This window comes from Arvicola amphibius, chromosome 11 (genome assembly GCF_903992535.2).
Source record: "Arvicola amphibius chromosome 11, mArvAmp1.2, whole genome shotgun sequence".
NCBI lineage: Eukaryota > Metazoa > Chordata > Mammalia > Rodentia > Cricetidae > Arvicola > Arvicola amphibius.
In genome coordinates, this window is record NC_052057.2 from 82,410,993 (window position 1) to 82,483,081 (window position 72,089).

The 72,089-nt window shown below is 36.4% G+C and overlaps 1 protein-coding gene across 1 annotated transcript; it reads left to right on the plus strand.

The window, feature by feature from the left end:
- Positions 1-36,961: 36,961 nt before the first annotated feature.
- Positions 36,962-38,041, plus strand: Fut9 (fucosyltransferase 9). The gene has a single exon (XM_038348408.1). It carries the CDS (start codon positions 36,962-36,964, stop codon positions 38,039-38,041), a length of 1,080 nt encoding a protein of 359 aa, XP_038204336.1.
- Positions 38,042-72,089: the final 34,048 nt, after the last annotated feature.

Genomic DNA, 72,089 nt, shown 5'->3' on the forward strand with positions numbered 1-72,089 from the left:
AAGTTTTTCTCATACAAGTCTTTCATTTACTTGGATAGAATTATCCGAAAATATTTTACATTATTTGAGGCTATTGTGAAAGTTGTTGCTTCCCTAATTTTTCCAGTCCATTTGTCATTTATATATATATATGTAGTTTATTGGATAATTCCCTATACAACTTCTTTGCTGAAAGCATTTATCACTGTACTAGTTCTCCAGTGGAATTTTTCCAGTCATTTATATATATTATCATATCATCTGCAACTGACTTTGCCTTTTCTCTTTCCAATTTGTATCTCCCTGATCTCTTTCAGCTGTGTTGATTTTTTAGCTACAACATCAATACTATATTGAATAGACGTTGAAACAAATGGACCACCTTATCTTGCCCCTGATTTTAGTGGAATTGCTTTGAGTTTCTCTTCACTGAATTTGATATTGACTATAGACTTGTTGTCAATTACCTTTATCACTTTAAAAAATGTTCCTTGTTTATCTAAGCTCTAAGATAGTATTTATCATGAATGGATGTTGGATTTTGTCAAAAGCCTTTTCTGTATCCAATGAGATGATCAAGTGACTTTTGCCTTTCTCTTGGCTTATTACATTTACTGATTGTCATATAGGAAACCATTCCTTCATCTCTGGAATGAAGGCTACTTAATCGTGGTGGGTGATATTTTTGATGTGTCTTTTAATCCATTTTACAAGCATTATGTTGAGTATTTTTACATCAATATTTGTGAGAGAAATTGATCTGTAATTTTCTTTCTTGATTTCATATGCTGTGTTTTGGACAACAGAGTAGCTGTATAATCATAAATTGAATTGGGCATTTTTTTCTTCTGTTTCTATTTTGTAGAATATTTTGTGGAGTATTTCTGTTAGCTCTTCTTTTAAAGTCTGTATAATTCTGCACTAAAAATGCTTGACCTTTAGCTTATTTTGATAGGAAACATTTAATGATTGCTTCTATTTAAATTATTTTTCTGATCTTGATTTGACTTTTGTAATTCTAGTAAACACCTGATGAGAAAATTATACATTTCTTTTAGATGTTCCAATTTAGGGGAATACAGATTTTGCAGTATATCCTTATGATTCTCTAGAATTTTTCCGTGTCTGTTGTTATATCCACCTTTTTATTTCTGATTTGTTTTTTTTTTAATTTGAACATTCTTCTCTGCCTTTTAATTAGTTTGGATAAAGGTTTGTTTATCTTGTTGATTTTTATCATAGAGCAAACGCTTTTTTCTACTGTTTCTTGGTATTGTTCATCTTATTTCTATTTTATTTATTTCAGCCCTCAGTTTGACTATTTGGCATCTACTACTCTTGGGTGTGCTTACTTTTGTCCTAAAAAATCTTTAATATCTTTATTTCTGTCTTGACTCATTTTCCATTCAGTAGAGAATTGCTTGGTTTTCATGAGTTTGGAAGTTTTTGTTGTTTCTTTAGTTGCTGATATTCAGCTTTAATCTATGGAAGGCTGATAGGATGTAGGAAGTTATATTATTTCTTTGCTATCTATAGAGATTTTCTTTCTGTCCGAGTACATAGTCAATTTTGTTGTAAGTTCCATAATGTGCAGAGAAGATATATTTTGTGTTTGAGTGAAAAGTTCTCTAAAGATCTGTTAGAGGCATTTGATTTATTAAGTCTTTAACTCAATTATTTCTGCTTAGTTTTTGTCTATCTAAATTGTCCATTGATGAGAGTGGGTTATTGACGTCCCCAGCTCTCAGTATGTGGGGATCAATATATAATTTCAGTTGTAGCAGTATTTCTTGTATAAACTTGGGTGCTTTTGTCTTTTGGGCATAGATATTAAAAACTGAAAATTTGTTGAATTTTTCCATTGCTATGTGAGTAGTATCCCTCCCTATATCTTTTGAATAGTTTGAGTTTGGAGTCTATTTTGTTAGATATTAAAGTGGCTATAACAGTATAAATAAAAAGGCCAGAAAGGGAAGATCTGTGGGATTCACAGGAGATTGGTGGGAAAAGGGAGGTTTCCATTGGTGTTCTGCTGCAGAGCTGGAGATAAGACTGGGGGATTAGATCTGGAGAAGCGGAATGCATCATTACTTTCTAAGAGTATGATATTTTTAAGTACTTTGCAAACAAAAGAGCAAAGGATACTTTACAAGTATCTTCTTAAGAAGTGAAGTCAGGCCGGGCGGTGGTGGCTCACGCCTTTAATCCCAGCACTCGGGAGGCAGAGGCAGGCGGATCTCTGAGTTCGAGGCCAGCCTGGTCTACAAGAGCTAGTTCCAGGACAGGCTCTAGTAACTACAGGGAAACCCTGTCTCGAAAAAAACAAAACAAAACAAAACAAAACAAAAAAAAAAAAAAAAAAAAGAAGTGAAGTCAGATCTTCTTTGAGGTTCTGATAGAATTCTGCACTGAAACTGTCCTGTCCTGGTCTCTTTTTTTTTGTTGGGAGGCTTTTGATGACTGGTTCTATTTCTTTGCAGGTTATAGGTATATTTAAGTAGTTCACCTGATCTTGATTTAATTTTGGTATGTGGTACATATCCAGAAAATTGTCTATTTCTTTTACATTTTCCAAATCCAAGAACACATCAAAATATCATCTACTATGATCAAGTAGGATTCATTCCAGAGATGCAGGGATGGGTCTATATATGAAAATCTATCAATGTAATCCATCATATAAATAAAAAAAAAAAAGAAGTGAAGTCAGACCAAATTCAGGTAAGAAAGTACAACTGGGTGAGCCTTTCTAGAAACTTGTCAGCACCATGGCTGGAGAGATGTCCTAGTGAGTAACAGCATTTCTGCTGATCATTTCCTGGCATTGAATAATCTGTACACACATTAAAAGTCAGTTATGGTCATGTGTACATGTAAACCAGTCCTGTAGTGGTGGGGTGGGGGCGTAACACTCAAACACAGGAGAATTAGTAGAGCTTTCTTGTAACCAGCCTAGCTCCAGGGTCAGTAAAGTTTCATGGTTGCAACACTTCCTATGTTCTCTCTGCCCACAGGTACACATGTTCATGTATCTACACACACACACACACAAACACACACACACATGCACACACACACACGTGCGCTCGCACCACATGTTTGCTAAATCTTCCTGCATTACACTTTCAGAACCATGTCTAAGAAATGCTAAAACAGTAGCCTTTAATAGCAGTATATGGGAGCCACTGCCTACTTCTTCATTCTCTCCTTACTGACATATCATGAATCTTTTCCAAAACTTTACCAGTTTAGATTATCAATGCCCGAATCACTGTTCTTGTTTAATTTTTTAAGTTGTTATTTCTATCTGCATTTGTATTTTCATTTGTTTCCCCTTTAAGAAATATTTCTTTTTCTATGTTGTGCCTGGAAACCTACCTCAACAGAGGGAGAAATTGATTAAATCCATAACTCACCTGAGAGGGGAGATGCTATACATTTCTTTTCTCTGCATTTATCACTGTGCTTCTGCTGGGTTAACCCAATTTAGCACCAGTTTTCAGTTTAGCAAGGGCAGGACATGGGATAGATCCTTTCAGTCTAATGTCGAATGCTTGATTCTATTAATAATAGTACTTCACATTTCTCTTAAATAAAAACTCTTCAGTATTTCACTGTCAAACTAATAATATTGATCATGCTTCTTAGAGTTGGTTATTACTGCAGAAGGAAATGCAAGGGTGCAAAGCAGTGACCACTTCTCACCTACTGATCTGCTGCTAATACTTATGTATGTTTTTCTAATTTTATTAAATATCTGTAATCGCAATTATCTCTTCATTTTGGGATAAAAGAAAACTATGTTTGTCTTTAAAAGTCCAACAATAATAAAAGTAAAATGTACATTTCAGATTTTTAAAAGAAAAAGACATTTCTTAACTTCTGTATTTAAAGAGTTCAGTGGTCTTTGAGTACATTATGATTAAATATTACTGACTTTAATTCAATCAAACCCTTTTCATTCAATAAAGAGATGTAATCATCATCAATTTTTTTTACAATAGTTGTATTGTTCAAATACATTTATTATGAAAAGAGAACATCTTGGGCTAAGTGACAAGATACTCACTTATTAAAAAATCTGCCCTTCATATGCACACTTCTTGATGGGGGTAAAGCTGGAGAGTTCCTCTGTCTGCAGACAGAAGTGAGCACTATGTGAGGCCTCCTGGATTCTGTCATGGTACAGTCGGTCCTCAAGGTGCTTGACAGAGCACGATGAGCAGGCAATGACCATCTTCATTGTTAGCCACATTTTACTAATATTTCAGTAGATTATTTTCTTAAACACAAATCCTCTCTTTTCTATATAAAAGTGGTCTACAATATGCAGATAAAAAATTTCTCTTAAGAGTATTAGAATATTTTAAAAATCATTTTAAATAAATTTAATCATAAATAAATTTAATTAAATCATCCTCTATCCTTTCTCCAGTCCCTTTCAAGTACCTTTAGCACCTTCGTGTCCCTCATATTTAAAAAAAAAAAGCCAAAAGGATTTCCCAATAACACCTATTTTTATTATTAAATTTAACTTGAAATATCAAAAAAAAAAAAAACCAGATTAGGAATTCAGAGGGAGGTAAACATAAGTCTTAGCAATTGATTTTACAAGGTTTTTCTTATCATTTGAAGAGGCCATATTATGGTTTGAATTGTAGCTCCCTGATCCCCATTCTCATATTGAAGTCCCATTCTCCAGTACGCAATCCAATTAAAAGACAATCAAGATAAAATGAGTTTAGTAGTAATGGGCTATAATATAATGTAACTAGTAGCCTTGCAAGAAGAGACATTGTGGCTAAAGCTAGAGGGAGTCATGACCATGTGAAAAGTTAACAAGCCATCAGCAAGTCCAGTAGAGATGGTGCAGAGAATGTCTTCCCTGACCACACCTCAACTTTCCACTGCTAATCTTTAGAACCTGAACAAAACTGTATTTCATAGTTTGCTCGACCTAATCTCTGGTACTCTGCTATGGGTAGGCCTTCAAACAAATGTAGATTTTTATGCTTTTTTTTATATTGTGAAATATGAATATGGGGGCAATTAATTTCTTCTTTTATTTAATCAATTTAGACTTTATTAGAACATTTTCATATGTGTTGACTGTCATGCTTTGCTTATGTTCACCCCCATTACTATCTTGTCTCATGCTTCCCTCTGGCAGCTCTCTTTCTTTACCCTGGGTAGCAGCCTTCTGTTTTTATGTCATATATATCTTCTCATGCCCAAATCAAGCCAAAAATGTGGCACTTAACTTCCTTTGCATATTTTGCCTAACATGATGATTTCTAGTGTCATCTATTTCATCCAAGTGACATCCGTTTTTTGTCTAATTAAAACTCCAATATGTCTATGCCACTTATGCTGTCCCCTTGTTGTTAGACATTTCCTTTCTAACTTATCTCTGGCAAGATCATTTGATTTCTGATCTAGAACTTCTCCTGTAACTGACTAAATTTCTCTGATTTTTATTATTTTTTAAAAAGTTCATACCAATTTAATCAGATCATACTTAACCCTCTCCCCCAACTTCTCTCGGGAGCTCTCCTATTCCACTCGATTTTATATTCTTTCTCTCAAAAAATAATAAAAATCCTAATTTTTTAAAAAAATAGAGTATAGAATTAAACAGCATTCTCAAAACTGTGGGAAATAAACAGATGAGAGACACTTTATAAAACATTCAGCATCTTTAGTCACCACAGAAATGCAAATTAAGAAAACTTTGAGTTGTTTTCATTTAATTTGGTCAAAATGCCCAGGATTACTATAACAAATAACAGCACATGCTGGTGAGGATGTGGGGAAAGGGGAACCTCGTATTCACGCAGGCAGAAGAGCCAGCTGGTTCAGATACTATGGAAATTAGTGTGGAGTTTCCTAAAAAATAATCTGAAAGTAGATCTACCACAAGACCCAATTATACCACTCTTGGCTTCTACCCAGAGGGCACTATATCTTACTACTAATATACTTGCTTATTCGTATTCATTGTTGCTCTATGCAGAATAGCCAAAAAAGGGAACATCCTCAACACCAATAAAACTGATAAATGGATAACAAAATGTGTGTTTATACAGTGGAATATTACTTAGCTGTTAAGAAAAGTGATATCTGGAGTTAAATGAATGGAACTATAAAAAGTCTTTCTGAGTGACGCAACCAAGTCTTAGAAAGACAAATTTACTACATTTCTACAGTAGCTGGTTACATTTTGTTTTATTTTTTTCCTATGGGGCAAGACCAAACTTTCTCTTTCAGGCTTAGTTAAAGATTTTGTGATTACAATGGGAACTGATTTTACAAAAGGAAGTGATTATTTGCCAGTTGTATTGGCTGGTTTTGTGGGTCAACTTGACACAAACTAGAGTCATCAGAGAGGAAGGAGCCTCAGTTGAGGAAATGCCTCCATGAAATCCAGCTGTAAGGCATTTTCTCAATTAGTGACCCATGGGGAAGGACCCAGCTCACGGTAGGTGGCGCTGTCTCTGGGCTGCTGCTCCTGGGCTCTATAACAAAGCAGGGTGAGCAAGCCATGTGAAACAAGCCAATAAGCAGCACCCCTCCATGACTTCTGCATCAGCACCTGTCTCCAGGACCCTGCCCTGTTTGAGTTCTTGTCCTGATTTCCTTCAATAACGAACAGCAATACTGAAGTGTAAGCCAAATAAACCCATTTCTCCCCAACTTGTTTTTTGGTCATGGTGTTCATAACAGCAATAGAAACCCTAAGACACAGGTATTTGAGATATGTTGCCTATACTAGATGAGAATGATCTTTTTCTCACCACATTACACAGGACAGCAAGGAAGATTATTATGTATAGTCCAAGCAACTTTTCTTCCAACCTCCAAAATCTCTGAGGATCCTATAAACAAGCCAGATCACGTATCACAAAGATCTAGTCAAATAGTTGGGTTGTTTTTTGTGGGGTTTTTTTTTGGGGGGGGGGGGATTGAGACAGGGTTTCCCTGTAGTTTCTAGAGCCTGTCCTGGAACTAGCTCTTGTAGACCAGGCTGGCCTCGAACTCAGAGATCCGCCTGCCTCTGCCTCCCGAGTGCTGGGATTAAAGGCGTGCGCCACCACCGCCCGGCATAGTCAAATAGTTTTTGCTACTCATTAGTACTGTGTTATCTTTTCCACTTTTGCCTTCAGGACATTCCTGTGCTGTTTGATTTCATCCCCTCACAAAGCCAGTTCATGCGATAGAAATGAAACCGCTCCTTTTCAAGTGCACTGAGGGTTGAAACTTCAATGCGTAAATTTCACTGCCTGTATCTAAAGAACTGAGATATGATCCTGTAAATAAAATAACTGTCGGAGAATGCTGGTTTGAAATGTTTTTTTTTATTCCCTCTACCCCCATTAAAGTTCCATTTCTTTGTTAGAACAAGAATGAAGGAAGTAAAAGGCAAAGATTTTAACTAAATTTTGTCCCCAAAGGATCTGAGGGAGCAGTACCCACCACTAAAGATGTTTCGAAACCATGACTGGCTGATAAGGCTAAACTAGATCTAGTTTCTTATAGGATTCCCGTTATATGTTATTTAATTCTCTATTATTTGTTTCTACATAATATGATCAATCTTTACCTTGGATTTCTCTTGTGCTTGCAAAATATGATATTTTTAACTACAGGGCTTCCAAATCAGTTACCAAAATCACTGAAAATATCGCACCACCTTGAGCTCCTCCGAATTTAAATTAAACACGAGAGATGTTTTCCAGGCTTTGAGCAAGAATAGTCATAGAACAAAGTACCTATGAGATTTAGAGAAGAGCTCAATTTCTTTAAGTATATTATGAAGTCACATTTTCTGTTTAATACAAATTTGTTTCTATAGTTTTTAAGTCAGTCCTCATAAGTTAGATATAATAAACTAACATTAAGTATCTTCAGAAAGTTCATACACACACACACACACACACACACACACACACACACACTGCCTGTGATTAATGGGCATGAAGCAAGAACACAAGAACATATACCATTCCAAGAATTTGGTCAAGTGGGTTCTTACACCCTGGCTTCGTCTGCTCTAAATGCAGTTTGCTCTTCAATATGTTAATTAAGCTATTAGTTTTATATTTGTATATTTGTATATATTTGTATAATTGTATATTTTCAATTCTACAATGTTCACTTTAATAGTATCTAATTATTGAAGTTCTTTATCTTTTTACTTGCTCTAAAAGTCTTTCCTCATGAAAATGATAATTCACTTGACAGTTTAAGAGATCACAAGATTCTCCAGGAGTTTGATATTTGACTTTAAAGAATCCCAAATCAAATCAACATTTGAACAAGATAACTTTATGGAAATATGCAACTCTTTTGCTCCTAATGAGTTTCAATTCTCCTTAAGCCTATTTTGTATTATCACAATATAATCTCAGTAATCTCCATAGCTACTTGAAGATTGATGATAAAATAAGGTAGCAAAATATCACACTGCTAGTTTGGCGTCTTTGGGTCATACAATGTTTTATCTCTGGTTATAACAAGGGAGTGAAATAGATTTTGAAAGTGAAGTAAGAGAATTCAACTGACAGAATCTTATTTGGAGGGTAAGCAACTCACAATGTGAGTTGTAACACATTGTCTTTATTTTTCAAAGTGTCTGCTTATACCCTTTACCCCTCAAACAAAACGTATGCCAGGAATTCTGTGTGATGAAATATTTTCTATCAAGAGGCATTTGATAACAGACAGGAGTACATGTTAAGAAGCCAAGAGTCTTCTTTCTGAATAAACGTAAAATTGTTTTACAAATCGTTACTAAAAAGGAAAGTTTCAAGGGTATTTCCAGATTTTATTTCACAGGTTTTCTTTCAGAAATGTTTTTTCCAAGCACCCCTAATATAATTCTGTAGCCCCATGCTGTTGGTTACATGCTTCTAACTATCTACAGGCAATCTTATTATAATATGTAAGATCTGCTAAGACGTTCAGAATAGGTTAGTGAATTATTGATTGTAATTGTATAGATTATTCTTTATTAAAAGCTTTGACAAAATTACTAATGATGTGCCAAATATTAAGATTTCACTCAAGAGAAGTGATTTTAAAACCTTTTGTGTTGTTTGGGAGTGCAGAGCAGGAGGACCTATTAGGAGAATCTCCCAAGGCTCCATGACAGTGCCACAGCTTGCAATGTCTTGAGAGCAACCAGTAACATGTCTTATGTATATTTTAAGGGTCATTTCCAATATACAGAGTGGCATCAGAGCCATCAAAAATTAAAAATTATATGACTAAATTTCCCATGCATAATTATATTTTGCTATCAGTGAATAACTTCCAAACTCAGAAGTAACTGCTTCTGACTGAAATGCCCAACCCTTCAGTGACAAACAAAATGAATGGAGTCATTAGAGAAAAAGGTTTCCACCTATACTGGGAAAGAACTGACAGTACACACTGAAGAAAGATAGCTCCAAGGGAGCATGAGAAAGTGTGCTAAAATCCCTATTAGAGAAACTGCCCTGATGACGCAGAGAAGATCCCCTAAGAAACTGGAAACTGAGTTCAAAGTTCTGTGATTTTGAAAAGGACCTAGGAATAATTGTAGAAGAAAGCGAACCTGAATCTCCTTGCTTGTGGCAGATATCACCAGATTAATTTTCTGATTAGTTAAGGATGGTCAGGATCCAATCCCTTCACAATAATCCTACCACATGGATATCTAGCCATGAGACTTCAGGAGACAAGTCGTATCTAAACTTGAACAGCTGGCCTTAACTGTTCTTGAGATGATGGTCCAGCAATCAGTTCCTGATACTAACATTTAATGTTCATCTCTCTTATATAATAAGTCATAGAATTTGAATGCAATCTATTTACATTGTTTTTATACTTTAATTATACCTGAATTATTTACAACTAACACAATGTATGTGATTGTCACACTATGTTTTGTAACAATGAAAAGAACATATGTAGATGTGTTCATTACAGATGCAATGTTTTCCAAGGATTTCCTAATTCTGATTGGTTCAATGCATAATGTGTAATCTGTGAATATAATTACTGATATTTGCAAAGCCTACACATAATTTGTATATTTTGTGTTTTAACTATATATAATATAATATAATAATATTATATAATATTTTAACTATAATATGTCTATTTGGTGTTCTGTGTACTTTTTGTAACTCTATGGAAATGTTTCCCCTTAGTTTTTGGAGGGTTTCTTCTATGATCCTGTTAAGAAGTTTTTCTATACCATAGACATGATATTCTTTTATTTTTCTATGTTGAGAATTTAGATTTGATTCTTTCATGGAGTGCAAAGTTTCATAAACATTTCTTTCATGTGTCTGATGTTTGTTTGCTTTTCTTTTAGTTTATCACTTTCTCTCATTGACTAGTTCAATTTCTCTATTTTATTTTGAGTTCTAATATTCTGTCATGATCATTCTACTCATAAAACTTTCCCCTGAATTTTTTAATTTGGTCTTTTATTTTTTTCAGTGTGTCTTTATTTTAGCTTGATTTTATTTGGGATTTCTATTTATTAAAATCTTGTATTTTTTTGAATTCCATTCAGTCAGTTGTTTGTGTTTTCTTGCATTTAAATTAGTTATTCCTCTGAAATACTTACATGTATGCTCTTTTATAATCTTGGGTTATAATTATCCCTTTGAATTCTATGTTGTGAATAAGTTTTCATCTATGGAACTGTGTTAGTTTGCATAAGAATGGGCCCCATAAGCTCATGTGTTTGAATATTGTATGCTGTTGGTGGAATTATTTGGGAAGGTTTAGGAAGCATGGCCTTATTAAAGGAGGTGTTTCACTTTGGATGGGTTTCAGTTTTAAAAGGCATTCTAGAATTCCCAGTGCACTCTCTCTGCTTCCTGTTTGTACTTGGAATTGTAAGCTCTCAGCTGTTCCTGTCACCATTCCTTTGCTCTACCATAATGGACTCTAACCCACTAGAACCATAAGCCCAATTAAATTCTTTCATTTAGAGGTTTCTGTGGATCAAGATATTTTTATCACAGCAATATAAAAGTAACTAATAACAGTTGTTGATTGAAAATTCCAGTATCAGGATTGCTGTATTTCCCTAATGCTTTATGGCCAGCATCACTCCCAGCACCTCACGAACCATATAAATAATGCCTGTATGCTGGTTGCATTCCAGAGCTAGATGGCAATAGTCACTTACTAAAGACATGACATCTTTGGCTATGAGACATGAGAAAACCAAGAAGGGAATATACTGGAGGGTAGATCCCTCTTCTATGGTTTTCCTAGTACTGATAGGCAGTATACAGTCTGCTGGAGAAGAGATGCCACTGACAACGCTGCTAGTTTATAGATTCAAAATGCTGTCGTACCAACATGCCAGATGTGGATGAAAGTGCCCCTCATAGATTCAGGCATTTGAACACTTTTTTTTTTCCAGTTTGTAATACAGTTTGGAGAGGCTTAGGACGTACAGCCTTGTTAGAAGAAGGATGCCACTGGGGTTGTGCTTTAAGGGTTTATAGCCTGACACCCTAGTTCCAGTTTGTGTGCTCTCGTTCATGCTTGCAGTTGAAGATGTGATCTGTCGGTTTTCCAACGATTCAGCTTTTAGTCATTCATTTTCCTGTAAGCAATTTTTGAAAGCCCATTGGTTTTCTGTGCTAGACTTCTTGTATGGGATTGTTTCTTGGATTTGTCACTAATTTCTAATCTGAGATGAACAGCCAGTTTTCCAGTCTCTCCTGTATATATATTATATATATAATATATAACAATGGAGAAACAAATGAGCCTCACAGAAATAGCTGAGGCATTTGTATAATGTCACTATTGTATCTGCTATAGACTCACCAAATAATAACTAATATGGTTATGGAAGCTATGAAGTGAATATAGAAATTCCAATTTATTTTTATGTCTATATGTGTATATGGTATATATGTATGTGTGCATGAGTGTGTGAAGGCCAGAGGATAATACTGGGTATCTTCTTCAGTCGTCCTCTTATTTTTTGAAGCAGGGTCTCTCAGTTCGCATGGTGCTCATTAATATGATGCTCATTAATTCATCATTGCTTGACAATCAGCATGTTCCAGACACCCGCCTGCCTCTCCCTCATCATCACTGGAACTATAAGCATAGACTACTATGCTTGGTCTTTATATATCCATTAGGGTTATGAACTCAGGATCTCATGACTTATATGTTTAGCTTCAAGTTGAGTTCTTTGATGATTACAGTTGTTAATCCATCCTCAGTAAAATAAAGTAGCATAATCTCATTATCCTGGAAGACAGTTACTTGAGTATTCAGTGAAATATTGCTAATGATGTGCATATAGATACATGATTATATTATTAGGTGTAGATGTATTATAGGTACATGTGCAGTTACCAGCGAGTGTCAGCTCCATTACAAGCTAAATGGAACTGAATCAGTAGTCGTATAGAGAGTCATTTTATTGTGGATTCTGCCTTATTTCTACATTTTGCTTGAGACTTTTTTCATTCAAAATCAGAACTAGGAGTTATTCTTTCACTACATCTTCTTATTACAGATACACACAATCATTTTAAACTCTCAATGTATTCTGTGTTTGGAGTGTTTAAGTGAAGACCTTTTCTAAAGTGTCTAGATATTATGAATCAGACTTTTAACTCTCCTATCCGCGTCTCTTCCGACACGTAATGTATTCTCTACTATTTCTCTTTGGGTTTTGAAAATTGTTTTTAATTTTATAGGGAAATTCAAATATAATTTTTATTGTAGCAGAAATGGAAAATATATCATAGGCTAGCGACGAGTGAAAGATCAGTTTCCTGACAACAAAATACATTGAAAACAAATTTTAATCTTTTATCATAGGCCCGTGAAAGGCTATTTACTTCTACATACAATCATAAAACAAATACTCTTGACTTAATGAGATAAAAGCAATCCTGAAAACAAATAGGACTCATTTGCAGTTCAAACTCGCTTCGATATTGAAAAAAATGCTTACATCCAGATAGGTTTTGGAGTGTCTAATGAAATCACAAAGTGCTTCAGAGGGGAAAATGTATGTCCACAGCATAACAAACTCACTTTTTGCACTTGAAATTTCTGTTATTCATCAGTCAGTGAAGTGAAATCATGTAGGATAATCGAGTTTGCGCCCAAATCTCACAGGATTAATAAGTTCCAAGGGAATTGAAATAGCTTACAATGTGTACTTCAGATCAAAGATATTATGATCCCTGAGAGTTGAATGTTTTTACTTGATAAATGTAGGATGGAGTGATTTTTCCTTTGTATTTTATAAATAAAGTTTCCCTGAAGATCAGAGAGTTAAACAGCCCCACTGGTCAGCCTTACAGACAAGGCAATGGTCACACAAACCTTTATTCTCAGCAGTTACTCTAGTTTGCCTTAGAAACTGGGCAGTGGTGGTGCACGCCTTTAATCTCAGCCCTCGAGAGGAATAAAAGGCTGAAGGAGAGACAGCTCTCACAGTCTCATTCTGAGATTCCTGGAGGCACGATCACTATCTCAGACTGAGGGAGAGGTAAGCGCCAGAGTCTGGCTTTGGAGAGGCAGCTCTCACACAGTCTCATTCTGAGACTCCTGGAGGCAAGATCACCATTTCAGACTGAGGGAGAGGTAGGAGCCAGTGACTGGCTGCTTTGTTTTTCTGATCTTTAGGTTGAGCCCCAATATCTGTCTCTGGGTTTTTTTTTTTTTACTCATGCTACAGTAGAAACTCAGTGTTGAATGTTTTAGTTTTAAGAGATGTTCTATACAATATTTAATGTTAAGAGAAGTTATTTGTACTAACCACAGAACTGAAAAATAAAATCCACCTTAACATATCAAGATCGGCGCTGCACAAATCAAACCCTCATTTTTGCTATTGTTGAAAGAATTGTTTGTACAGATGTCAAACCTTTTAAACTATAGCCAAATGTTTTCACACACAGGTCCTTTTCTTAAATATATGTAGCGATATTGTTATTTGGAATTGTTACTTAATACATGCATGATAATGGTTTCTGACAATATTTTTATGAATTATTGAAATTCAATAAAATTATAATAGTTGCAAAAGACACATTTTTGCTACATGAAAAGAATTTTTTAGTTGTTTATTCACATAATACATTTAAAACTCTGGAGAATAGGGTGATTGTACTGCATCAGATGAAAATATAAAGAAAATATTTTATATATCTATAAAATGAGATGAAGTAACTTTTTGCAGGGTGGGGATTGAATGTGTTCTACTTCTATGGGTATTTTCTTTCTTTAAATCCTACTGCTTTAGCTTCAGTTGGGGGTGGCGGTGGGTAGAGTCATATAGGGGAGCAGGGAAAGGGGTGGTAGCTGCATCTAGAATATATTATTAAGCTGGCTAACAGAGTGTTAAGTAGCATTCAAGTCTGTAGCACTTTCTAAGAGGCCTTAAGAAACTGTGGGTCAAAAATAAATGGTGTCTGTTTGCAGATGTATTTAGACAAGGCTAAGCAAGCAGATATTAACTGGCCAGCATGGTTTCTTTGCCTGTGAATGAATACTTGGGAGGATTCCAAGACTAGCCTAATTTCATCAGCCAGATTAGATTTAAGAGAGTAAATAAACTGGCACTCTACCCAAAGAATTCACCCTGGAGTCCATAGCTGGAGCCTGCCAATTTACTAAGTCAGGAGTTAGGTGGGGTTCATAGCATAATGTAAAGGGACACTAGAGTCGAACACCCGTCTTTGCCATAAACTCTGGGCACACAAGCATAGCTGATGGTGTTGACTAACGCAAGGTAATACCACCACGTTCAGAAGATATCGTTTTTGCCATACGTCCCCTCGTACTCTGACTCTTGTATTCTTTTCACCTTCCCCTTCCACATGTTTTCTGAGACTCGTTGAAGGGGTGAACTACTTGTTCTGTTTATGGCAAAGCACTTTTTTGGTTTTTCAAGACAGGGTTTCTTTGTAGTTTTGAAGCCTGTCCTGGAACTAGCTCTTGTAGACTAGACCAGGCTGGCCTTGAACTCACAAGATCCACCTGCCTCTACCTCCCAGTGCTGGGATTAAAGGCGTGTGCCACCACCGCCCTGCTGCAACAAAGCACTTTCTCTGCGCTTCTCCAGCTCTCTGCGCTGGCTACTGGCCACTGCAGTAAGAAGCTTCCCCATGAAAGCTTCACACAAAGCTGCTCTGTGGACAAAAACACAAATGTGTAGACCGTAGTTTAAAACATGACCATTCATCACGACCAATAGCAGTAGATCCCCATCAATAGCCTATGACCTCCCCAGCTAAGGACTCCTCATCACATTTACAGAACCAAGTTTGAGATCTGTCTGAGTTGGTTTCACATTCAGCCAGAACATTTGTTTCTGTTTTATGCCTTCCAAAATGCCTGCTGGTTATTGTGTATGATTCTCAAAAGCCATTTCTGGTGACTTTTTGCTCTCTTTTCTCTGACATTCAATTCATGATTAATTAGCTACTCAAACCTACACACAGTTTTTCTTCTTTTTCTTGCGGTTAAAGTATTAGTAGTGTGCTTCTACAGAACTCACAAATGATCAGACATAAGTAGAAAAACAGTCCAATTCTTTCATAAAAAGAAATAATCATTGAATGCTTAAGGCTGAGCACAAACCCAAAATGTTCATCCAAATGAAAGAATAAAGTTTACTATTCAATGAGAGGTATACTGCCCTAGCAAGTTTGAGCACCTGAGAAACAGGTCACAACTGAGGGATTTCCCAGATCAGATTAGATTGTGGGCATATTTGCATGGGGTGGGATGTCTTATTAGTTAACATAGGAGGGTTGACCCCCTGGGGCGGGTCACCATTCAAAGGTCAGATACTACTGAGCTGTTTAAGGAAATGCTAAGCAAGAACCTCTGGGACAGAAAACAGGTTCTGCCGAAATCCTGCTAGGACTTCCCTCAATGATAGATAATAACCTACAAACTAAAATTAATACATTCTTTCCAGCCAGGTAGTGGTGGTGCACACCTTTAATCCCAGCACACAGGAGGCAGAGGCAAACAGATCTCTGTGAGTAGAGGTCAGCCTGGTTTACAAGAGCGAGTTCCAGGACAGGTTCTTAAAAAAAAATACATTCTTCTCCTGCCTTTTCATCACAGCAGCAAAGTGAAGCTAGAACCTTACCCCTCTTTTGGTTTTTTGTATTCCAAGAAGAGTCTCACCATATAACTCTCTTTGACTTCAAGCTTTCTGTAGTTGAAATCACCTCTAGCTTCCAACCTTCCAGTTTCAGCCTACCTACTCCACTGAGATTACAGGCATGTACCACATACCCGGATGGTTCCATCATTTTGTTTGTATTTTAGCATCCTCTTATCATTTTTTGAGATATTTCAGTAGTTAATCTCAACTTCCTTTTCATGAAACCTCCTTTCAGGTGTAGAAAATCTAAGTCAATTCCATAGTCCTTATGCCACCAGGGTGATGTTATTAGTGTTGCAGAAAAGGTTTCACCTCAAGATTGTAAAAATTCCTTTCTTCAGACTTGATGCTTGGTCCCCCTACTATAAAAAGATGGATTCAGAATTGGCCTTTGGTACAGCCTTACAAAATCCATCTCTGGCTGTAGTCTCAGATAGCTGATAAGCTTTTAGTGTCCCATGAAGATTTTTTATTTTATTTTTATTTTTTCCTGGATTCTGGTTTCTAGAATAAAGTTTGCTTCTGGTTTATTAGAAAAAAGAAAAGGGTTCTTATTCTCTGTCCTTTAAATAAGTAAAACGAGAGGTAAAATAAGTTCTCAGCACTCAGCAAAGTTTTATCAAAAGTGAAATACGCGGGGGTGGGGGCTGGGAGACACAACAAACAAACAGGTAAATGGGAGACACAGAAATTGTGTCTGAAAGTCTGCCTGGACAGTCGGCCTTTTGTATGTTTGACATAGGGATGAATTCCCATTCTCACTCAGGAAAGCTAAAGAAAAAACGCAATCCTCATTTTAGAATAGAAGAATCCTGAGTATAAATAGATGTGAAATTTCCTTGTATTGTTGAAATATTGTTTTTAATTGAAAGAGTCTCTTTTAATGAACTTATATTAAAATGAATAGCTGGACTTAGAGAAGGACTCATAGAATGTGGTGAATTTGACTGAGTTATCAAACTCTAAGAAAGGGGGATTAGAAAAAGCATTGTTTATTGGCACCAATGTTTCTCTTTCTTCAGTTTCTCTGTTGCTTCTTAGATGACTTCTTAAGGAGACTCAAAGTCTTACCTTAAATACCCTCTATCATGCTATTTATGTTAACAAAGGTCTCTCTGTCTCTCTCTCTGTCTCTCTCTCTCTCTCTCTCACACACACACACACACACACACACACATCATGCCTTATTTTCTCCATAAAATGTGCCCGAACTGATGCTGTCTCACCTACGCCTTTACATTCTTTACTTTTTACTTTTTTTTTTTTTTTTTTTTTGGCCATCTCCCACTAAAAAATTAGATGTGTGAGAAATGATGACGTCTTTTTCTTTGCTTGCTGCATTGGAAGCAACCTGTAGTGTTTGATATTGAAAGACCACCAGAGTGGGGAGACTCTCACTCATGTCTCAGGATAACACAACCCCCTCCCCCCCAGGAACTCAAAAGAGACCGTCCTTGTTGCAATCCATGAGGTGTATTGACAGGACAGGAACCAGTGCACTGGGGCCAAAACTCATTTGCCACACAGGGGTAGAGAGTTCAACCCTGAGTAGCTGGGAGAAAGGGTATTTAAGGGAAGAAACCATAACCCAATAACCCAAAGGGGATAGGGAGGGCATCATTGGAAAATCCAAAAATACCAGTGATCATTGGAAAATTCAAAAAATACCAGTGATAATCACAAGGGGTAACTCACTGTTTTGAAAGACCCCCAGTGAGGGGAGACTCTCACTAAAGTCTCAGGATAACATGACCCCCCATCCCAGTAACTCATGAGAGACTGTCCTTGCTGCAATCACAGGAGGTTTCTTGACAGGTACCAGTGCACTGTGGTACAGACTCTAACCCACACAGGGGAGGAGTTTGACCCCGAGTGACTGGGAGAAGGCGTGTTTAAAGGAAGAAACCACAGTCCAGTAATCCCAAAAGGGTAGGGAGGGTGTCACAGAAAATTCCGAAAATACCTGTGATGATCACAAGGGGGCAACTCCCTGTTTCTCAAGATTATACTCAAGATTACAATCTAACTTTATCTTCAGCTAGTTCCTGAAACTGAACCTGCTAATCCTAGTTTTCTGATTCTTCTCTTCCTGCTTAGATTTTAATTTTTGGCTCTATTTTTTCCTGCTTGAGGGGGAGGGGGTCTGGATTTATCCAGGTCTTTCAGTTTCTCAAGATTATTCTCAAGATTATAATCTAACTTTGGGGTCAGCTAGTTCCTGGAACAGAGTCACTGAACAGGCTAACCTAGATTTTTGGTTCTTCTCTCCCTGCTAGATTTTTTTTTTTTTTTTTTTTTTTTTTTTTTTTTTTTTTTTTTTTTTTGGCTCTACTCTTTCTGCTAGAGGGGTCTGAATTTATCTGGATCTTTCAATATAATGTTGTGTTGGGGGCCATCCTCAACAAAAAAATACCCTTTCCAGAGTGGAGGCGTGGGAATTTAGAATACAAAGATGCGAATGAAAGTATTAAAACGCAGAATCATACAGGATAGTCTCGGGAGGGAATTTCAGTGAGTACAGAAAATTTTATTTTCCAACAGCTTAATATACCCCTGATTCCAAAAGGTAGCATTAGAACAAAAGGACTGCATTAACATACAAATTGAAAGTCACCAGGTACATTCAGCAGGCATTCCTAGACCGAACACTGTAGGCAAATCAGTCCCTGGGTGGAATCTAAAGTTATTTCCATAAAGGGAACTAGAACTTAGCTGGATCCTTAGACTTTTATTTTAGGTGGAACCAACTACTTCCCTATTTCAGGAGCAGGAGGTCTGGCAACTTGCCACACCTGTTGACAATAGTCTTGAGAGTACAGAACTCTCATTTATAAGTAGGTGGGACCTTTGCCCCATAATAACCTTGAATGAACTAAAAACAAGCCCCAAACTCTCTGACCTTTGACCTTCTTGTGCCTCCACAATGTTGGTAGCATATCACTTACTGAACATATTGACAGACTACCATGTACAACTCCCCTTTCATGGGACTTTAGACTTGGGCTTGTTCTTCTATCAGTTCACTAGAGTTTTTCTTGATTCATATCCTTGCTTCATTTAAAGTCTATTTTTTTACAAAAAAGAAATAAAATTACTGAATTCTTCTTCGAATAGAATTGGCAAATGGTGCACCTGGAATTTTACAGGCACAATATAATATTACATGTATTATGAATGTTTAAAGAAAGGTCCTACAGATTTTTTTGTATTCTTTAGTATTTCATAATAGTTACTATCTTCTTACAACACTGGTAAGAGTTTTCAGATGAATGTGATTGCCAGATGGTTGTGATTAAGCATTTTTAAGAAATATTTTGCATAACAAAATGGTTAATAATATGTATTGAATTTAGTTTAGGTTTTCTAAACACAGATGTGAAATTTTATTGTGTGAACTAAGATTAAGAGGAATCAGTAACTAATGGTTGTTCTAAACTAAGAATATTTTACACAGCTTAAGATGGAAAACACAAAGTTCCAAAGGCCCAGTAATTTCCTTATACATGTGTATAGAGAGCACCACTCACCACTTTGAAATCTACAAACAGCAGATAGGAGTAAGAGAGATGAGACTAAAGGCAAACTCTTTCCTGGTCCCCAAAGAGGCAGAATTAATTTGTAACAATCACAGCTTTGTATTTAAAGGACAGCCCATTATTATAAACAGGTGTTAAGAACACTTAAGATGCTATTAAAGAAAGGATAGCTGAGGCCTACTTATCATTGTTTTAAGCATAAAAAAAAAATGCTATTTTTAAAGGTTACCAGAAGTTTTCCATTTACTTGGGGCCAAATAAAAATATATGGTTGCATATTACAACATAAATGATGTATATTAAGACAAAAAAATGCCAGTTGTAGCTAGAGAAAAAGTTTGTGGTCAGTGACAGTTGTAAAGTAAGACATTGTCTTGGAGAACCAAAACCAAAGCCACAAAACAAAGGAAAGGAACAGAATCTCACTCCTAAAGGCTATTGAAATAGGACAATCATCTTTCACTGTTAGAGGGTAAGTTGGAACTAGGAGAGGGTAAAAGAATTTTAATTTTTCTTCATTATCATGCTTTTATTTGGAACCTCGTGTTTAAGAAAAAGCAAATAAACATGAGAGTATCTAGAATAATTGGATTGAGGAAAAAGGATAAATAGAGAAGGCAGGAGAACTCATAGGTGATAAGTGACTTGGGAACAATAGCAGACACAAAGGCATTTTTATTCTTTCCTGTTCCAATGTCCAAAAAAAAAAACCCACGCGCCAACAAAGTCCTCTAAAATTAATTCAGACTATTACATCTATATGCGTTTTTCTCATCACATTCTAAATAATTCATATATTCTATGTGAATAACTGCTGATATAGCGTTTCTAGATGACAGGCTAAATACTGCTGTGGACCACTGAATTGTCCAACATGATCTTGCCTCCCAAAATAGTCTGAATGGGGTCTTCCTTCCTAGACCCACACAGAGAAATTGTCCTTGTCAGCTGGGCAGTGGTGTGCACGCCTTTAATCTCAGCACCTACAAGCCAAAGGGGCATTCTTTAGTTCTAAGTTGTTCTCAGAGGAATCAAGGACAATTTCTTCTTCCCTTTCTTTCTCTCTCTCTCTCTCTCTCTCTCTCTCTCTCTCTCTCTCTCTCTCTCTCTCTCTCTCTCTTTCTTTTTTGTTGTTGTTGTGGAACTAGTTCTTGTAGACCAGGTTGGCCTTGAACTCAGAGATTCGCCTACTCTGCCTTCCGAGTGCTGGAATTAAAGGTGTGTGCAACCACGGCACGGCTAAGAATTAACTTTAAAATAAAATTCAACCTGGTGTTTTAAACTTTATGTTTGTAAACATTTTATATAGGTCAGAATAAGTATTTTGGCTTACATACAATTTAATTTGATGATTAATTTAGCTATCAACTTGACAGTATAAAGTAATATGCACATAGTTTAGAAAGCATTTTTTACTAAATTAAAAAAAAGGGTCAATTGTACACTTCTCCCTCGGTCAGGATAAACTGCCGAGGTGCATAGCTTAATACCATCATCAGAGTTGTCTGCAAAGGGAACAAAAACGCTTTCTTGAATGAAGTGCCTTTCACTCGCTGCTATAACCAGCAAGTGTCAGCAGGAACCAAAATGAAGGAGGGCCCAGCAGGTCTACCTGGGCAAGCTGACCATTACACATTACAGTTTTAAAATGAAGGTTATGTACGCTATGTTACAAGTCCCAACTAGGCAGTGTCAAGTGACATCTATTTCTTTGCTTGCTTTGTGATCATACCCCTTGGAGGTGTAACGGGTCTCGTGGCGTTGGGCTTCTTTTTCTCTGCAGGCTTTAAAATCTGGAAAGAGCACATGAGGGTCTCATCCACACTCATCATGGCGCCTGCATTGTCAAACTCGCCACAGTAGTTGGGTGCAGAAAACAGAGTGACTAACTGCCTCTTTGCAAAAAACTCATACCCATCTTCAACCACCTGATGGGCTCTACATATAAGATCCAAATCATGCTTATGGAGAAATTTTGCAACCACTTCTGCACCAAATGTGAAGGACACTCCTCTGTCATTTTCACCCCAGCCTAAGACATCTTTATCGGGGTCAGACCACAAAAGATCACAAAGAAGACCTTGATCTGGTACATCAGTTGGTCTCATAATTCGCCGAATCTGCTCCATAGATTGAAGATCTGGTGATAAACCTCCATGACAGCAGAATATGAATCATGAATAATGTAAATGCTTGTTTTCTTTAGCATATAAAGAAAGCCGTAGGGTGCGTGAGTTTGTACATGTATTTGTCATAAATGCATTCTGTTGATACGAACCACTGTGAACAATTTTTTTTAAGTTTGTTTGAAAGGGACTGCTTTTCCTCTGTCTTATCATGTACAAAGTGTCTGCAGCGTTGGTGGCAGGAGTGACCTGCTGCCCACACTGCTCAGACTGTCTGAAGCACACTCCCTCCCACCGCACTCTTAATGACGGCTTTAAAGCCATTCTTTTCAAAAAAAAAAAAAAAAGAAAGCATTTTTTAAAAATATGTGTGCTCACCTAACTGGAAGAGAGTAGAATTTGCATAAACTGAGTGGTAAATCTACCATCACTCAATGGGGAAAGCACCATACTATCTTCTGTGGGTCTTCTTCTTCTACCATTGACTCTCTAAGATAAAGACAATCCTTAGTTATATTCTCAAACTTCTTCATAAATCCAGAACTTCTCAATAGCCTTGGTTGTAAATCAAATATTCAGCATGTGAGTATGTAGGGCACACACTTGACAAATTTGAAGAACTCTTTTCAGCCCTTACCTAAAGTCATAAGTTGGAAATAGGTGTAGATGTCCATCACTGTTGAATGGGAAATGATATTATGGTATACTCATGTGTTGAAATATTATCTAATTAAGAGGAACATTTCTAAATGGATGAGTTATTCAGCAGAATTTGTATATTTGCTTGTGAATTAATAAATTTATGTATTTGTGGATTCCTTAAGGGAGTTTTCTTGCGGCAATTATGATGACCATTCATAACACTAGATCATAAGCATATGATTTTAAAAGAACTAATAAATATTTCTTAAATGCAAACCCTTACTGTGTTAGTCTGTTTGGTGAAAGAGAAAAATAGAATTTAAGTATTTAAGAACATTGAAAGTCAAGAGAGTAAAAATAAATGGAAAATTATTTAGTCCTAAAGAGAACATCTTTAAGAAATTGATCTTATACCATATAAAGATATGACACTTGTATTGGTTTAATAAAACACTGATTGGCCAGTATCCAGGCAGTAAGTATAGATAGTGCAACCAAAATAGGAGAATTTTGGAAAGAGGAAAGGCTCAGTATGCAATTATTACTCAGACACAGAGGAAGCAAGATGAGAATGTCTCACTGATAAAAGTCATGTCGCTAACACAGACAAGAATTATGGGTTAATGTTAAATGTAACAATTAGATAATAAGATAGCCTGAGTTAATAGGCCAACCAGTTTATAATTAATGTAGGCCTCTGTGTGTTTCTTTGGGACTTAATGGCTGTGGGACCAGGCAGGATAGAAACCTCTGTCCACAAATGGCACTAACATGCACAAGTACATCCACATAAAACCTGAGGAAGTTTGGAAAGGATTCTATACTCAAAAAGAACAGACTTAAATATGATTTCTTGTTAGCAGCATTTTCTCAAGTGGCTTTTGTTTTCTAGAGGCAAGTGTGTCTAATTTAAAAGAGGCTTTCTAACTCAGCTTTGGCTGAGAAAACCTTGCATCTCTTTTAAGAGGTCCCACCAACTAATATTTAAATGGTATTTATGAATAGTTTGGTGGTGGTAGAGAGCTTGAAACTCCATAGTGTTGTGGCAATAAACTTGGCTCCCACCAGTACCTCCACCATGAAGCTAGACTCTCAGAAAGCTAAGGAATTGGATGGGTTCAGCCGTCAAAGCCACGGCTTTAATCCTAGTTATATCACTTAACAAATTAAAGACTCATGTGATTAGAAAGAGAGAGGTATACAATAAATATAGACTCAGATGGACAAAAAAATAAAGAAAGGTTTACAATGTATTTAAAAGTATATGTAGGCTTGAGCGAACAAAAGAAAAAGGATAAAGTACTTTATAAAAATGAAAGAGAATAGTTGGGTGTGGTGGCACACACCTTTAATCCCAGGACTTGGGAGACAGAGGCAAGTGGATTTCTGTGAGTTCAATGACAGCCTTCTCTACAGAATGAGTTCCAGGACAGCCAAAAATACACAGAGAAACTCTGTCTCAGAAAACCAAAAATTGAAAATTAAAATAAAAGATATAGAATTTAAAATAAAGCTATCTAAAGGTGGAAATTCACAGTGAGTCTGGATACTGTATGTTATGTGCTATCTTTGAATTGTTTGGCTGAGGAAAGAGCAACAGCTGCTAAAATACATTTGATTATAATTGTTGCTGGATTAATCCAACATATGTATTTTGAAAATGCCTTGACATAAAAATTTAATTCAAAATATGTGTAACTTTGAAGAAGAGGTATTGCTTTTTTCCCCACAGGAAATAAGAGTCTGTGTATTTATTCTGAATTAAGAAAAATCAGGTATGATCAAGGAAGAACCCCTGAAACAATTCCCAAGTAAGAGCAGATGGCCCAGATGATCCAACATTTCAGAGAATTTCTGTTGGAGTTTCCACTGAGTTCTACATCCAGAACAGCCTTGAGACTATTCTCTAAGATGATCAGGCCTCACAGAATATTCTAGTCAGGACTTGACCATAATCTTTCCTTAGGCCCCACAAGATTATCAGTGACCCCAATCAGCAAGAAGTATCCTAGAAAATTATGCCCACATTCCCAAATAAATGGCTCATTGATGGTTGATGTGTGTCTTTGTTTAGATTGTTGGTTACAAGCTGTTATGGATTATGGTCAGGAGGAAAGCTAAACAAAGGAGATTATAATCAGAGTTTTGTTTTGAAAAAAAAGCATGAGGTGCTGTGGGACAATGGTCTTGTGTCCTGTAAAAATTTGTCACTTGTATTGGTTTAATAAAATACTGATTGGCAGTAGTCAGACAAGAAGTATAGGCTGGGTGACCAGGCAAGAAATGTAAACAGGGCAACCAGAATAGAATTTTGGGAAGAGGAAAGGCTCAGTATGCAGTTATTACCCAGATGCAGAGGAAGCAAGATGAGAATGCCTCACTGATAAAGGTACCAAGCCACATTGCTAACACAGACAAGAATTATGGGTTAATGTAAGAGGTAAAAATTAATTAATAAGAAAGCCTGAGTTAATAGGCCAACCAATTTATATTTAATGTAGGCTTCTTATGTGTGTTTCTTTGTGATTGAATGGCTACAGGACCAGGTGGGACAGAAACCTCTGTCAACATAAAAGGATATATTTTCGTAAATTGTAAGTCCAAGCTGAGCAAACTACATCATTGAAAATTAGTTTCTTAATCTCATGGAGCCAGACTTGCCTATTGAGCATACAGTTTATGACAAAATAATTGACTAGTAAGTATTCTAAAAGATGAAACAAAATAAAATTCAAATTGAGCAAATTAGATTTTGCATGCAAAATCTACTTTAATGATGCAAGTAGCATTTCTTTTTGTGAGAGGTTGCCTATTACGTTATAGTTAAGTGAGAAGGTCAACCATTGTAAAATTTCTTGTAGCTCTCTCTGGAGAGGTGCCTTTTAAAATTACTATTGTTATATGTGACAATTTTACATTCAAGAATAAAATATTATTCATTTTTAAGCTCTAAACACATATGTGTAACTCTAATTGATGTTCATATTTATTGAGTACTTGCTTTGTGCTGAGAACTGTCCAAGGTAAGCTATTGTATACTTTCATTTTATTTTTACAGGTCTAACAGGTACTTCTTTGTCTTGAATTTTCAATGAACAATTGATATCACAGTGGATAAATTTGTTCCTATTGAGTCAGAGCTCTTGAGTAGATGGAGGCTGCTTGTTCATTCTTGGACACCCAGACCTGAAATAATCACAAAAAAAAACTATATTAATTAAAAGCTTAGTCTTCTCATTAACTAACTCTTACATCTTAAATTAACCCATTCCTATTATTTTGAGACTTGTGGTTACCTAGGTAAGGTTCTGGGGCATCTGTCTCCTTTGGCAGCTTCCTCATCAGCTAGCCTCAGGTAGGTTAAAATCCCATTTTAGATACCCAACCAAGGTAAGAAGTTGGCATGTTCAGTTCACAATGAAAAATACAGTAATATGAAAGAGTATGTGTGTTTCCCTCTCCCAACTCTGGAAAATAAACCTATTCCTCATACTGAATTGCTTTGGTCAGCCTAAATACAAGGGAAGGTACTTAGTCTTAGTTAAACTTGATATTCCATGCTTTGTTGATGCCCATGGGAGGCCTGCTCTTTCCTGAACAGAAACAAAAGAGTGGATTGAGGGCCAGGAGGTTAAGGAAGAGGGAATAGGGGAGAGGAGGGAGGGGAAGCTGCAGTTGGGATGTAAAATAAATTAATTAATTAAATCAAAAATACAAAAAAAAATAAAACCCTACTAGTTTTATAGAAAGGTTCTCTAAATTTACTTTGACAAATTATAAGACAGAGAATTTAAAGAACAATCATAAATTAGTCACATAATTGAAAGAGTTTAAAATGACATAAACAAAGAGCTTGACGTAATTAAAGGGAATAGTAATAAATACCTGAGTAAGGGCCAAGGAATGACAAATATGTAGTTTAATGAAATGACAGACATTTCAGGATTAGGGAACTGAATTAAGTAAGAAGAGGGAAAGATTGAAGAGAACTCGAGATAAAATTTAGATGAGTTGAAGGATTCAACAACCCAACTAGAAATATTTTGCATATGTGGTATTTGTGGTAACATTTACATTAGAAGAAAAATGAAAATAACCATCAGTTCGAAGTTGAGAATAGTAATATAAAAAATACAGTGTCCCATCAGATTCACTTCAGCAAGAAACTAGGCTCTAACAGTTTAAAAAGACAGAAAGAGGCAAATAAAAGAATAAGACTTCCAGAATAAAAACACACTCTGATCTGGAAAAACAGAAATCCCAATGGGATTTTTACATTCAAACTTCCAGTTTAGGGTGTGTCAATGGCTATGTGACACCCTCCAGGAAGCCACACCTCATTAATGTCTGCAACTTTAGTTTTGCTTTCAGTAATCGGCCCTAAACTAAGAATTACCTCTAAGTATTTCATAGATGAGGAGTTTCCTCTCAGCAAACTTTATCAGTCTGTTTGCCTGGAACTCCATATGTTATTGTGTTTATCAACAAATTTTACCATGTCACAAATTTCTTTCTCCAGGACTTTTTTTCTTAATAATCAGGAAGAATCAAAGAGTAGATGGTTTAGCTTGTACCTGGAATTCACAATCTTTTTCTGGAGAAGACTAAACATTCCTTAGCTGCCTATGGTTCTGAGTAGAGTTTAGACCTTGTGATGTTTATTTTTTAACAAAAAAGAAAATCACTTTCCTTGACAATTAGATGACAGCACTATATATAAAAGTCTTGGAACCTTAAATGCTCTGAATAGTTAATGGCTATTTTAGTGACCCATGAAACATAATGTTAAGAGCAAAACTATCCATTGTGATTTGGATCCCAGGAATTAAAATGTGAATACCAAAAGGATGACTCCTTATGAACCTACTTTCAGTTGAGCAGGGTCAGCAACATCAATTGTACAAATGTGGACTTGCTCCTATGAAGCAGTGCAAACATGACATATACTGTAGAAAGCATGTGCTTAAGAAATCTGATGCAGTAGGTTGGAGAAGGTCATCAGCATCCCTTTCATAAGAACCTTTGAGTGCAACTGAGAACTGAAACATGAAAAGCAGTAACTCAGATGCTGAGGAGGAAAACCTTCTCAGGCAGAAGTAAGCGTCAGTGTGATTGATATAGGGACAAGCAAAGACATGCAACTGATGTAGCAGTGGCAAGAATGAGATCAGAGTCGCGGTGCCCTATCATCAGGAGCTGTCTGTGGAACGCCCGGCCACTTTAAACTTCATCTTAAAAGCCATTAGAATAAAGAAGCTTGAACCAAAAAGGATCTTTGACTAGAGGGTTGAGATGTCACTCTACTGCAGGGGTCCCTGAACTTCACTGTTCACCAGGACTGCTTGTAGGGGTCTTAAAAAGACTGCTGTTACTCACTCCAGCATCTAATTCCATATATTTGTACTTTGTTGGGAAAATTAATATTTCTAGCTGTATCCCAAGTGATACTGTAGAGACAGACATCATGAAGGATGGTGGTGAAGAGTGACTCTCACAACCTCTTGTCATCCAATTATGATTGTATAAGGTAAGGCAATCCTAAAAATAAGTATATAAACATCCATTATAAGGTATAGATTTTAATGTATAGACTTAATGGAACTTGGGCATCATCAGAAACAAGATTGGACCATAGGTAATGATCTAATACATGGGAGCCCTGCAAGGCCATTTCCTTCAGACTCTTCTTAGCCTCTGCAGGATATATGTCTTCTTTTTCATTATCCAACAGGATCCCTGCTGAAATTAGCATCTTCTGACCCACTAAACAACAAGGTAGATCAAAGAATTTCTTCACCAACAGTTCCAAGGCATAAGGTGTGAATTATTAGAGCAATAATTGGAGGAGAGGTGTTGCTTGCTTTCAAGAAGGAATTTCCAGTTTGTATGTCTTCTCTCCAGGAAAAGGACATGTGGTTTATATAACTGAGAACTGTGATGAAGGAGATAGGAAGTGATTGGTAGGTCAGAGAGAAGCTTTCTTCCTGAGGTTGATTTGACCTTTTCATTGGTGTTATTTTCTGAATGTCAAAATGCTAGAGGTGAATTCTCTGGTCTAGGGACCAAGCCTTACAAGCCACAGGTGCTCCATAGCATGAGCAAATTTCAAGAGAGCAAAGTAAGTCTTGACAGAAAGACAGGTAATGAGTGTTCTTACTCATGTGTAAACTATAGAAATGACTACCTCCTAAAATGGGCAAAAGCTGATTCATAGCTAAGAAGTCTCTGCAAAAGTATATAGAAGTAGTTAAGAAGCTGTTACCTTATTGTACAATATAGTTATATGTAAAGGTACAGTGTGGTAATACATATAGTTGATGTTAGTAATGTACTAGAATAGATATTTGAAAAAGAAGAAAGACTTTGAAAGCTTTCACCATGAAGAAATGGTTAATGTTTGTAGATATAAATATTTTGATCTAATTGAAACATTACATGATTTCTTGAACATTACATGGTAGATGTTCCATTGACATATACAATTTTATGTTTTTACAAATTATTCAAAAGAAAAATTTAAAAACTCAATGCCAAGTGGATAACTTCAAAGCAAAGCCAGTATTCCACACAAGAGATGACATGTGTTTTACTTAGATAAATGAAGAATAATCAAATAATGCAACAAATGTTTATAAGATAATATTTGGTCTGGATTTTGTGTCAATATAAGGGACAAAGAATTGCCAAAGAGGATTGTCTGAATTAGTTGCTCTGTCTTATTATTTGGGTAAAATGGAGTTTCATCTTTAAAATAAGAAGAAATGTGAATATCCCAAAGCAAAATTTCCTTGTGTCTTATGAGCTATATTATCTGGTGTAACACCTTACAGTAATCATAAAGAATGTTGGTACTGTCAGCCAAGTTATGAAGGATGACTGGCCTCCAGGTGCACAGGAAAGCATGTTCTAGGGGGAAAATGTCATGATCTTCTCTACAGCATACCCTAAGGAGTGTGAGCCAGACTACACTTGGGCTCTGTGTCAAATCTGATTGCTGTGACTATAACTCAAGCTGGTAAGTAGAGCTTCTTATTGAATAATGACAATGATTAAGAACTAGTGATAGGGGAGAAAGAGCAGATGAAAGAACAGAAGACAAGAGCTTAATCCCTCAATTGAATAGAAATTCAAAGGGAATGAGTATAGAAAGCACTGAAAATAAAGGGGTTGATAGTGCACGAAAAATGGCATCTGGTAGCACATTCAATAGCAACAAATATCTGAAGACAGAAAGGAAAGGGGACAGGGTGAAAGAAAGCTATTCACTAGGCTTCCTAAAGACAAAGCTCCTATGGAAACCATTCTGAAGAAGACTCTGGAAAAGCACTGATGACCCTGGGAAAAGCCGGGTGATCCCATTTTTACTGAAGCACTTTAGCGGAAAGTCCCCCAGCATCCAAGGAAGCAAAACAAAGGTTTTCTCAGGGAAACACCAGAGATTATATTTAAAGATCTTTGACAGAGGTTTAGAGACACAAATTTGAGAGCATTCCAGAAATCAACCAGTGTTTCCTTGCCAGAAAGTAAACAGCATCTCTCCCCAGACAGCAGGTTATGCAGCTCTGTGTCAAAGACAGAAAGCTGTGGGAAATAAAACCAATAAAGCCCAGGAGGAAGGCTCAAGACAATTTGAACTTTCAAAGGACCTTGAAAGAGAAGGAAGAGATATATACAACTTTATAATATGAGAGAGAGTACAATTTGGTATACAATGAGATAATTGTATTTTGTTTTAAATGTCTAAGTGTTCTTAGAGTAAAAAGTTGTACGATAATCAATTTAAGAAAAATCAAACAAAAAATCCTGAAATTTGTATTATTTGTATTTTGGGTAATCCCAAACTAATATGATGTTAAGAGGTCATATTAATATTAGAAGAGAGTTGTCCTCTGAGTTCATCATACACATAAGAGTTTCATTCTGATAGCACTGCCAAATTCTTAAACTCTACCTAGGAGTCAGTGCAGGTATTTATACAAGGTCATGTGATTGATTCCAACTTTATTTTATGCTTTTCAGATGGTTTTATTTTGTTTTGTTTTTTGAGACAGGGATTCTCTGTCACTTTGGAGCCTGTCCTAGGACTAGATATTGTAAACCAGGCTGGCCTCAGACTCTGCCTGCCTCTGCCTCCCGAGTACTGGGATTAAAGGTATGCACCGCCACCACCCAGCATCTTTCCAAATTTTTAATCTAGATAATTTTGTATATTTTGAAGGGGTTCAAGAGATATACTTTGTATCTTGAGGGGAAAAGAAGAGAAGTGGTCTAGAGATTAGTTTATATAAATAAGATTTTCTGATTGTTTAGACTAGTGGTTTTTCTGTTCATTTGTTCTAGTTTATTTCAAGTAACAAAACAATTATAATTAATATAACACAAGTGAAACTGTTAGTTAGTTAGTTATGGCATAACTCTTGGTGCTTATGAATAGTAAAGAAAGGTAGCTTAGAGTAGCTCCACTAATCCAGCCCTCACCAGAGAACCCCATTGTGATCCTCAGACATCTTCACACTAAATCTGACTCCCCTGGTCAACACTGCTTAATAAAAGAGAAGTTTTATTTTTTCTGTAGTTTGTACAACTTTGCCCAGCAAAAGCAATTGTTCAATAGAAAATAGGATGTAGCCTAGGGAGTGAGCACTTTTAGAGCATGCACAAGTCTTGGGGGCTTGAATTGTTGAATACATTATACCATAGACCGAGTAGAGGGAGACGAGTTATATCCACATAAACAAATATTTAGAATAATATTTCTTTTAAAATTTTCCATAAACTATAAAAAGACCCTAAAGACATTCAAGAATTTCAATTTCTTATAATTTATCTATACATTATTAATCATAATTAATCACTTATATTTGAACTTACTGAAGAATTTTGTGTGGATGTTCAGTTAACTAGAAATGACAATAATCTGCAAAAAAATCAGAGAAGATCTACTACTATACAAGTTTTGGCTAAGAATTCTAATTTCTGATTTGTTACCATAGAATAATAATAGCAAAAATAGGTAATTTTCAACACTTTGCAACTTTTTTCGGAAAGAATAAGTGAAAGGATCATCTTTTAAACTATTTTTTAAAACTAATTCTAACTTAGCTCCAGTGTTAGGGGTTCTACTGCTGTGAAGAGACACCATGACCATGGCAATTCTTATAAGGGAAATATTATAATTGGGGGTGGCTTATGATTTCTGAAGTTTAGTTCATTATCATCATGGTGGGACATGGGAGTGTACAGGAAGACATGATTCTGGGCTAAGAGCTGAGAGTTTTAAATCTTGATCCATAGGCAGCAGGAGTCTGTGTCACTGAGGCAAGACTTGAACACATGAGACCTCAAAGCCCACCTTCGCAGTAAAAAGCATCCCTTATCAAGGCCACACTTACTCCTACAAGGCCATACCTCCCATAATGCCACTCCCTGTGGACCAAGTATTCAAACACATGAGTCTATGAAGACCATAACTACTCAAACCACTACCAGCCCCGCATCAAATTTCCATTAATTCACTCCTAGTTTTTAGATTTGGTATTCATTGATCAGCCTTTTTCCTTTAATAAGGGTAAAAATATGTCACACACACACACACACACACACACACACACACACACACACACACACACAAGGTAAAGTAACTGACTTTTCCATGATGATAAAGTGTGATGACTGAATAAGTCCTACTGATATGAGTAGTGATCTCTTCCAACTGTGTAATGTAGGCAAGATAATAAAATGTAGTAGCCATCACATGGAGATAAAGCCTAAATGGTAAACTCAAGCCAAAAGGTTGATTCTTTCATACAATTTTAGGCAATTGTTTAATTCTGTTCTATATTTTAGTCCATGTCCTTTTCATTTTAAAATAAGGGTAACTACTACCTCAACAATCAAACAAACAGCACACACAGAGAAGCTTCTGGTAGAATCTCTAGCGTCTGAAGATTCCCAACTTCCTTGCTTTCTCATTTCTCCCCATAATATCTATCTGAAAATGCATCTATCATTTGCAAATCACAGTGCTTTACATTTTAAATTTGCTTCCACTTTTAAAATCACATATTAGGGCAATATTGAAAAATAAGATTAGTTTCTCAATGGACAATATTTTCCTACACAAAATCTTAGCAAGCATTATTTTCACCAAAGATTCTATTCTTTTCTTTAAATACTAAATCTTTGTCATCTCCCACACACCATAAAGCCATTCAGAATAACTGAAAAGTTTCAATTATCTGATTTATGGCTACAATTCCCCTTATTTTGTGAATTCATTGCTGTTGCGGGAGAAAGCTATATAGCAACTCTGCTTAGAGGCTTTAAAAAAGTAGGTTGGCTTGATTGATAGATCAATACACGTTAGGTTTTCACCTGAATTTCAGTTATGAGAAGTGAAGCTGTTCCTGTCAAAGGAATGTCAGCTTGGCCCTAGGAGGTAAGCTTTTTGACAGTCTCTACGAATGGACGCCCTACTGGATGACTGCGCCATCATTTAATAATTGACCCTGACAGCAGTGAAAAATTAGTAGTAGAGGGTGTAAAGAGAAGAACAAGCAATACAAAAAGCCCAGGACACAGGGAAATCGAAGAACACATAGCAAAAGTAGTGCTGTGTTCTGCCTAGTGACCAAATCATTTTTTTAATAAAGAAAGGAGAATCAACTGCATGGATACTAACACTGAGACAGGACAAAAATCCAAAACAAGATTTTGCCCAGATGCTTCCTATCAGCTTCAGTGGTTTTCACTGTCTACCCAACCATACGCTACATTTGTGGAGAAGTAAGCACAAATTCACTCTCTGGTAATAGTTTGTGTTTGTAGTGCCTGGCAGCACCTTACACTTGTATGAAGCACTGTAGTTGACTTATTCATTCACACGACACAAGGAACATTTATTAAGCACCTACTCTGCCCAGAGGGTATTGGTGTGTCAGTGAAGAAAGCAAAGCCTATCGAGGGTCTCACTCTATCAAGGGTATCCCTAAAATGATTGCAAATTCTGCCTGCAGTGAGCAAAATTGTAGATCGTCAAACAAAACCAAGTGTTCATACCCTGCAGCCAGCAGCCTGCACTGGAAAGTGTACTCTAAACTTTCTTGGCTGACTAACCTTGCGCCAGCTGCTTATTAACCATTTTGTGTCTCAGTTGATTTCTGAGTAAAATGAGAATATGAGGTGATAGATCTGTTGATGTGTGTGAGTGAGTGTAAGTTCTTCGATCAGTCTCTGCAGTAATAAGAGCAATGTAACTGTGAGGTATTGTTTGATAAGAGAAATTGATCCACATTTTATCTGTTAACAAAAGCCACGAGTTAAAGTGGGTAAATAATGAAACCCAAACTACAATACAAGTAGTTTATTGATGTATTATTTTGCTTGCTGTGGATTATAGAAAGCAACTCAGTGGTTAAGGCAATCACTTGTAATATGTATCTCTGCCCCATTTGATCATCTGTAAAGAAGCTGTAACAATGGTTTTTCCCCCACAACTGTTCTACAAGGACGAGCAGAAATGGACCATGCAAACCTGCAGCAGTCCCTTCTGAAGGGGCAGTTATTGAATGGTGGCTGTTATTATTGTAACCCGATCTTACAGAGGGAGCAGCTCTGATTAGATTATGCACAGGAAAGCATGTTAGTGTCATTTAGCATGATTTTCATGAAGATTTTTTTTTTTCGGTTAAATGACTTCAGGACTTCATGTAAACTGACGTCCATAAATTCTTCTGCAATGGCATTCTTTTATATTTACAAATCTCTTTTTTTGCTAAATTTTTTAGCTTTGTGTATATTTCTAACTGAAATTGACCTTTTAAAATATCTTTTCAGATATACTTATCAAGATTGTAACTGAATTCATATAATAATTAAATCACATTTCCTTAATTTTATGTTTTCTAAAATGATTCTTTTTAAAAAAATATGATAACAATCTCTGTAAAGGAGGTTTCTCTGTTCCTCCCCTTCTACAGTTACTTCTAAATAATCACAGAGGCTTTATATTAATTACAAACCCTTTGGCCCAGTTCAGGCTTTTTACTAACTAGCTCTTATATTTTTTTTGGTTTTTCGAGACAGGGTTTCCCTGTAGTTTCCAGAGCCTGTCCTGGAACTAGCTCTTGTAGACCAGGCTGGCCTCGAACTCAGAGATCCGCCTGCCTCTGCCTCCCGAGTGCTGGGATTAAAGGCGTGCGCCACCACCGCCCGGCTAGCTCTTATATTTAAATTAGCCCATTTCTATTAATCTGTATATTGCCACATTTTTCTTTCTTACCTAGCTGTATTCTGCTTTGTTATAGGCCAACGTAGCTTTTTTGTCAGCCAACAAGAGCAACATATTTTCATAGTGTTCAAAAGGGTTATCACAGCAAATTCCAATTTAATGAATTCCTGGTTTCAGTCCTTTTGTGCTCTCTAGGTCTATTGCTTACTCTCAATTGTTGTTCATAAATTCCGTTCTTTAAAATATTCTGTTTTCAATAGAATTTTTTTCTTATACCAATAAACTCAAATCATAATCATTTATTTTTTAAAGTCCTTTAATTATATTAGTATAATAACTAACTATTCCTAATTTTAATCTGAATTAAGTTAATCATTACTTACCTTTTTGATATTTAACCCAGATTTCTTCTTTTCTGTCTTGATTAATCTTTCTATTAATATTTCAGATATTGTGATAATATCAATCCCCTCATATTTATGCTGTTAACATCAGTGAGTTTGTCTATATTTATTTTCTATATTTTCTTTTTTGATGTTTTTTAACTTTATTACATAGTTTTTTGTGGAGCTTCTTGGACTGATCAAATAATCAATCCCATGAAAACTATCATACCTGTAATTTTCTTCTAAGTACTATTTTTCTCTCACATACCATAAATTTGGGAATAAAGCACTTTCAATACTGCTTTTTTTGTAAATATTGAGATTTCCTTTATAATTCCTTCCCAATTCTCTCTATAGACTGAGGTTGAACTAATAGGTCTTAGATATGTTGTATATATTCCCCTTTTTGTCAATTCTTTGGTTACTGACTTCAAGACTGAATCTATATTTGAGAGAAAACTGCATTTTTCCCAATAATTCTCTACAGGAATGCTCTAGAATTCAATGTCCACAATTTTTATACTTCCATAATCGAGCTTTATAACTCACTCAGCATTATTTTCTTTAAAAGGTTGTGAAAAAATGTGTGTGGTTGTGGTTGTGTGTGTGTGTGTGATTTTTCAAATGTTCACCTAAATTTAGGTAAGAGTATTCTATATTATAATACCCTATACTTGATCAAGATTTCAAGATAAGTCATACATCTGAAGCTGATGAGTGATGTCAGTTTAGAGAAAAAAATACAATATGAATTTCAGAAAACAGGTAATAATTCTACTAAGAAATAATCTTGTAAATATATTACATGTGACATTTATTTTCCATATTCATAAAGAGACAAATGTAAAAGAACACCTTTGAGGACACTTGCACAAAAAAGTCAAATGGCTCATTGCATTAGGCACAAGCTATTAAAGTTCAATTCATTAATAATGTCTTTCTCCACGATGTATATCTTTACTTTAAGAATTTTATTTATAATATTATTTAATTCCAAAGGATAAGCTTGAAGCCCTAATCCCTGACAAGTGAGAGTTTGTTCTAATGACAGCAGTGTACTTGATTAGTAAATACTGCTACTTACTTGTTTCACTACAAGGTTATTGAAACAAAATCATCAGACAATTGTGAAATGTATAAATAAAAAGTGGAAAACAGTAGTAGATTTGTTAACATGCTTATTTACGAAAATATCAAAGATTATATTTTCATCACATGGCTATCTTGATATATTTATATGTAAAGAGTAAAATATACTTTTACCCAGAAACAAATAATAACTTTTCAAAAATGTTAATATTCTTGTAACTTCATGCTAATGGCAAAAGTAACTATCTCTTTTTAATTTTTATTGGTTCTTTGAGAATTTCATACAGACTATTTTATCGTATTTTTTCCATCCTCCAACCTCTTCTATATCCCCTACCCACCCAACTTCATGCTATTTCTTTTCCTTAAAAAGAAAGTTTTTAAGCATAGTTTTGAACAAGCAAATATGTCAATTGGAAAATATTTACAAATCTTATTGAGGAATACTTACTGATAAACTCAGTTGGACTTTTACTATGGTCATCTGTTTTGTAAGTTTTTTAACAAACGAAATCAGAGTAGGTTTAGAGTTACTCACGTAGTGGTTAGCCTGACTTCAAGATAGATGCTGAAAATGAATTCTGATTTATTGTTCCTAGTCCAGAGTTTCTGGAAAACTTCTATTAAAAACCAGTTTTGTGCCTACATGAAACCTGTTTCTCACAGAGGTTGTTAATACTGAAAGAAGTAACATTTAATTTTATGATTACAGCAGTCTTACTATTTCCCTTAAATTATATTTAGTATTTCCTCTTTTGTTCCTACCTTTACCTTCCCTTATCTTTCTCTTTCCCACAGAAAAAATTATGACATCAACATCCAAAGGCATTCTTCGCCCATTTCTAATCGTCTGCATCATCCTGGCCTGCTTCATGGCGTGTCTGCTTATTTACATCAAGCCGACCAACAGCTGGGTCTTCAGTCCAATGGAGTCTGCCAGTTCTGTCCTGAAAATGAAAAATTTCTTCTCCACAAAATCTGATTATTTTAACGAAACCACTATTCTGGTTTGGGTGTGGCCGTTTGGGCAGACCTTTGACCTTACATCCTGCCAAGCGATGTTCAACATCCACGGATGCCATCTCACGACGGACCGCTCACTGTACAACAAATCCCACGCTGTCCTGATACACCACAGAGACATCAGCTGGGATCTGACCAATTTACCTCAGCAGGCGAGGCCACCCTTTCAGAAATGGATTTGGATGAACTTAGAGTCACCCACTCATACTCCCCAGAAGAGTGGAATTGAGCACTTGTTCAACCTGACACTAACTTATCGCCGTGATTCCGATATTCAAGTGCCTTATGGCTTCTTGACGGTGAGCACAAATCCCTTTGTGTTTGAAGTGCCAAACAAAGAGAAGCTGGTTTGCTGGGTTGTGAGTAACTGGAACCCTGAGCATGCCAGGGTCAAGTATTATAACGAGCTCAGCAAGAGTATTGAAATCCACACCTATGGGCAAGCATTTGGAGAATACGTGAATGACAAAAACTTGATTCCCACTATATCCACTTGTAAATTTTATCTTTCCTTTGAAAATTCAATTCACAAAGATTACATCACAGAAAAGCTTTACAATGCATTTTTGGCCGGCTCAGTACCCGTTGTCCTGGGACCATCTAGGGAAAATTATGAGAATTACATTCCAGCTGATTCATTCATTCATGTGGAAGATTATAACTCTCCCAGTGAGCTGGCAAAATATCTAAAGGAAGTTGACAAAAACAATAAGTTGTACCTTAGTTACTTTAACTGGAGGAAGGATTTCACTGTCAACCTCCCACGATTCTGGGAATCACATGCATGCCTGGCTTGTGATCATGTAAAAAGGCATCAAGAATATAAGTCTGTTGGTAATTTAGAGAAATGGTTTTGGAATTAAAGTTTTCATAATTTTCACATTTAGTGAAATATATGAATGTGACATCATTCAAGTTCTGAGGATAAGAAGAGAAACACTTTGCTTTTGGGTCACAGGTTACTTTTTCCACCCTCCGTTGAGTAAGATGTATATTTTGATGAAATTTTTAAGAGCTCAGAATTAGCGGTCACTCTTCTGGTTTTAAATTATCCTGTATATATGTGATAATGAGCACTGGAAATAATTTATTCTTCCTTCTCACTTGTAAACATTCTTTTTCACATTTTATAGTTGCCTGTAAAGTAAGGTTACGATTCAATTGTTTCTACCCCAACCCGATCTATAATCTGTTTGGGAAATGGAAAAATGCATATCCTAAAATTTGAAAAATTTTTACCAAGGATTATAATGTCTAGATTCTAGCTTGCATAATGTTAACAAAGAAGGATTAGAGTATCAGTTAATTCTTAACATCTTCGATTTCAGAGTTGAACACTGTGTATAAATGATGTCGTTTTTACCTGTTTACCACATTTGTGAAGATGAACTTATGTAGTAAATAAGAAATATATGAAGCAGAAATGTTTTAGACTTTACATTCATTTTCATTAAGTTGTTTTGCAAATGCAGACTCTCAATATCTTAAAATATCCAAGAATTTTGAGATATACAATTTATGTGATATTTTTAATGCCTAATAACAGCTAGGAGAAGCTTTGTCCCCTTTCAAATCCTTAACATTGCCATTTTTGCAAAAATAAACAATTTCCTCATAAAACAAGTAAAATGGTATCTGCAATACAGATAAAATACATAAATTGTGCCATTTACATAATTTTAATTACTTTGTCCATTTGAGATAGTTTCCAAAGCATCAATATTTACAAGTTTTATTTTTCCATATTTTGTAATAAAAGCATATAAGACTTGAAAGTTCTATCCTTTCATTAAAAAAAAAACCTAAACAACATTATTACAATTGGTATATATATAAAATTGGGAACTTTCAAGAAACAGACAGTGCTAACACAGAATATGATCTCAAAATATTTTTATTAAATAAATTAATTAACAGGGTTGAAAAATCATGGATAATTTTTATTTGTTTCAATAAAGGAACAGTTCTAGTCTATGGTTACTAACTGAAAATTATGTTTTTATTGTGTTTTTAAAACAATTCATGCATAGCATATGTTGTTATGATATTCAGGGCTGTATAGAACCAGTATAAGCTTATTATTGCACAGAATTTGGGGGCTTGGCAGAAATTCTCTTTTGAAAGTTTAGAGGAAGTAGACGAACATATGAAGACAAAGTAGATTAAGGGCGAAAAAGCAGATACCTAAGACTTTTACAGAAAATTATTCTCCAAAGGATTCCTAATGCTTGTGTTCTACTCTACTCAAAACCTACAGGAAATGTAATGTTCTGATGAAATCCAATTGGATCTTTTGTGGCTCATTATAGGTTTCCTATTAACTGTTACAACCAACACAATTTACAATCACTCTCTGTATAGATCACGGGGAAAGATAAATTTTAGTTCAGTTAGCTGGTAATTGTGTGCCCTGTGAGAGAATGAGCTTCCCTGGCATGGGAAGGATTTGAAAAAATACTCCAGAATTAAACAGAAACTTGGGTTTCATGTTCATTTTTTTCATAAATAATTATACACAAGATAAACACAACAATATAATACAAAAATAAAGATGAGAACGTGTTGTCACTGCCTTAAAGGGGCTTGTGAAAGAGAGCTTCCTCTAAGTTCCATTGTGTGCAACTCTTAATGGAGATTGTATAAGTCACTGTTCATTTACTAAAAAAAAAAAAAAAAAAAAAAACCAAAAAAACCTACTAATGAATTTACCCAATTGTTTTGCTACTCAGCATGTGTTGGAGCTGCAAGCTCTTTCCATCATTTGATCTGACAAATATTTATTTCTTCTGTCCACATTGTTTTATGTATATGGAGGAAAAGTGCATACGCATGGGTACTGTCCTAAAAGCTCTACCATATATTTATTTGTTTAAAAGCTAATTTCAGACATTTACATTTATTCATTATCTTTTTGATCCATAAAATGTAGATACCTAAAGATGAAATTCAATGCTGAGCTTAGAAAGCATTTTCTCTGAAATCTGGAAAGCATCTAATGGTGTTTCCATCCACCATTGCTAAACTGGATGCTAAGAGACCTGGAGGCAGCTAGCTGTCTCTTCTGTTGACAGTAAATTTGAGCTTATTCTTGGAATGAAACTACAATTAAATGCCAGAAATATAAACCAAGCCAAGACAACAAGTATTTCATTAGAGCATCTATACATTGTGAGCCTAATCCAAGCCATAGAAATGAGTGTTTGTATTCCAAGTGAACAGTGACTAGCCAGCTTTTAAACCAGAGAAAATCACAACAATATTCATAAGCTAAACTCATTTTTCTATCTGAATTAATTATATATAAAGCATTATTTAGTCATGACATATGTTGAAAGACAGTCATTCAAACCCCACACATAGTGATAGTAGAGATTAGAATTTAAGGATCCTATTGCTGTTAAGCTCATGTTCGTCTCCACCCCTTCTACATCTTATTGTACAAATATGTCCCAATTCCTGCCATGTGAATATCACTTTGGCATGTAAGATGGTAAGCTCTGGGACTTCAATTTTTGAATATATAGTTAACAAACCTTTAAGGGTTGGCACTTTTTCTGATTTGTTTTAGCAGCTGATCGTGAGCAGAAAGAGTGAGCTTTGTTATCTGTTGTAAGTAAGAAATAACAACTGAAAAGATCCGCCACTGGCCACTCACAGTTTTTAAAGGATATCTCATGTGAAAGAGAGATTGATTCAATCAACTTGGCTTGCGGTTGGTTATAATAAAGACTGATAACATGTCTGGGATTAAACTATGACTCTAAAAAGGCTATTGACAGGTTTTCATTTCAAATGCAGAAAGTCTTTACAATCAGTACTCTGAATATTTAATTGCTAATTATTGCAGGCCTTATTAATAAGAATATGTAAATGATTATTTTAAAGTTCTCTAATAAGAACATATACTGAATTATCCATACCTATCTGCATCCATATTTGAAGAAGGAAAACCATGACAGTCATTTATTTTAGGACAACCATGACTTGATATGAAGTAGAAACTATAAAAAATAATGTTAGTGGGAAAAGAGCAACAACTTACTATGAAAAGCATAGCCTTAAAGTGTGCAAACTTGGGCTAAAAGCATTGAGGTATAAAATGAGTGTAGTAAGAGATTGCTCGTTCATTTCCTGTCTGCCCAGACCTGAATAATCACATAGAAACAATATTAATTATAACACTGTTTGGCCAATGACCCTAGCATATTACTAGCTAGCTCTTGCATCTTTAATTAACCCATGTCTATCAATCTATGTATCGCCATGAGCTTGTGACCTACCTGTAAGGTTTCTAAGGTTCTGACACGTCCTTCTCCTTCAGAGCTACATGGCATCTCCATGACTCCATCTACTCTCTATTTTTATTTCTGTTCAGATTTTATGCCTGACTTCCCTCTGCTTAGCCATTGGCCAAAACAGTTTTATTCATCGACCAATAAAGCAACACATATACAAAATGACATCACACAACAAACAGATTACTTAAGGAATTTGCTAAGTCTTTAAATTCTTCTAATTAGAGATTAAATAAGGGAGGAACAAAAAAAGTTACTAAGATTTTTTTTTATTTACTTGTCTTTTTTTCAGACTAGATTTCATGGCAGCTACTCACCCAGAAAGCGATTTGTGTGGGTTAATGTTTCATGACGTTTAGATCTCCATATTCTTACTTTATGTTTAATCATGTCTGTCACCTGCCCTGAATTCTAATCTCAAGGGAGGAAGTATTAAAATTTGTAGTCAAGCTGATGAATAGAATAGACATTAGAAGCTAAAGGGTACGTAATTTCTGATGAAGGATAGGTCACTAATAATTGCCTAGTCAATGGTTACATCAGTGAAATTAGTGGACATGAAAAATACTTTTAATGTAGTTAAAATACCAGCTTCTTCCGGACAAAGGGAGATAATTTTTATATTAACTTTACTGTTCACATGCTCCCTGGATAGAGCGAGTAGACTGTATGAGTTCTTCTTATTGTGCTTTGAGAATCAAGAAGAGGTGCTGGAGTTCCAGAGGTCCTGAGTACAATTCCCAGAAACCAGGATGGTAACTCACAACCATCTGTAGTAGGATCTGATGCTTTCTTCTGACATGCAAATATGCATGCTGAGCACTCATACATAAAATATAAATAGATAAAATTTTTTAAAAAAGAACTCAAAAGAAATAAAATGCTAAAAAAGATTAAACTATATTCGGAACTTGTTGGTTCTATTCTATTTTAATATTAATCACTCACCAGCTGTTTCTAATAGAAAATAAATGGTTATGTAAATAGCATACAAAATGAAGCACCATGATAAGCAAATATGTATTATCAAACCGTGAGAAGAGAAAGCAGTTTTACCCTTCATCCCTTGCTAATTGCATTTGTTGTACTGTGAAGGTACTGCAAAAATCAGTCAGTCAGGTGATTTTTCAATTGGGGGAATCTCTACTCTGGAGACTTTATAGCACTTTGAAAATGGGTAAGCACTGTTCCTATCTGAAGTGTGGTCCCTCTTTGTAATTCATGTTCAACCCATCCATATTCATAAGCAGTTAATAGAGTTTAAATGGGAGACACACTGTTAAGTTAGAAATATAAGTAATTCTACCCTAGGTAATCATTGCAACACATTGTAGCCTTGAGAGGGTCACTTAACCTCTCTGGACGACCATGTCCATGAGGATTCCTTCAACACTGCTGCCCTTTAGTACAGGGCCTAAATTTATATATGCGTAAATTTAAATTTCAAATTTCATTGCCCGTCTAGAAATATTTTTGGAAGTTAATGCTCCAAATAGAATTCCTTTTTATTTTTCTACATCAATATATAAATATCTAAAACATGAAACATGAAACTGGTTACCTTAATGATGGAAAGAATATAATCTTGGTTCTTTATTGAAGCTTACAATGTAGAAAGTGCTCAGTTAACTAATCTCTCTCCTGTATTGGCTTCCTCTTAGGTCTTTTGTAACATACTGCACTTTGAGACTTTGATTGCCTGTAGAAAAATCAACCATATATTGAAGTCTATTCTAAAATAATTCAGATTCTTTCTGTAATATTAAAATTCTTACTATAATAAAACTATTTATTGATACAAAACTCAGGAAGTCTGTTGAAGCTCTTCAGGCATGTTGTCACCAACAGGAATATACAGTTTGATTGTATAAGATTGTGAGCATAAATTTAGAAATTTTATTCTTTCAACCCATAACTAATTAACATCCACTCATTTAACACATTTTGAGTGTATTTGAATTTAAAAGAAAATTTCCTATCATTAATTTTTTAAAGCATTACCCAAAGCATTGTTTCTACGTCATGTGATCTAGAGTTTGTAAGAGACATTTGTTAATAATATGACAACTGGCCCCTGTTTTAGGCATTTAGGATCTTTTCAAATTAGAATAAAAAAAATGAAGAAGGGAGGAGTCATGCTATTAGTACCCTGTACCTGACTGACATCTGCCTTGGGGACTCCCTAAATCAATGGTATCAGAATTATTTACATCATTTCAAATACTGCTATATGCCATTCATTCCCCAGGTCTATATTTTTAATAACTCCCTAGACAATTCTGACATGTTGCCAGTTTTAACAGTCTGTGTTCTGCTTATTAAATAGAAATCATTCTATATTCAAACAATACAGTCATGCAATACTGCTCACTTGTAATCTTCTAAAATATTGATATGTATTACTATATTTCATAACTCAAGATGTTCCTCATACCTAATTATGCCTTACACAGCTGTGCTTCTCTTCAGCTAATACTGTGATTTAGGACAAACAATTTACCATTTCCAGTTATTTACCAGGAGAATTTTTTGCATTCTCTCCTTTAGCTTTTAAATGCTTTTTTTTTTCAGCACAAAACCAAGAGTAGACACTTATTAGGGTCTCTTGCAGCCAACAAGCCATCGAAAATGCCTGACCACTTGCTTTCCTGGGTCTCAGCAGCCTGTGGGATATGACAATGAATTATAACACTGTAGACTGTCCACAATCATGAATTGAGAATTAAACGCAAGTTATGTTATTCACTAGCTGTGCTTGAGCTCTTCGTCTCTGTTAACTCTCAGATTTTGTATATCTATCATGAGGGTAGCCTATCTTGAAAACAAATGAATGTATCTCTAAAATAATAGACGATGATATATACATATATTTATGTGTATGTGTGTGTGAATGTTCTACCCCTAATCTATCCCTCAGTTGTAAAAGAGAGTAAGAGAAATCTAGAACATATCAAAATTTCAGCTCTAACATCTGTTGATGTAAAGTGGGAAGCTCACAAGAATTGCTGAAAATTTTAAAAAGCCAAAGGGTAAATATCCAATTGAAGGGATACGCACAAACATAGTATGGAAGCATGCAGTAACATCTCCTGAAATTAAAAAGTCCAGAAAGGGTCGCTGCATGGTGGCAGTGATGGATAGACACAGCTTGCCTCACTAAGTACATAGGCTATCTCCTAAAATAAGCAGACCTTGTTTGTCTTCCCTGTTATGAGGAATCATTAAATTAATGTTAATTTAGCTCCTAATAAGGTCACACAGCTGAAGTTCAAGGATAGAATAGCAGAAGTAGTTTCAAATACAATTTTCTGGTGAGCAAATCACTCACAGAAATGTCTATTAACCTGCCTGACTGTTCCACATCAACAGTGGCCTAGGCACACAACCAAGTAAGGGCAATTTGCAAGAGAACCCAGCCTCCCTTTACCTTTCCCAAAGATTACAGAAAATGAAAAAGTCAAAATGTTAAGATAGAAACTCATTAAACAGAAATTAATTGGTTCAGTGGTGCAGAAATGAAATAATTGAGCCAGGCTGTGATTAAGTCTCCACAAATTGCAAAATAAATACGAGTTTGACATAAACAGTCACAACTGTGTATATATATAATTTTTAAATTGAATGGCCCAAAAGATACACTTAAGGAAAATTTTCACATGAAAAAAGAGATAATTGAAAATAAGATGTTAATTATTTTTAATTGTGCTTCCTTAAGAGATATTAGAAATATCATATCTTAAAAGAAAGCCTCAAAAATTGAATTGGTTTACTGAATTCTCTGGCAACCGAATATTTTTAATAAGTTAAATATGTAATGGACATTAAATAAAAGACTACTAGAACTATAACTGTGATAAACATATAAAGTAAAAAGGGGAGTTACAGGTGATTTCTCTATAATCTAAAATTGGAGAAGCATGTTAAGCTAACTTTTCCACACATGACTGAATTTCATTTTGATTAATGAGGGTATAGCGGCTAGATAAACAGGCTTGGAAAAAAATAGTTTACAAAGACTCGATTAACATCCTGGACCCAGGACTACTTATTATGTAAGAAATGGATGCAAGTAAAAATGCATCGCCCTGTTTCAAACTGCCCTCACTATCTTCCTTCAGGCCATAGTTGAGACAATCCTAGAGATGACTTCCTTGTCAATGTGAGATCACCAAAGGAATGCACAAATGGATTAGGATATCATGTATCTCCATGGGCTATGATGAGACCTGCGTCCAGATTAACTGATGGTCTACATAAATCTGGTAACCACCTTCTTTACAAGAAGGCACGATTTAACACAAATTCTAGTGCATTGTTTTAAAAAAACTAATCAAGGGACATTGTGCTTTTTTTTTTCCTTTTTCTTTCTCTGTCCCTTAAAATCACATGTGATAGGAGTCCTATTACGTTATAAGTCCCTAGGAATCAAAGCAGGTGTTGTGGGGGTGAAAGGTAAAAGGGAACACTCCATTTCATAAATGCACTGAATATACTTTTAGAAATAAGTTATCTTATCATTAGTGTTGTGATCTATTCTGTATCTATACCAGGATGGGATAAAATAGTGTTTTCTAAAACACAAAATAAAGAGCTTAACAAGTCGAAATTTAGACCCAGGTTTACATGATTCAGAGAGAAGAGAGCATCAAGAAGAAACAAGAAAATGTGAAGAGTTAAACTCATGATCAAAGTCCATTTTAGCTTTTAGCAACTATGGTGTAATTTGATAGCATTTCTGAGCCACAGGTTCCTCGATTGTTATCCAAAGGTGATAGACTGTCATTAGATTCACCTACGAAACTCTTGATAAACACGGACATTGGTCAGAAATCCTGATCAGATATATGGGCTACCATATACTCTAGACGTTTCCTCCATGCTTTCTTCCAGGTGGCTATGTGCTATAGCTGGTAAGAAAGGGGCAGACCATTCCATATAACGCTTGGAATAAAGTACTGCCAAAGAAGAACGCTGTAGTGAAGACCCAGAAAGGAGGAACAGAGTATGTGCCTACCACCTTGATTCTGCTCAAGGTTGCCATATAAACCATAGTCGATGCTTGTCTTGAGTAGTTTGAGTCATTTCCATAAAGGGACTCATACTCAAGAAACGAAGGTCAAAGCAATCACACTAAAACAAAATGTGCCAGTTCTTTCAATATGTAAATTCTAAGGACCAGTAAGCCCTAAACGACTTTGAAAGCAATTGTATGTTTTATTATTGTACTGTAATTTGCACTACGATATTGTCATGTTCAAGCAAATTTAATATGCTCTCTAATGCCAAATGTATAGATCGTAGGTTCAGGTTATTTCTTATAAGAATTACATTGCATTGTGCCAGTTGTTTAATGCTATTAACTTTCCCTTGGTGTTATTATGATGCAGAGCCAACAGGGTTGTTGTAAGCACACTAATTAGTCATCTAGGATTTTATAGATAAAAATCATACATTGATCAGAAATCACTTTTTTACTTATTTTTTTGTAGAGTATTTTTCCACACTTGAAATAACATGATTATTTTATATCAAACATCAGTTTTTCTTTGAAATCTTATTTTAGTAGCCAATGCATGTTTGAAATAAGATGTTAAATATTATGATAATATTAAGGTTGTGTTTGTAAATGGAAAATATGCATGCTATAATGAACCATGCAGCTTTGGGGGGGGGTGTTTTTCCACTGCCACCTTACATGCAAGCATTGTCTTAATCTGTGTGCATGATTCACATTCTTTCAAGAGTCCTTTTGCAATATTTACATAGTGAACTGTGAGTCTTGGTGCTGATGAGCCCCTGTGACAAGGCAGAATACTGTCCTGCTTTAGTTTTTCTTCCAACTTTGCATTATAGTGTTATAAAATTTCCCACAAAACCTTTTACTTGGGGTTGTCAGCAATTAACTACAACAAATAAAATAATTTGCTGTCAAATCTTACAAGTGGCAGCATAGAAAGTAAAAGTTTCTAGCATGAAGATGTGAAAAAGTCATTGTACAATGTTCCATTATATGAATACAATATTCTGGCAGCTCTTTGGATAATCAAGGAAAGCTTATCATTTTTGAAACACTGCCAAATCAGTACTACTGCCAAAAAGGAGAAACACTAAGTCAGACCTGCATTATACCTGAGCACTAACAGACTATCCAGTCCGCAACCAATTGGTACAGCAGAGATGGGAGAATGGTAGACCAAATCTTTTGTTTCTTAGTAATTTGCAAAATGTAGAAGAATTTTGAATTTTGGCAACAGAGATACGCCTTTACATGCTGGGAAAATCACAGCAATCTGAAAATAAAAGTCCTTCTGGAAAGGATGTGCTCAGGCATTTTGTTTGTTTGGTCTTATTTATATTAGAAAAAAAACCTTTTGTTTTTGAAAGGCCTAATTTTAGGCAGGTAATACGAGTAAACCAATTTCTCCCTCCCATAATGAGCAGTCATTTATCATAACATATAACGGGCGGAACATAGCTTTCAGTAAGGAATTACTGAATTACCAGTATAAACTTTCACCATGTTGGAAGGTGATATCCTTGTTATATTAACAAAGCAAAGAAACCCTAGTAATGTTTATTTGCTTATTTATTTATTTACAGTAGATTGTTTCTTTGGAGTCTAATTTTTAACAGCATCAATGAAGTTAATATAACGCTAAGAAAATTGACTCTAGTTACTATTCCAAGTCAAAATCCCGAGATTGAGTCCCCCTGTAGTCCAAAAGTAAAGCATTGACTCAAATGATGAACAGCCTGCCTGTTCAGCCACAGAGAGGATGACTTTGTCAGTCATGATATCACAAGTGTGAGCAGCCTGTCCTGTCACAGAAAGGACGACTACATCATTCACTCATGATATTTCAGGTGTATGAAAAGATGAATATGCCATTTATGATACTGTAGGTGTGTAAAACTCGGCAAGCATCTGATCTGGTCTCGTAGTTTGATACTGCATGCATCCCTTCATTGAATTCACCTGTAAATAACAACACTTTGTGGCAGCTAAGTAAATATTTAATCAGCCACGAAAGGCATGATGTCATAGGAAATCCGTACTTTCAGCTGTTTGGAGAAATTGTACTTGCCATAAAATAAACCGGAGCTGCCATTTGAAATTTTCTTCCCTTAAAAATATGTCATTACCATGTATGCTCCTGATCATTGATGCCTCTTCAGGCTTATAACTCTATGATGTGATTGCTACAATTTTGTGAAATTCTGTCTAGCAATTAATGATTTTTACAATCTGCACAAAGATTCCAATGCAGAAAAATAAATGTGTAAAGAATTTGAGCCTGTATGTAAGAAGTCTCTTACATCACATTTACGATATTCAGTGTAAATACCTCACTGATTTGACACTGGAGTTATTAGATGTGTAAATAATGATGTTCTGTTTGGGCCTAATTAATTCCTGTAATGTGAATATTTAAAATAAAATAATTCGATTCAAATGTACAATCGTTAGTTTTGCTTATGTGCAATGATTATATTCAATTTATCGACCCAGAATTTATTTTCACTCACATGCAAATCTAGACTTGCTGATAGTGAATTAAAATATACTTATCAGGTTACACATTTATTATAGATAGCAAACCAAACATCATGGCGTTTGTTTAAGCATTGTTTTAATGGGTTTAGTACCATAGCCAAAATCATTAATAACTGAAATTTTGTGTATGGGGATCAGGACAACCTCATTGTGTCCTGATCATAACTTTGAAAACCTTGGTTTCTGTTACCTTCATTCTCTGATTCTGTACATCCCCATCTCAGCCTTCTAATGCAGGCCTGCGAGTCAACAACAGCTACAATCTCAATATATATCTACTGTGGACATCTCCTTTCAAACACCTGCTTTTGTCTTCTGGTGGCCATTTGTCCACCACTGTGGAAGAATTTCAACACATCTCACTTCTCTCATCTTTTATGTAATGGTACTGGCTGGTACTGCAAACTTAACTTCTTCCTTACATTGAATTGATCATAAGACATCTCTTACATACGATGCTTTTCTTATGATTTATTGCAATTGGCTTAATTAAGTTAACATAATTTCAGAAAACTTTTACCTGCACTGACCAACTCCTCAAAGTTTCAAAATCCAGGTTTTGCCCTATCATTAATAATAGAAATAAATAAGAAAATATGACAGGAAAAATTCAACTAGGGCGTAGCTAACCAATAATCTCTGCTACCCTACTTCCTAAAACTCACACACTTACTAAAATTCTTCATGGATGTGTCCATTTTTAGGTAAACTCCTGATTTGGTAGCAAGCCATTTTGTCCTTTTATATTTGACTTCCTTACAAATTGTCTAGACTCTTACTTGCTTCTACTTCATCCTGCCATTGCCGTCTCCCATGCCACCCACTCCCAAGGCAGTCTTGTCATTAACACCTCACATATCCCCCCACTTCCCAGGCAATTCCTCTCGCTGCTCAAGTCCTAGCATCCTTAATAATATATTCAAAAAATATATGCTATGATTCAAAATGCATTCCAGATATAAAATATTTCAAAATATTCTAAAACAAAAGGATACAGAAAAAGTTGTTATCATTTTTATAGAAGTGAGCAAATTATATAATTATATAGTCAGCAAATTATATAAGTCTTTCAATGGAGATCTGAGCAAAGTCTTAAGGAGAGAATATTCTGTCCTGTAAGCAAGCTTTGTAATTTTAAGGGCCCATTCATGAAAACAGACATACAAACTAATAAATGTTTAGTAGATTACATGATTGGAGCTGGCTTACCTTGATTTGATTTACACTGCAACAGCAAGAGTTTTTGAAAGTTTATGAGCAGATGTACAATACGTGGAAACCACAAAATACATATTTATGATCTTGTAAATCATTTAAAAATGAAAGCCGTATCCCTTCTTGTGTCTAAATGTAAGGTATGTTAAGATACAGTATATTTATTTAGAAAAAAGAAGCACGATGTGGAAGCCCAAAATATCGGTGTCCTGGAGACAGACTGCTCATGTACAGCTCTCAGAGCTGCCTCTTCTAACTGTAAAATTCATGAGCACCACTTCACTATTTCTTCATCTTTTTTTTCACTTTTTTTTATTAAAGATTTCCATCTCCTCCCCTCCTCCTCCCCCTTCCCTCCCCTCCCTTCCACCCATACCCCCTCTCCACCGCTCTCCAAGACAAAGAGCCATCAGGGTTCCCTTCACTATGTTAAGTCCAAGGTCCTCCCAGCTCCCCCTAAGTCCAGGAAGGTGAGCAACCAAACTGACAAGGCTCACAGTGAGCCCGTCCATGCTGTAGAGTTCATGTTCATTGCCGTTGTCCTTGGTTTCTCAGTCCTCCTCCACCATCAGCCACATTCAGAGAGTCCGGTTTGGTCCCCTGTTCCATCAGTCCCATTCCAACTGGACTTGGTGGTCTCCCGTTAGATCTGTCCCACCGTCTCAATGGGTACACGCACTCCTCACGGTCCTGACTTCCTTGTTCATGATCTCCCTCCTTTTGCTCCTCATCGGGACCTTGGGAGCTCAGTCCGGTGCTCCTATGTGGGGCTCTGTCATTTTCTCCATCCAATGCGAGGTGAAGGTTCTATGGTGATATGCAAGATATTCATGAGTATGGCAATAGGATCTGTACATTTCTGGCACCCTCTCCTCAGCTGCCCAAGGACCTAGCTGGGGGCGTCTTCCTGGACACCTGGGAACCCCTCTAGAGTCAAGTCTCTGCCAACCCTAGAATGGCTCCCTTAAGTAAGATATATAATTCCTTGTTCCCATATCCACCCTTCCTATATCCCAACCATCCTATTCCCCCAAGCTCTTCCCATCCTCCACTTCACACTTTTCTCTCCCCATCCCCTCCTCCCCCGAGGGAAATAGAAAACACCATCCTGAGTGGGGTAACCCAGGCCCAAAAAGATGAACATGGGATGTTCTCACTCATAATTGGGTTCTAGCCATAAATAAAGAACATCGAGCCCATAATGCGTAAAAAAATCCTAGAGAAGCTATATAAGAAGGTGAACCCAAAGAAAAACATATAGTTATCCTCCTGGATACTGGAAGTAGACAAGATTGCCGGACAAAAAATATTTCTTCATCTTAAAAAGTAGGTTCACAGCTCAACCTTAAAGTACTTGGAAAACATATAGAAGATTCCTAGTTGATCCATAGCATCCTAAAAATATCGCAATTAGTAAACTAATGCACCATACAGATTTACAAGAGGACCAGAATAAATAGTATTCCAAGTATATCCACCACATCTTTTCTTCAGTCCTTCCAAACACTCTTCATCTATTTTAAAATACATTGTGTTATTAATTCAGTTATTATAACAGTCTTTGACAGTACAAGTGCTTTCATCACAAAGAATGTAGTTTGATATCAAGAGAAATGTTGAATATTTGAAAACCTACAATCAATGGTCAAATTCCCCAACCAACAAACAGAAAGCTTTAAACCCATTTGAAACTCTAGGAATCGCCATATATAAAGTAAACTGGTACGATTATTTTATAAGCACATTGGCAACCTTTTGGGAACACAGTCCCAGTTGGAGAAAAAGTGAGAACTGTTTACCAGGTAGGTAATGGTCTTTTTTTCTCCTCTATCTTATACTATGAAAACATTTTAGAAATGGGAATATATTCAGCAGACAATATGTTGCCAAAATCACCAGGGCAAAGATCCTGACTTCCGGGATCATGGCAAACATAAAATACCACAGCAGAGTCTGCAAAAAGAATAAACAGATTATTATTAGATGATCCATATTTCTTTCACATTGACAGATTCTTCCACAATGCAAAGCTTCAAGCCCCAAATCTATAAGCAGCTTTACGTTCCTGACTTTAATTGTTTAAAGTGTAAGTTCCCCAACCACAAACAAATTTGTCGTCTGTTACTTTAGAAGCGTAAGCACTTATATGGATGTTGCTGTATGATCAACAACAGATGCTTATTTAAAAAAATGACAAATTATAAATTACCATTTTAATAACCATTGTTTCAAATGGTGTCTGTAAATCTGTTTCTCATATTAAGGATGTGTTACGCTTTTTTTGCTTGTCGCTCAACTCTCTCTCTATATATATATATGTGTGTGTGTGTGTGTGTGTGTGTATCAGTGATCAAAAATATTTACAAAAGTGATTCATAAATATTACTTTTTTAAGATCAGTTAGTATTTCAGAAAAAGATACCAAATCAATAAGTTATTCAAATACCTCTTGAGATATTCTGCTCTAAATCCCATCGATATTTCTTCTCTGGTTTCATGATATAAGCAAGACATTGGGTCTAGTTATCTTCCAATGTACATCTTTCCCAGTGGACTGTGACTTACACTAATTGGTCTGGACCTAAAAAGTCACAGTGACGCTAGTTAATATTCTATTAAGTCAGCACACTCTTCTTTTTTATAATGATAATAATATGTAATATTTTTGTTCATTCCGATCCCCACCACTCTCCTATACCCCTTCTTCTATTCCTTTTGAATTCTTCCTCACGAGTACTCATCCTTTTCTCACACCTAGCTTCCTTTTTTGCTTTCCTTTTTGTTTTATTTTTATTTTAACCTTGTGTATAATTATGTTTGTTTATGTAAATAAGTAGAAACAGGGAGTTATTTGCTTGAGCCTGGACTGTTCATCAATGAAGAAAATGGTAATGCTCTCCAGTAATGATTAGCTACCCCTAGTCACATGGCAGGGGTGAATGCCCAGGAGGGTTGATGGGCCCCATCTGTGTAAGTCGTTTTATGTAACCACAGCTGGTGAGGTTCATTAATGAAACCGCCACATCATGTCTGAAAGAGAACACATCATAGCCCTTTGCCCCATCCTCCAGCTCTTAGATTATTCCCATCCCCTCTTCCATATTCACTGTGCGTTTGAGGGCATAAGATAAACTCAATGTTTAGGGCTGAACACTTGGCAGCCACTTATTCTCTGCACTTTTTCTGCATTCATAGTTACTCACTGCATATAGACGCTTCTCTGAACAATGCTGAAAGAAGCACTAATTTATGGGCTTAAATATAAATATTTAGAAGGCATTTGACAACAAATCAATGTAACTATTAAAAGGAAATTCCAGCAGGCTGTAATATGACATCCAATCTGCTTCACACTCTCTAGTCTAGACACTCAACTAAGATGAAATCAAAATCTTTAAATAAAAAGGGTGTGTATGGCATGGGTACATTAAGTGGTATATGCACATTTTTTGGCATGGATGTGTGGTGGTGTATGTTCCTGTTTCGGTTGTATGTGAGTGGTGTTGGTTTATGCTTGGCGTGTATATGTGAGTGCTGTATGTGAATGTAATCTTGTTAACATCTCTGTGGGTTTCTGACAGACATGAACACCTTATAAGAAGAGAAGGGAAGTGAAGAGGAAGGAAAGAGGAGATTGAAGCGGAAACACACCACCCTGTCATGTGGTGATTTCCACTTAGCATAACACATCCAGAAGACTTACTGGAAGTCTATCAGATGCCAGTGCCAGGCTCTGAGGCTTCTATATATCATGAAACATGAGACAAAAAGAACTACATTCTTCAATAAAACTGTAGCCCAAATTATGCAGTTATAGCAACAGAAATTGAATGAAAACATTGGTTTATATTTCATAACACACATTATAAAAGTAATAAATAAATCAATATAAGCACATAAATCAAATTTCATGCATGAAACCAAATCCCTCCAATACTGTTTAAGATGTCAGCAATGCATATGGAAAACAGCTTGTTTTCAGGAAAATATGTGAAAGCAAAATATTTAGTAGTCTGTTTTAATCAGGGGTATATTGCTCTAAGATTTCATTGAAAAGTAAATTGTTGCTTTAAGTGGCTTTAATTTACTATGATTTCTTGTTAAAGAATATTATTAATGAATTCAAAATGAACCCAAGGAAGCAGTTTCTTTTTCAACTCTAAGTGGTGATCAGTGTCTCCCTGCCAGATACAACCACTTAGTTCCTAAGGGTGTAGAGAACTCCAAGTGGTTTCAGTATCCACATCCACCACAAACACCCACTTTCCTAAGAGTGTAGAGAACTCTGCTACAAATTTAAGAGATGGTACATTAAGATGAAAATCTGTCCTCACATCTTTTAATATTTTATTCTCAAACAGATTTTTAGATAGGGAAGAAATGCACTAAAAACAATAAGAAACAGTCAAGGGAATGACATTCTTTGACTGACATTTCAGGAAAAGAAAGAAGTGAATTCTAAAAAGTATAGAGATGGAAGAATACAGAGAAGAAGAAAACTTAATTTAGTTTTATGTTGTGTCTGAGAAAGGAGGAATTGGCAAGAGACACAAAGTTCTGCAGGTAAGCGACATCCCTAAGACAGGGCATGTCTGTTAGACAGCATGATGTAACATTTATGAACATGACTTGTAAACCAGGAATAAGCTCTCCTCTTCTGAAACCAAGGTTTTCATCCACAGGCTACTTTGTTCCTATAGATCATTTTGCAAAACTTTGAGACATTTCAAATATCTTTTAATGTGGCATTTAATATTAAAATAAGCTGAAATTTTACAGTACCAGTACACTTAAGATTTGAGAATAACTTCCCTGGTACAATACAGTGCTTATTACCAGAGTCAGGGAAAATACTGTGATCTTTGATTCTGAAATCATGAACTAAAGATTATAGAAAACCGTCTTCAGAGGAGAGTTAAAAATCTGAATAAACTATAAAGGTCATTTTGATATTATTAGCTGGTTCATAATACATTTTTAAAGTTAAGATTAAAAGGAGGTGAATCTAGTGCTTTTAACATGATAATTGGGAAAAATTCTGCTGAGTAATTACAAGGTCATTAAAGTGCTTGTCACCATAAGCAAAGTCACATTTTCCTTTATGCACTTTGAATGTCATCAAATTTTGGGGTGACAAAAATCAATTCCAATCAGCAGTTAACAGTGAAATACCTGTATATTGTACTGTTCAATTTGGGAAGGAATCCATCAAGTCAGATATGCAGATTATGAGGTCATAAAGAACAGTGTGCAAGGACTGCAATCAGACCACCTGAACAAATAACCCTACCTCATATCAAAGCCCAATTTCAAATTCTACAACTAAGAAACATCAAGGATCAGCAGAAACAACAGAAATCATTAGAAGAACCTACGTCATCATATGTTACCCATCATTCATTCAATAATCTTCCTCATAGAATGACCATTGCATGTAAATAAAGAGCAAATCACTAGAATAAATGAAAATAGAAAGCAAATATTAACCACTTTCAAAAGGAAATAGAACAGTACTGAAGATCCTAGAGCTAAGAAGTCAGTATTTCTAGTCAGGAAACACAAACAAGCTAAACTGTATTTCAGACAAGATGCCAAATATCAGGAGGTAGGAAGAAAGGAGAATATGAGGGATAAGAGAAGAAGAGAATAAAAGAAGAGAGATAGAGAGAGAGGTTATCTTATACTATCCACTACAGTGATCATGGGGAACAGAAAAAAAAGAAAAAGAAAGAAACAAGCTACCAAGTGGTCAGAGAGAAGCTTATGTAAAAGCAAATGTCAATAAGACAAAAAGGCAACCTACTGATTGGGAGAAGATCTTCACCAACCCCCAACAGACAGAGGTCTGATCTCCAAAATATATAAAGAACTCAAGAAACTAGACTTTAACATGCTAATTAACCCAATTAAAAAATGGGGTACTGATATGAACAGAGAATTCTCAACTGAAGAAGTTCAAATGGCCAAAAGACACTTAAGGTCATGCTCAACCTCCTTAGTGATCAGGGAAATGCAAATCAAAACAACTTTAAGATACCATCTTACACCTGTCAGAATGGCTAAAATCAAAAACACCAATGATAGCCTTTGCTGGAGAGGATGTGGAGTAAGGGGAACACTCATCCATTGCTGGTGGGAATGCAAACTTGTGCAACCACTTTGGAAATCAGTGTGGTGGTTTCTCAGGAAATTTGAGATCAACCTACCCCAGAATCCAGCAATACCACTCCTGGGAATATATCCAAGAGATGCCCTGTCATACTACAAAAGCATTTGTTCAACTATGTTCATAGCAGCATTATTTGTAATAGTCAGATACTGGAAGCAACCTAGATACCCCTCAATGGAAGAATGGATAAAGAAAGTGTGGAATATATATGCATTAGAGTACTACTCAGCAGTAAAAAAATGACATCTTGAATTTTGCATGCAAATGGATGGAAATAGAAAACACCATTCTGAGTGAGGTAACCCAGACCCAAAACGATGAATATGGTATGTACTCACTCATAAGTGGATTCTAGCCAAATTGAGCTCATATTTCAGGATCCTGGAAAAGCTAGATAGGAAGGTGAACCCAAAGAAAAACATATAGTTATCCTCCTGGATATTGGAAGTATACAAGATTGCCAGGCAAAAATTGAGAGCTTGGGAGTGGAGGTAGGATGGAAGTAAGGGGAGATGTGGAGGGAAAAGTGAGAAGGGGAGGATGGGGAGAGCTTGGGGGAATGGGATGGTTGGGATATAGGAAAGATGGATATGGGAGCAGGGAAGTATATATCTTAATTAAGGGAGCCATTTGAAGATAGGCAAGAGATTGGACTCTAGAGGGGTTCCCAGGTGTCCAAGGAGATGTCCCCAGCTTGCTCCTTGAGCAGCTGAAGAGAGACGGCCTGAACTGGCCCTTTACTGTAGCCACACTGATGAATATCTTGCATATCACCATAGAATCTTCATCTGGCGATGGATGGAGATAGAGACAGAGACCCACATTGGAGCACTGGACTGATCTCCCAAGGTCCAAATGAGGAGCAGAAGGAGGAAGAACATGAGCAAGGAAGTCAAGAACATGAGTGGTGTCTCCATTCACCAAGACAATGGGACTGATCTAATGGGAGTTCACCAATGCCAACTGGACTTGGACTGATGGAGCATGTGATCAAACTGGACTCTCTGAACGTGGCTGACAAGGAGGGCTGACTGAGAAGCCAAGGACAATGGCATTGGGTTTTGATTCTACTGTATGTACTGGCTTTGTGGGAACCTAGTCTGTTTGGAAACTCACCTTCCTAGACCTGGATGGATGGGGGAGGAACTTGGACTTCCCACAGGGCAGGGCACCCTGACTGCTCCTTGGACTGGAGGGAGGGGGAGGGGAGATAGAGGGAGGGAATGGGAAATGGGAGGAGGTGAGGAGGTGAAAATATGTAAACTTATATAATTTAATAAAAAAATGAAAAAAAAAAACTGCTTCGAGATTTCATCCCACCCCAGACAGAACAGTCAAGATCAAGGAAAGTAGTGACAGCAATTGCTGCTGAAGGTGTGGGAAATGGGGGTGGGCCTCATTCACTGTTGGTGAGATTGTAAGTTTATGCAGTCCCTATGGAAATCAACTTGAAAGTTTCTTAAAAAGCTAAAAGTAGATCTACCGTATAACCAGCTAGAGCATACCTTGGCATATCCTCAAAAGACTCAGCATGCTGTGCCACAGATAACCTCCTCAGGCATGTTCATAGCCACTCTATTCACAAAGCTTAGGTTGTGCAGACACAACCTAACTATTCACCCAATGAGTGGATACTAAAAATGTAATGCATGCACACAATGAAATGCTATTTAGTTGTAAAGTAAAATAAATTTATAAAATTTTCAGGAAAATGGTTGAAACCAGAAAAGTAATACACTAAGTGAGGTGACTCAGACTCAAAGGACAAACACCACATAGTCTACTGTTTGGGGATCTTAGCTCTGAGTCTTTAGATATGTATATATGACCTGGAGTAATGGGAGATATCAGAAAAGGAAAAAAAGACCATTGGTGAGGGGAAGAAGACTCTCTAGAGATGGGGGTAACAAGATAAAGTTGATATAGAAGGGCACCTAAAAAACTTGATTGTAGGCATCTGGAGCAAGGGAGAAAGGATGATACTAAGGGAGAGAAAGGAAATGGGGGTAAAGAACACTAAGATGACTGAAAAAAAACTATAGGAAAACATGTTATTTTAACATCACTTGAATATATATTATTTAATATTTAATATATGTATAATGGTGGTATGAAAGAAAACGGCCCACAAATGGAGTCACACATAAGGAGGTGTGGTTTTCTTGGAGTAGGTATGGCTTTGTTTAGGGAAGCATGTTACTGTGGTGGCAAGGTTTTGGGATCTCACATATGCTCAAGCCATGTGTATGCTGTTATCAGCCATTCTGGCCTTGGAGTAAAAGTTGGAAACGTAGTAATTCTATGGCCTTGGATATCTGTGAATATCATAGATGAAATGCTCTATGCCTGGATTCTAAGCACTGACCAAATGCCCGCTGATAAAGATAATTGCAGGAAGATCTCTGCATTTACCCATGGTAAAGGAACGGAGGGCAGAGTAGGGAACTGTTTCCATAAAACAGTTCTGAACTGTGGGAAATAATTCTCAAATATTTACCAAAAAGTGAGTGAGCTACAGCAAGAAGCCTACAGCAAAAGACAGCCACTTTATTCACAAAGCAATAATGCCAAAAAGCCTTGCCTTTTGGTTTAGCCTTTATCAGATTTCTTGGTTCTGATAAGTGGCTTGTGAAAAGATGGCTCAGCAATTATTGTATATTGTTGTGCAATGCAGCAATTATAATAAATCTATATCAATCAAGGTTAGTATTTAAATGAAACAAATTCATTTGTTGAAAGGGACATATGATCTGCAGCATCAACATGCACTGTAGAACATCAGTTTACTGCTAATAACTAGCCACAAAAACCCCAGTATAATGGATGATGGACGGCAGATGTTCCAGCCTTTGGAACATGGATGGATGCTTTTAGTTCCAACATTTGGAAGCAGAAGTAGCTGGATCTCTATAAATTCAAGGCTAGTCTTGTATACATATCAAATTCCCGAACAGCCAGAACTATATAATAGTGAGTCCCTGTCTCAAAACACAAAAACAAAGCAAAACAACAAAAATGTATAATGGCTTTCTTGAAAGTTCTGCACAATGTTATTTAAAACCATATCCATAAAACATAGTTATTTCATAACAATGTGTCCAGAAAACCTTTGATGAATATTAGGTCAAATGAAGAGACCATAAATTTTCATAGGAAAAGTAGAATGTTTAAGAATAAAATAAACTGAATGGATAATTGAAAAGTTGTTTGGAGTCAGAAGAACAAGTGAGCTCCCTGTTCGCCAGCTGAGCTGTCCCTCTTCCTATATTCAGATCCCCAGAAACCATCCCTCAGAGTGACCCATCACCTCCTTCTTCATCACCCTCACGTTTGTTGGATCCTGCCCCCAACTACTACAGAATTCCACTGCTCAAAATGGACCGCACCAGTCTGAGGAATGGACTCTAGCATCTCAGGTAGAGACCACACCAATAGGAAGAACAAATGCAGATGACAGCAGTCAGAAAAACAGGCCGCACTAGTCAGAAGAAAGGAGACCCATTGTTGAACCAAAGGCCAAACTGACCACCAGAAGACCAGCTCCAAAATTTGACAGAGACTCCCTACTAGATCAGAAGTCAGGAAGGTCACTAGAAATCCAAGCCACAACTAGAACATCAAAAGATAAATGAAACAAAGGAACAGAATACTCACCCAACAAAGAGAAACTCAGAAATCAGGACCTAGACTTATAATAATACTAAAACCAGATGCTTAAATGCTAGTGTAAGACTGTAGACAACCACAAACAGGGCAATATGGTTCCACCAGACCACAGCTATTCTACTACAGCAAGACCTGATTATTCCAAAGCAGATGAAGCACAAGAAAGCAACCTTATGAAGATGATAGAGGTCCTTAAAGAATTCAAGGAAAAGACAAACAAAAATTGGGAGGAAACCAATAAATCATTTAAAAATGCCAAGGAAACTAAGACAAGAAAACAAACAAACCAACAACAACAACAAAAAAAAAAAACAAAAAACAAAAAACAGGTGAATGAAAATACTCAAGACCTGAAAACCAAAATAAAAGCAATAAAGAAAATACAAAGTAAAGAAATTCCTGGAAATGAAAAGTTTGGATAAGTGAACAGGAACTTCAGAAACAAGAATCACAAACAGAATACCAGAGTTGGAAGAAAGAATCTCAGGCATTGAAGATACCACAGAAAGAACGGATTCATCAGTAAAAGAAAATGGCAAATCTAAAAACCTTCTAACACAAAACATCCAGGAAGTTTGGGACACTATAAAAAGAACAACCATGGGAATAATATGAGTAAAAGAAGGAAAAGAATCCCAGTTTAAAAGTCTAGAGAAAACATTTAACAAAATCATAGAAAAAAAAAATTCTAACCTAAAAAAAAAAAAAAGGAGATACCTATAAAGGTAGAAGAAGCATACACCAAATAGATTGGATCAGAAAAGAAAATCTGTGTACCACATAATAATCAAAACAGTAAACATACAGAACAAAGAAAGAATATTAATAGCTGCAAGGGAAAAGGGTCAAGTAACAAATAAAGGCAGACCTACCTATTAGAATCACAACAAACTTCTCAATGGAAACCCTAAATCCAGGAGGTCACGGACTGATGTCTTGCTGACTTCTAAGGAACCTTTGATGCCAGCCAGACTACTATACCCACCAAAAGTTTGAATCACCATAGATGAGGAAAACAATATATTTCATGACAAAGTAAAATTTAAACAGTATCTCTCTGCAAACGCAGCCCTACAGAAAGTTTCATATTCTTAAGAATCAGGAGAATGCAAGTCAAAATGACTCTGAGATTTAATCTTACACCTGTCAGAATGGCTAAAATTTACAATACAAGAGACAGCTCATGCTGGAGTGAATATGGAGCAAGGGAGAACACTCTGTCTTGCCAGTGGGAGTACAAACTTGTACAGCCACTTTGGAAATCAAAATGGTGATTTCTCTGAAAAATTTACTTCAAGACCCAGCTATATCACTCTTGGGCATATACCTGCAAGATGCTCAATCATGCCACAAGGATACTTGTTTTATTTATAAAGGATAATGGCTTTATTTGTCATACCTGGAACCTGGAAACAACGTAGATGTCCCTCAACCAAGGAAGAGATGAAGAAAATGTGGTACATTTACACAATGTACTCATTTGTAAGTGGATATTAGTTGAAAAGTAATGGATAACCATTCTACAATCCACAGACACAGAGATACTAAGTAAAAAGAAGGCCACGGGGGAGGGGGATGCTTAGATCTCTCTTGAGAAAGGGAAAGAGAAGAGATTTTCTGGATTGCCTCAGAGCAAGTGGGGATGGGAACATGAGGGATCAGGTGGGGGATGGAATGAGAGTACAAAAAGAGGCACTGGAAAGAGTGACATTTCTGTTTGATGTAGTAACCTGTTACAAGGAAAACTCCCTGAAATCCACAAGGGCCATACCAGTTGAGATTCCTAGAAACAGTGAATACACAGTGTGAACTGGCCATCTCCTGTGAGCAGACAAGACTTCCAGGGGAGGGAATGGGATGTCAACCCAGCCACATCACCTTCGACTTACATCCTGTACTGCTTATGGGATATGCTGGGGTAAAGGTGACACAGAAATTGTGAGAGTGGCCAGCCAATGCCTGGTACATCCTGAGATCCTGACCCTGACACTGAGCACACGCCTGAATCTGCCTGGAATGCCAGGACCCAGAGTCTTGATATCCCAGAGACCTAGGAGGGAACCAAACATCACTGGCAAAAAAAAAAAAAAAAAAAAAAAAAAAAAAAAAAAAAAAAAAAGATAAAGAAAAACCACCTCAACTTAATAATGCCTAATAACTCTGTGCTATATTCATAGATTGGTGCCTAACCCAGTTGTCACCAGAGAGTTTTCATCCATCAACTGATTAAAATAGATACAAAGACCCACAGCCAAACATTATGCAGTGCTTGGGGAATCCTGTTGAAGAAGTATTGTGTCCAAGTAGAGGCCCCCAGAAAAACCACCAGGATCCAGTCAAGTCCAGAATGAAAAAACAAGGTTTATGCGGAGCTCTATTCATCCAGGCTGGGGTCTTTTCCCCTACACTTAGCAGCACAGTAGGGAGGAGAGCCTCGTTATCATTTGGGGTTGACATTATATAGGCAAAAACCGCAAGCCGGGTTCACTTTGGGTCAAAGGAGTTAGTCTTACATAACAGCACCTGTGCCTTATCTCTAACAAGCCCCCTCCCCAAAGCGGTTACATCTAGCAGGCTCTGCCTCCCACATGCCCTCCCAGAAGCGGGTCGACTTTTCTGCTCCCTGATAGACCACAAAGCTAGGTGTCAACAGGTGGGTCTACTGCCAGGATGCCAGGGGCACTTTGTGGTCTGCGCTCTGAGCTCAGCGTCCTAGTCAGATATTCTGTTGGTTTTTTTTTTTTTTTTTTTTTTTTTTTTATTTAAAAATTTCCATCTCCTTCCCTCCTCCTCCCCCCTCCCTCCCCTCCTTCTCTCCCTTCCCTCCCCTCCCCTCCCCTCCACCCATACCTCCCCTCCCTCCTTCTCAAGGCCAAGGAGCCATCAGGGTTCCCCACTCTATGCTAAGACCAATGTCCTCCCAACTCCCCCCAGGTCAAGGAAGGTGATCGATCAAGCTGAGAAGGCTCCCACAGAGCCCGTCCATGCAGAAGAATCAGAGCCCAGCGCCATTGTCCTTTGCTTCTCAGTCAGCCCCCGCTGTTGGCCACATTCAGAGAGACGGGTTTGGTCGCATGATCCATCAGTCCCATCCCAACTGGAGTTGGTGATCTCCCTTTAGTTCTGTCCCACCGTCTCCATGAGTGAACGCACCCCTCACGTTCCTGACTTTCTCCCTCATGTTCTCTCTCCTTCTGCTCCTCATCAGGACCTTGGGAGCTCAGTCCGGTGCTCCAATGTGGGGCTCTGTCATTTTCTTCATCTATCGTCAGGTGGAGGTTCTATGGTGATATGCAAGAAATTCATCAGTATGGCTATAGGAACTAGCCTTTTCAGGCTCCCTCTCCTCAGCTGCCCAAGGAACTAACTGGGGGCGTCTCCCTGGAAACCTGGGAACCCCTCTAGGGTCAAGTCTCTTGACAACCCTCAGGTAGCCCCTTAAATTAAGATATATGCTTCCCTGCTCCCATATCCACCCTTCCTATATCCCAAGCACCCCATTCCTCCGAGCTCCCCCCATTCTCCCCTTCACACTTTTCTCTCCCCATCTTCCCTTGGCCCAGTCTCGCCCAACCCTCAAGTTCCCAATTTTGCCTGGCGATCGTGTCTACTTCCAATATCCAGGAGGATTACTATATCTTTTTTTGGGAGTTCACCTTCTTATTATCTTCTCAAGGATCCCAAATTTATAAGCTCGATGTCCTTTAATTATGGCTAGAAACCGATTATGAGTGAGTACATCCCATGTTCATCTTTTTGGGTCTGGGTTACCTCACTCAGAATAGTGTTTTCTATTTCCATGTCACTAAGACACAAAGGCAGCCTACTGACTGGGAAAAGATCTTCACCAACCCTGCAACTGACAAAGGTCTGATCTCTAAAATATATAAGGAACTCAAGAGACTAGATGGTAAAATGCCAATTAACCCAATTAAAAAATGGGGCGCTGAACTGAACAGAGAATTCTCAACAGAAGAAGTTCGAATGGCCAAAAGACACTTAAGGTCATGCTCAACCTCCCTAGCTATCAGGGAAATGCAAATCAAAACAACTTTGAGATATCATCTTACACCTGTCAGATTGGCTAAAATCCAAAACACCAATAATAACCTTTGCTGGAGAGGTTGTGGGGTAAGGGGCACACTCATCCATTGCTGGTGGGAATGCAAACTTGTGCAACCACTTTGGAAAGCAGTGTGGCGTTTTCTCAGGAAATTCGGGATCAACCTACCCCAGGACCCAGCAATTCCACTATTGGGAATCTACCCAAGAGATGCCCAATCATACAACAAAAGCATATGCTCATCTATGTTCATAGCAGCATTATTTGTAATAGCCAGATCCTGGAAACAACCTAGATGCCCTTCAGTGGAAGAATGGATGAAGAAACTGTGGAATATATACATGCTAGAATACTACTCAGCGGTAAAAAACAATGACATCTTGAATTTTGCAGATATTCTGTTTTCAACCAGTATTGGCGTCTTGCATTTGAACCCAGTGTCCTAATCAGCTCCTAAGCAAGCAAAAAGTTCCTTAAAATTTTCCTTGTTTTTACAGAAAGAACAAACATAAGACCAAGCTAGTCCCTCTGAGTGTGGTTGACAGCTGCATGGCAGTAGATTTATCCCTACTGCATATACTGGCCTTTTGGGAACCTATTCTCTTTGGATCAATACCTAGTTCAGCTAGAAACAGTAGGGAGGACCTTGGACCTTCCCCAAAACAATGTGCCTTACCCTTTCTGAGAATTTAATTAATTAATTTTTAAAAGATCACTAAAACAAGTCATATATTTACGTACATATGTATGTGTATATATATATATGTATATATAGCAGTATGTATTATATGTGTGTTTCTGTGTATATATATATATAAAACATTATACCATATAAGACATATTTTTTTCAAAAAAATACTTTTGTTATGCATTTTAAGAGAGTTATTTTTATTGTCAAAAAGGGCTCTCTATATCAAAATAGTTATCTCATTATGTAGAAGAGAAAATAGAAAAACAATCTTTATAAAAATATGTGGAGAAATCTTATAAATCATGTTGAGGATATGTTATGGAACACAGTAATTAACATAAAGATTTAACAGTGAAAACACAGATGTCAATAGTATACATATGTTATCATTGTATCTATTTTCCATGCATATTTGAGAATGAGTGAGGCAACAAACTCTGATTATGTCATAGCAAATCTAGTTTTTCTACATTTGGGACAACATTAGTGATTCAAAGTTTTTCTCCTGTTGCTGCCACATTTGCTTTAAAGGAAAAGTGGCATTCAACTTGCTCAGAATGTTTCTTATGATATAGAGTTTCTTAATTCTTTGAAATAATTTTCTTCTTGGGATGATTGATTTGCACACATTTATCCATATATTTTTCTAACTTTTCATTGTGTTTTTATTTATTTTTATGTTTTTCTGAGGTATATGTATGTGTCTTTCTGTGTGAGTGTGTCTCTCTGCGTGAGTGTGTGTGTGTGTGTGTGTGTGTGTGTGTGAGAGAGAGAGAGAGAGAGAGAGAGAGAGAGAGAGAGAGAGAGAGAGAGAGAGAGATTGTGTGTATTTGTACAAACGTGTGTTTGGATATCAGAACACATCTTGAGAGAGACAGTTATTGGCTTTTACCATGTGTGGCTTGGAAAAGGAATTCAGAACTCAGGTTATAAGGCCTGAGATCCTTTGTATTTCTTTTTCCTTTTAATAAAAAAAAATAGATTTTTTTCTTCATAGTATACCGATTGTGGTTTCTTCTTCCTATATTCCTCAAATGTCATCCCTACATTCTGTCCTTTATGTATCCAGTTTCTTTCTGTTTCTTTTAAGAACCCAAATAGATTCATGAGATAATAATAATAATAACATAAAATAAAGCAAAACAAAAATTAACACATTGGAATTGAACAAAACAAAGGAAAAGAACCCAAGAGAAAACACCAGAATCAGAGAAGCCCCCCCTTTTTTTTCTGCACTCAAGAATCCCAAAAAACACTAAACTGAAAGTCATAATACGTACACTGAGAATATAGTGCAGGGCTTTGTAGGACTTGTACATGCTGTCTCCGTCTCTGTAAGTTCACATGAACTTTGATCATCTTGCTGATTAGTTTTATGTCAACTTCACACAAGCAAAAATTATCTGAGAGGAGGGAAATGCAATAAAGAAAATGCCTCCATAAGATCGACCTGCTGGACACTTTCTTAATTGGGAAATGATGGGGAAGGCCTAGACAATTGTGAGTGCTGCCATGCTTGGGTTGGATGGGTGGGCCTGAGTTCTGTAAGAGAACTGGGTGAGCATGTCACGGGGAGCAAGCCAGTAAACAGGACTCCTCCATGGTCTTGTCGGTTCCTGACTGTAGGTTCTTAGTCTGAATTCCTGTCCTGACTTCCTTTAAAGGTGAAGAGTAACACAGAAATATAAGCCAAATAAACTCTTTCTTCCCAATGTTGCTTTACTCTTGGTGTTTTATCAGAGCAATAGTAACCCTAACGAAGACAATCAAGCTGATTTAGTGGGCTTTGTTTTCTTGATGTCTTCCATCCTCTCTGGCTCTTACACTCTTTCCAACTCCTTTTCCATACTGTTTCTTAAGCCCTGAGAAGAGAAATTTAGTGGGTGTTTCCTGCTGGGTGTTTCAGGATCACTCACTCTCTGCCTAATATCTGACTGTGGATCACTCTATTTGTTCTCATCTGCTGCAGGAGGGAGCTTCACTGATGATGGCTAAATAAGGCATTGATCTATGAGTTTGGAGAATGTCAAGAGAAGTCATTTTATAGATAGCTTCTTATTTTCCTCCTTCTCCTTCTAGACTAGGGGTATTTGATTTTGATTTTACCCTAGGTCCCTGGGCTATCTAGTTTCAGGTTCTTAGTCACCTAGGCAATGTCAAGTATGGGATCCATCTTGTGAAACAGACCTTTAGTCAAATAAGATATTGGTTGGTTACTCCTACAAACTATGTGCCACTATTGCTCTAGTATATCTTACAGGCAGAACAACATGGTAGATCAAGGGGTTTGTGACTGGCATGGAGTTTGTTTCTCTTTTGGTAGCAGGCAAAGTACCTTCCAATACCAAAGACACTACTACATAGAGGTGAAGGCACTTTGTAATTATCAACTCAACTTTTCCATGTTCATTGTGTTGTTTAGGTGCTGTCTTCAGTAACGGAGACTTTCTGTCAGTTGTGGAGAGCAACCTATGCTCTTGGCACCAACCTGGGTTGTTTGAGGATTCCCATTGGACCCCTTTGACCAACAACTCAATTAGATATAAGTCATTCTGAGTCCTGGAAGCTTCATTTGTTGACAAGTTGAGGATCTGTTATCTCCATGATTTGATGACTTTATTAAAATTGTTTTCATAAATATATATATACAACTTCATATATATATATATATATATACTTAATATATATATATATTTAAGAAGTTGCTACTGTATTAGATTTCCAAATTTCTTCTCAAATACCACTTAATTTTAGGTTTCATTCTCTTCCTTGTCCCCCTCTTCCCTTTTTCTCCCCTCTTGACCCTCCCTTCAAGCATCAAATACTTTCATACCTATCTATTGTATTTACCTTTTCTACTGAGAGCTATCTTCCGCTCCTCTAGTCCCTTGCCCTCTCTGTGTTTCTATAGATTATAGCTTGGTTATCATTGACCTTACATACATATATATATATATATATATATATATATATATATATATTATATATATACAACTACATACCATATTTGCCCTTTTGAGTCTGATGTTTTTAACATGACTTTTTTATAAATTTTCATCCATTTGCCTATAAATTTAATGATTTTATTATTTTTAATGGCTGAGTTATACACTGTTGAATAAATTTTCCACATTTTCTTTACCCATTCTTCTGTTGAGGAACATCTAGGTTGTTGCCAGTTTCTGGTTATATGAATAGAGCAGTAATAAACATGGTTGAGCAAGTACCTCTGGGGCAGAACGAAGCATCCTTTCGGTATATGCCCAAGAATGATATAGCTGTATCTTGAAGTAGATGGACTCCCATCTTGCAATTTAATTTCATTAAGTATATCAGCAAGTGGATATATAGAAGACTATAAATTTTTGAAGGGGAACATAACCTCACACAACTGGTTCATGCTGCAGGAGTTAATTGGCCATGAATATACATATAATAGAGACAGTGATTGAGGAAGTTTTTGTTGTGATGGCTGTGTTTGGCATTGTTTGCTAAAAATAAAAATAGCAAGATTATGAAAAACAATAACAGAAAATTTTTGCACATGTATTCACAGAAATTAGCATCCTGAATTGTCAGCAGATCAAGTCTTGAAAATAGTTACTTCCATTAGAATGTTTTCTGACCAAAAGAAAATTTAATTTCAAAACACCAACTAATCTATCTCCCTTCCTCCCTCTCTTACCTTCTCCCCACCTCTCTCTGTCTCTCTCTCTGTGTCTCTGTCTCTGTCTCTGTCTCTCTCTCTCTCTGTCTCTCTCTCTCTCTCTCTCTCTCTCTGTGTGTGTGTGTGTGTGTGTGTCTGTTCTCTTTCCTTGCTTCCCTCTCTTCCCTCTTCCCTTCCCCTACCCTCTCTAATACTAATCAAGTTCTTCTTTTTCTTTCTCTTTTTCTTTTTTAGTTCTTTCTTTTTATCTTTTTATCTCCAGAAGACTCGCAAAATGCCATTGGGAAAAAAAACTTGGTTTAGGAAAGAGCTATTTTTCATTTTGCTAAAATTTTGTATTTAATTATTTAAATATGTGTTTCTATGAGCTTCCAAACTTGTTTGCATGCTAGGAAACATTCCTGCTCTACTGGGTCATCTTAACACTTTGAATCAAATTTTCACAGTAAAATACATATCATCTCATGAGCTATACAGAAAAAAGATATATTCCTAGGAAAAACAAACTTTCAAGGAGTGAAATTTTATTTTATATAGAAAGATGACATATAAAGGTGTATTGTGAAATTTAAGCTGAGTTATAAATATTATTAGATTTTCTTTTGAAAGAAATACTGTATTAAGCCCAAGTTTCTTTTCTTTTCTATTCTTTTTTTCCCCAGTTTATGAAAAAGTTAAGTTTGGTGGATATTGCATTACACTATAAACTCTGATTAATTTTATTGATAGCATTTCAGCTGCAAACAATTTAGTATAACTTCAGAAAGAACAATAAATATAACTGGATCTTACAAACACTTGTGGTTGGGCTTATCTCAGCTTCCCACCTTAAGCTACATTTATTGAACTTATTAAATATGTCACAAGTCAGTTGCCATGCTGGAAAAGATAATAAACTAGATAAAATAAAGCAGATAGCCTAAATAAAAGTGGGAATATATAGAAATAAATCTTTTAGAAGTAATGTGATATTTTAAAAATAAAAGTATCATTTTTTGAGAATGAACAAATATATCATGAAGACAGGTAACTATAGTGGATTACAGACAGTAACAAGGAGCACTGCTTACTGGAAATAAGGCAGTGAAGGGGATGTAAACAGAGGAAGCCTGAAGATGTTGCCACTAACAGAATTAACCTTGAGGTTCTGGCAGGGTTGAGAAATGGGACTTTAAATAATGCCTTTCACAAACCTTAGAATAGTCTCATTTTACTCAAATACCAGAAGGCAAAATTGTCAAATATGAGTCTTCCAGTATACTTGGACTCCCAGTGCTAGATAGAACAATTAAAAAGGAAAGAAAGAAAAAAGAAAGAAGGAAAGGAAGGAAGAAAGAAAAGAGGGAGGGAGGGAGGGAGGGAGGGAGGGAGGGAGGGAGGGAGGGAAGAAAGGAAGAAATAAACTAGTCCTCTGCAGATACCTCAGGTTACACACTCTGTCTCTGTCTCTGTCTCTGTCTCTGTCTCTCTCTCACACACACAAACACACCACACACACACACACACACACACACATACACACACACACACATACACTTGACCAAGAAAGCGATGGAGGCACATGCCAGGAAGACTCCTGCACACATTCTCTTTGCTGACAGTGCGGTGGGTTCAAGTTTCTAGAACAATCACCATCAGTCTTTTCTGCCCGTCTCCTTCCACATTGCATCTCAGTCACCCAATATGAATTAACAGTTCAGAATTCTAAAAGTTTGTCCACATTCCTGTAGAGTACTTAAAATGTATTAGGGCCAAACCATTGAAAGTAGTGAACTTTTATTATAATTATAGTATCATTTATTATCATTAAGGAACCACAATAAAAGAAATATATCAAACCCAAATGACAGCCTTCTATTTATGTGATATTTCTTAATACAAAGAGTATTTCACCTCTTAATTCATGTACTACTATATTTGGGGTTTTTTTTTGGTTTTTTTTGGGGGGGTGGTTTTTTTTGAAACAGGAAAATAATTTATGTTTAATAAAAATATATTATTATATTTCCATAAATATATATTTTATCAGATGTTAATTCATACTATGGTAAATAATGACTTATGTACTTTAAAATGTCTTCATGTAAGGTGACAGAAGCAAACAACCTTGATCTAGTCACATTTTTGGGATTTGGATTGTCCTAGAAAGAACAGGGAGTAAAAACCTTCTTTGGCTTATGTACACACCATAGGACGTAGTTGTCATAACCTATGAGTGTCTATCACTCAATATTCAATCTTACCATCTTGCTAGTTTTCTTAAAAACAACCCTGGATAGTTTGTGAAAATAAACTCATCCTGAGTTGAAGAATCAGCATCCTCTACTATGAGAATGTATGTGGACCTCACAAAACCAAGTCAGAAAAGATAAGTATTCCATTCGTACTCTGTGTTTCTGACACTGATACACACTGCCTGCTTCAATAACTCACAGCACTCGATGATGTGGTTAAGTATCTCCATTCATTTTCAATCTAGCAACCTTGAGATTTTACACCACTTAAGTTTTATTACTTGGAAATTACATCTAATTTATCTACACAAATACACTGGGATAGAATAAATGAAATGTAATCAGTAATCAGGTGGCTTTAAGCCCACCCTTCAATTAGACCTGTGGAAATCTGTCAAATGAATATATCACTATGCAATCAAATTAATGTGTATAATAAATTCAGAAGTGGCTCCTCTGCCTTTGGAAGATGGCAGGGTGTTGCTGCCTACCAGGTAGTATCAGTATGCTTTATGGTCTGATGCCTTCGTACAATGACTGTTTGTCCTGTAGTAAGGAGTTAGTTACTTACCCGGGTTTCAGTCATGTTCCTGCCCTTGCATAAATCATTCAAAGCCAATACTGTTTTAGGCTTTTTTCCAAAATTTTCCATGTGCCTACTAAGTAATGCTTCCTCTAGCAGCATCGTACCCAACCCACAGACCTTCTGATGGTAAGACTGTCGTGGGCTTATTTATGAGACCTCAAAGGGTTTCTTTGTGAGCTAAAGCAGTGCACCTGACAGAGATGATGATAGTAGTCAGCAGAAAACACTGATCAATAGCTCTTTTTGTACAGGAGACTCTGATGTCGAGACAAAAGCATCTAGCAGATTAATTGTCTCTCAACACATAGAGCTCGGAAACTTTCATAAAGCCATCTTGTGTGATGAGCCGTCTGTCTTCAGCTTGCAAATGCTTTTGCAATTTTCTGTTCCATCCTCGGAGGCATCTACAGAAAAAAAAATGGAGTTAAGAGATGTCTTTCACCATAAATTAATCAACTGATTCTTTTTTTCAAAATATTCTTTACTCCACATAGATTAAGTCACCATACTCTGTCCTTAGTGAAGTGTTTAATCTGATAAAACACTGGGGCAACTGACACAGCACACACTCGTGGGATTTGCTTTCTTAAGTTATTAAGATTTAAAAAACAAACAAACAAAAATGCTGCCCTATAAGACATTTTACTGAACATTGAAAGCTTTTTTAAAAAATTTATTATTAATGGATAATTATGATTTCATGGTAAGAAATGTCTTTTATTTACTGCCTGATTTTACTATTATTGTCATTGATGTCTACAGATAAAACT

What these genes read in the sequence shown, in the direction of transcription:
- Fut9 (XM_038348408.1), top strand. Translation starts at nt 36,962, where the DNA reads ATGACATCAACATCCAAAGGCATTCTTCGCCCATTTCTAATCGTCTGC.